The sequence below is a fragment of the Lepeophtheirus salmonis genome, chromosome 6, assembly GCF_016086655.4.
Source record: "Lepeophtheirus salmonis chromosome 6, UVic_Lsal_1.4, whole genome shotgun sequence".
Taxonomy (NCBI): domain Eukaryota; kingdom Metazoa; phylum Arthropoda; class Copepoda; order Siphonostomatoida; family Caligidae; genus Lepeophtheirus; species Lepeophtheirus salmonis.
Genome location: NC_052136.2, coordinates 41,297,970 through 41,370,058, shown reverse-complemented (window position 1 = coordinate 41,370,058; position 72,089 = coordinate 41,297,970). Strand labels below are relative to the sequence as shown.

General features: G+C 32.9%; 6 protein-coding genes and 1 long non-coding RNA gene across 7 annotated transcripts; 3 read left to right on the top strand and 4 right to left on the bottom strand.

Moving 5' to 3' along the window:
- Window positions 1-13,466: 13,466 nt before the first annotated feature.
- Window positions 13,467-20,804, bottom strand: LOC121120697 (patched domain-containing protein 3). The gene is made up of 6 exons (XM_040715560.2): window positions 20,579-20,804; window positions 18,635-18,855; window positions 15,649-16,062; window positions 14,672-15,597; window positions 14,291-14,601; window positions 13,467-14,201 (listed from the first exon to the last, which is right to left on the bottom strand). Exons 1-6 carry the CDS (start codon window positions 20,674-20,676, stop codon window positions 13,562-13,564), a joined length of 2,610 nt encoding a protein of 869 aa, XP_040571494.1. The 5' UTR covers window positions 20,677-20,804; the 3' UTR covers window positions 13,467-13,561.
- A 3,793-nt stretch (window positions 20,805-24,597) lies between these two features.
- Window positions 24,598-27,721, bottom strand: LOC121119446 (tetratricopeptide repeat protein 7B). The gene is made up of 6 exons (XM_040714107.2): window positions 27,391-27,721; window positions 26,806-27,320; window positions 25,623-26,741; window positions 25,211-25,547; window positions 25,009-25,153; window positions 24,598-24,942 (listed from the first exon to the last, which is right to left on the bottom strand). The coding sequence occupies exons 1-6, from the start codon at window positions 27,719-27,721 to the stop codon at window positions 24,666-24,668; spliced, it is 2,724 nt and encodes a 907-aa protein (XP_040570041.1). The 3' UTR covers window positions 24,598-24,665.
- Window positions 27,722-27,729: 8 nt separating this feature from the next.
- Window positions 27,730-28,242, bottom strand: Snapin (SNAP associated protein). The gene is made up of 2 exons (XM_040714889.1): window positions 27,994-28,242; window positions 27,730-27,909 (listed from the first exon to the last, which is right to left on the bottom strand). The coding sequence occupies exons 1-2, from the start codon at window positions 28,240-28,242 to the stop codon at window positions 27,730-27,732; spliced, it is 429 nt and encodes a 142-aa protein (XP_040570823.1).
- A 195-nt stretch (window positions 28,243-28,437) lies between these two features.
- On the top strand, window positions 28,438-29,801 carry mRpL35 (mitochondrial ribosomal protein L35). Its single transcript, XM_040714104.2, has 3 exons — window positions 28,438-28,956; window positions 29,019-29,346; window positions 29,405-29,801. The coding sequence occupies exons 1-3, from the start codon at window positions 28,785-28,787 to the stop codon at window positions 29,664-29,666; spliced, it is 762 nt and encodes a 253-aa protein (XP_040570038.1). The 5' UTR covers window positions 28,438-28,784; the 3' UTR covers window positions 29,667-29,801.
- Window positions 29,802-30,436: 635 nt separating this feature from the next.
- kmr (pleckstrin homology domain-containing family A member kramer) lies at window positions 30,437-50,895 on the bottom strand. Its single transcript, XM_071889353.1, is given in 18 exon segments — window positions 30,437-30,626; window positions 32,323-32,424; window positions 32,494-32,587; window positions 32,666-32,848; window positions 32,919-33,236; window positions 33,315-34,142; window positions 34,145-34,240; window positions 34,762-34,845; window positions 34,944-35,348; window positions 35,411-35,502; window positions 37,347-40,219; window positions 40,286-40,466; window positions 40,704-41,091; window positions 41,158-42,643; window positions 42,700-42,916; window positions 43,021-43,340; window positions 45,450-46,091; window positions 49,577-50,895. Coding segments are annotated over 18 exon segments (8,628 nt in total). The 5' UTR covers window positions 49,774-50,895; the 3' UTR covers window positions 30,437-30,504.
- Window positions 48,462-49,567, top strand: LOC121119444 (uncharacterized). The gene is made up of 2 exons (XM_040714105.2): window positions 48,462-48,680; window positions 48,733-49,567. Exons 1-2 carry the CDS (start codon window positions 48,582-48,584, stop codon window positions 49,384-49,386), a joined length of 753 nt encoding a protein of 250 aa, XP_040570039.1. The 5' UTR covers window positions 48,462-48,581; the 3' UTR covers window positions 49,387-49,567.
- Window positions 50,896-54,742: 3,847 nt separating the features above from the next.
- Window positions 54,743-60,028, top strand: LOC139905785 (uncharacterized). Its single transcript, XR_011780834.1, has 2 exons — window positions 54,743-55,068; window positions 57,159-60,028. It is a non-coding gene; the product is annotated as an uncharacterized lncRNA (long non-coding RNA).
- The last annotated feature ends 12,061 nt before the right edge of the window (window positions 60,029-72,089 follow it).

Below are 72,089 nucleotides of genomic sequence, written 5' to 3'. Positions count from 1 at the left end.
TATAAAATAAAGGACTACTTCAAATGGTTTTGCGATATATCCCATTCAGACATTTCCCGCCTGAAACATAACCCACCAGCACCATTTCTATATAAACTACGAGTAAGGGACCCTCCCAATCCCCCTTATACATGTTGGGATGTTTTCAGTAATCGCCGTGTCCCAAAATCGGATGAAACTTACCGCCAATACTTAGGCAACCACTAAGAACCCCTCACAACTCATATACCCACCTAAATGTTTGAGCTGTTTTTGGGTACGTCCTGGCCCAAAATTGGATGAAACACACCACCACTATTTAAATTTACCTCACCTGCATTTACACCCCGAAATGGCACCCGAAATTTGAGACTGTTTCAGGTTTCATTTCATTTTGAGGACCTGCGGAACCCAAAATAGCCCCAAATTTCGAAGTATAAATGGGGCTTTGTAAGGGTTCTTTACTGTAACTTATATATGGGTGCGGGGTAAATATCCCAGGCTGAAAATGTCTTGAGTGAAATGTCGTAGAAACAGTTTTTCATATATTAAAAATGTAATATTTTACGATCGATTTTCTATCGGTCGACGTTTTGTCCATTCAAATTTTAGTAGGCCGACGTTTTGACCTACTACCGTTACAAATTTATGACCTATGGATCATTAAATAGAAAAAATTGCAAATTTCTTACTTAAAGACTAACCCGTGTTGAAAAATGTTGCGTGATCGAAATGAGCTAAAACCACGTGCTTTTTGACAGATTAAGAATATAATTTTTGAGGTGTTATATAACGAGAAAGTTATTTATTTTATATAATAACTATTAAGAAAAACAGTCAGTCATTTGGATTGAAAAAAATATATATAAATTTTAAAACAAATAACTCAAACATCCCGTTTTTCTCGATTAAAAAACATTTTTGTTGTTAAAAAGGATAAGGATTCTAATTTCAAAAATTGACGATTCTGACCATGCATTAGCCAAGTGGGAATTAGAGAGTTAAAATATGTACATTTTTACAATAATGGATCATAAAAGAGAAATGTTGTCGTGAATATCATGTATTATAGACTAGGATCCAGTAGATCCATTTAGGGAAGTAATCATTAAGAATATTGAGATCAGTTTTTGCAATCAACAAATATCAATATCATAAAAAGTTGCGACAGTTCTAAATAATTAATTATTATTTGGTACGGAACTCTTTTAGTATGTATGTGCCATTAGTCAACCATTCATGATCAACTCATCGGTCATGCAATGTTATGCTTTGCCCCCACAATTTACTAAATCAATACAAGAATGAATAATTAACTGTAAATATATTGTTCAATTTCTTAAATATCTTTGAGGATGCCGTTTAAAGTATTATCATGATTTTGGAGAAAAATTAGGGGTACTTGTCCTAATCCCTGCCTATTACATAAGAAATCGGGTCCCCGATTATTTCATGTATCGTTAATAAAATATTAAAAAAAAAAATTCTTTATTATTTTTTTTGCCAAAAAAAATAATAAATATACACTTTCTGAAACAGAAATTAATTCAATAAATTTTACAAAACATTATGACACCAATGTTAAATTTTGTATTAATATAAAAAAGTCAATTAAAGATGTCCCATAAAAACAGACAAAAAATTGTTTTCCTTAGTAGAAGTAAATAGTAGGCTAGCCAAACCTCCAAAGAAAAATCATCATTTAATTTTTTGACCTTTAAAATATAGGGTATGGTAACACTATTGTAGGGGAGGGAAATTACCTTTTATGCTCTCTACCTTTATTTCAACGGCCCTTTATCTACTGAGTGGTCAATTGATATCTGAATACTTACTAATTTAATCATTAATGAGGGTTGAGTTGTTGAAGTTCATTTATATTTGGATAATTAAAGCATAAACAATTAGGTACAAAAAAAACTAGCTCTCTAGCTTACGTACAAGTTGAGAAAATGACACTTAAATGGGATTGACGGATTTCCATTCGCGCACTCCGAGCAGTTGGGGTTCTCGAGGACCACCTTCTACGCCTTCGGCAAGTCAGAAACGTTGGAGAAGAAAAAGGGCTCTGTCAAAAAGACAAAACTGGATCTGGAAGAGTTAAAGAAAACAGCCCCTTCCAATCTCCTCAAATCCATGAGGGCCCGTGCAAGAAATACCGGGGTTTTACACCAGACTGTCCAGAGAGCTCTCAAAAAAGTGGGTGGAGAGAGCTCATTGAGGATTTTGACACCAGCAATGAAAGAAATCCATCTCCTCCATTGCAAGACTCTTTTGAATTAGTCTTTTGACCTCTTTTTTGACACTTTTGACATTATATTGTTAATTAATAAATTATCTCTTGCTGAAGTTTAAAATTCAAAGTGTTTAGGTTTTAATGTACCACTCAGTAATTGGAGATCTTGATATTTTTGCAGGTGGTACACATCGTATTAACATTGAAGATTGATGGCCTTAACTATATGATATTATAGACTGGCTCTTAACATGGATTTTTTTCGAAATGTGGGAGACATAGTCCAAAACTGTTTATCTCTGTGTAAAAAATGAAGAAATGATTAGAACTTGTTTAGCCTTTGAAGTTCTAAATTTCACAATTTTACGAAAAAATATAATTCTTACCTAAAAAATAGTCAATATCAGTCAAAATAGAGTAGTTTATTACAGATAACTATATTATATGAATGAAAAATCTTTCAGAATTGCTAAAATAGTTCTCTTTGAGAAAATTGCCCGTATATTTTTCAAACTTCATGATGAACTACATTATAAATTCACTTAGTATTATTTATGACAAATATCTAAACATATTTGTTTGTTCCATCCCCCAAGGGAGTGCCTTGAAGTGTGAGTAATTATAATTATATATTGGAGGAGCCTAAGGGGGAAAAATAGCTTAGGGCCTCTGAAAATATGGTTGAATACTCACCGGCCTCAGATTGACAAATGTCTCATGGGTAGTGGGGGATAGTTAAAAACCCCTTCAGTGCATCATATACATCCAAATAGATACCAAAAAAGTTTCAAAACCTAGGGTTGGGCGTATTCATTTATCCCTCCCCCCCCCCTCCCTCTTTCTCCTCCAATATTGCAATAATATTACTCACACGTGAAGGTACTTCCTTGGGGGATTGAAAAAACAAATATATTTAGATATCTGTCATAAATAATATTAAGTGAATTTATAATGTTTTATTATTCATCATGAAGTTTGAACAAAATGCGGGCAATTTTCCTAACTTGCAATTTTCCTCCAGGGCAATCTTCCACGGCAATTTTCCCAATGGAAGTTTTTCTAGTACCGAAATATAGTTGTATTGTGTATAGCGCGCATAACATAAAATCTAAACTTTTTGAAAAAGCGTTTTGCAAAGTGAAAAGAGCATTTACTAAAGATTGCGCGGAACCGCTTCTACTGCTAGAATCGGAACTGACAAAGTCGAACTGAGACCGCTATATATTGCTTATCGGTCTCGGTTCTTGTGCTTTTGTTCCTATATAGAATATAGGAACAAAAGAAAATATATATTATAAAAATAACCTTTAATCAATAAGTCAATTGTGCAATTATAGCGTTTTCCAATGATATTTTTATGTCAGCAGGGTGATACAGTTGTATCTGAGTTCAAAATAGCTAAGGGTTTCATATGGATCTGGAAAAGTGGTTTTAGGCACCAGACAGCGTAAATACAAGAGGGAAGGGGTGAGGTAGATTATGGATCCAGTTCCGCTACTAAGCTTGTCGGGCCCCTATAATATGATAACTATAATATTTCTTAAGCAAAGGTCTCCCACACTTCACCGTGCCCAGCTCCCGCCCTCCCCCCTACACTTATACATTTTAAACTGAGGCCCCCTTCATACGAGTTTTTAAGGCCCCTGCTGGAATTTGGGACACTACTCACTCTGTGAATAAGGTAGCTAATTTTCTAGCGACGCCGGTATTTTAAGTGCCTGTTACCAATTTGAGCCTTTATAAAAAAGAACCGAGACAAATAAAGCTGAACCGAGACAAATAAAGCTGAACCGAGACAAATAATGCTGAACCGAGACCAAAACCGTTGAAATGAAAGAACCGAGGCCGGGACCGATAGGAACGTTTAACCTGAACCGGTTAGAACCTTGCATTTACTTATTGATTACATTATCCCTTATAACATCTACATAGCTTATTTCATTACTCTAAGACGCCTATATTGTATGCCTTGTTGATCCAAGTCTCTGTCCAAGAAAATCGGAGATGGTACTAAAAACTGTATTTTCACCTCATATATTTTAGGTCTTTATGTCATCAATAATTATATTTTGTGTTACATATATAATATAAACAGAAGATGTACTATTATTCCTTAAAACGGAAAATATGACTTTTCTGGAAAATATGTACTTTTTACATTGAAAAAACTATTTTTTTAAGTAAAGATCTTATTCTATGCGCACAATACGCGGTACGGATATATTTCAATTATTATTTTCTTACATTAAAAAATACTTATACGGGTAAAGGCTCTGCACAAGTTCCAAACATTGATCAAAATAGATCCAACTTATATATTGATTTATTTTTTACCAACAAAAACAATTTTAGACTATGTTTTCTAACATTTCGAGAAAAAAAATAGTATAAGAATCAGTCTACTAGACACCTTGAATTTTACAAAGGAACCATCCATCTTTCTCTGTTGGGTGAGAATCCTTTTCCCCAAAATTTACTTATCAGTAAATACCTAGAGATCTCATTTTTATTTAAGCTCATATACTATATATATATAAACGGCTTTATAGCAGCATCACCTTTCCCCAATCGATATTTTGTTATTATTATTTAAAATATATATTTTACCTATATATATTATAAAGGTACATTCGTTTTATGATTCTAAAATGTACTTGAGAATGTTTTTGTTTTTTTCAAGAGAAAAAATTATGTGTAAGGCTCACGCACTCTGATGATGATATTAACATCGATATAATTTCCAAGAACAATTTCCATATTATGATGTAGAATTTTTATTAGTATTTCAAGTAAGAAATCAGCTGTTGATATTTGTGTGAATAATGTCATTCATTGTGGGTATTTGAGCAGTGATCGATAGATCTATACTAATATGCAAATATCTATGGGTATAAGCATAAAAGAGGAGAACATACTAAGGTAGAGATCCCTATTTTTGTGAAGGGCATTCACCTTTAGTGGCCAGAGAGATATTAGCTTCATTTATATTTTCTCACGTTTAGCATTGCTTTTTAGATTTTTGGAATGGTGAGTCGACGTCAGACCCATCCTAAATAAAAGAGAAAAGGAGTGAGGGAAAGCAACAGCACTATTCGTGTACATATATATGTATATATAGGTTCCTGCGTATCTAATTGTGAGAATTGAAGCATGCAATCAGTACCTATCATGAGAAAATACATCATTCCATCCAATCCATTTCCCTGTATACGGTTCAAATACATATCCAGGGCGAAATAAGCAAATTATATTATGTAACTATTTCATCAGAAAAATCTAAGTGTTTTTTTTTTTCCTTTTCAAAAAACCAACTTAAATCATCTATATCTATAAAGTATATCTGTATAGTATATGATTTATAGGAAATCAGTTAAGACAGCCACGTATACCATTTATATATATATTATATGGATATAGCAATGAAAAGTCATTTCAATTTATGAGTATAAATATATTGAAGGCATATTGTATGTATGTACATATTTAAATATAATCATTATTGACTCATGTAGATAACTATTGCCTAATAAATATACAGTCATAGGTTGAATTACGAGCAAAATCTGTATCAGATAAGTTTTCGAAACTCATAAATTGGTCATTGCATGACAATTAATAGGTCACAATGAGCTCAATGCATATCGTATCAGTCTTCAAACCTTATTTATATAGTGACAGTGGACTAAATTAATCACTGAATATACTAAGGGGTGTTAAATTTAAAAAAAAATATATTTTTCTTTTTTTGAAAAAAAGAAAATTATAATAGGGCAGCAAATTTTTTAATCCGTAGTTCATACATATATTTTTTAAAACCTTTGGGCTAATATATGAGAAAAGTATCTCAGTAAGTCTCCCAGCACTTTTATAGGTATTTATGGTCCATGTTAATTCCAATAGAGACCATTTTGAAGTAGAGAAATAATTAGTCTCTCTATTCCCATGTGGCCTTAGCTATAACTCATTACACTTTTTATTCTACTGGAAGCTCGACATATTGAAATTATCCTTCAATGATCACACCACGTGAAGATGCAAAATCTATGAATATTAATATTTGCATATGAACGACATTGTGAAAGTCGGGTCAGTCCACTACTGAAGTGAAATATTTTCTAGTCACTCGATATATCTAAACTGAAAAAGGTATACTTGATCGTCAAGTCACTTGCAAATCAAGTGTTTCATAATCGGAGGTAATATTGACCCTATTTTGGAATATGTTTAAATTCTTTCCATCGTCCGACAACCACATTTTTCCTACAGCACTATGAAAATATCTAAAGGACTTTTTGAAATACAATAATTACTTGTATCTATCCAAGATAGAATCTATTGAACAAGTATTTTGATACAATGGACGAATATTAGCATATTGATTGAAGGATTTCAATATCGATATGGAAAAAGCAAAACTGGGAGTGAAGCGATGGACTCCAGCTGTATACATTATACATATATCAGATAAACCGTTAATATTTACCCATTTTAACACACAAAGTGTTCTCTCAACACAATTTCATCCTTCTTTTTTTAGAGCCCTGGACACCGTTGATGGGTACTTTTTCATCTTCCTGGCCATGTCAGTAATTGAGGAATTCGACTTTTCTTGAAGACCAACTTCAGGTAGTTGACAGACACTGAGGGTTTCCTGCCTGCTTCTGGAGAGTGTTTGAGGTCATCTCCGACCTTCGAACACATGGAGAACTTGTAAATCGTCTTCGTCGAGTCCCTGCCTGCTCCTAGATGGCCTTCTGGGACAATCGTACGCGGAGGAGCGCTGCAATCTCAATCCTCTTCTCGTACTGTATACTCATGGTGACGACTAGGAAAATGTTTTTCTTAGCAATCGACAGCTAATTATGTGGTCTACACCATTACTCATCAGAACATTGAAACACACTTACTCTTAACCTCTCAAATATTTGCATTATAGAGATAAGTAAAAAATAAAGGTTGTCCTGATATTACTTACTACTATTGTAGTCATTTGTTAAATAAGAAAAATATAGAAATTCCCCTTCCGAAGATAACATTTAAAAGAACAAAAACCTTATCAAGTGCATTAATTTGAGCAACATTAATTTTAGCGATTTTCATCTTAGCAACATTCATTTGAGGAAGTATTTATTTCAGTGTTGTTCATTTCAGCGACATTTTCAATCAAGAGTAGTTATAGACTATACAGACTATCTATAAATAATTTTTCCCTTTAAAAATGCTGAATATTTCTTCCTTCAATGAAGCTAACGAACTTATAAAGGAGCACTCAAAGAGATCCGTCCCAACTCCCTTGAAGTCATTTCCTAAAAGAACAAAATACATATAGTTTTGAATAAAGTCAAAAAGGCTCATAAATCAATGGTTTAATAGCATAACATTTGACAACGAAAATGATCGGAGAAAGCACAGCCTTTTTTAAGGATCCTACTTCACAAGTACCTATCGATCGAAGTGTTTAAACGTCATCCCACTCAACAAGTTTTATAAATTCATCACACCACAGATACTTGTGGGGTTAAAACGAAATCCGATAAGAGCCTTAGTTGCTCCTGCAGAATTTCTTCCATTTGATTTTAAACACTGCTCTGTCACCAGATGATGATGTTCGATAATAACGTCTTTCATCTTGTATTGTTTACTATATAAGTGAAAATGATATCCTGTGAAAGGCGTTTTAAAATTTGGGACTTTTTCAAGGACTGATAATGTAAGACAGAGCCGGTTTAAGGATCATAGTAAGTATTTTCTCATCTTTATAATTACACAATTCACTTTTGGACTTAAATTGGGGCTATATAATAAGATGAAGAACTAATTTTTATATTGTCAATTTCATCAATAGGTCATCATAGAAGTAATAATTATCACAAAATAACGCTATTGCACATCCATTTTTGATTATTGAGTCCTTATATTGTATCATGTTTAAGCACATACCTAGGTATATCATTTATAATCGATAGGAGTCTACGAGAAATGATAATATCTATATTAAGATATCTATCTACTTACGTGTAATATATCTTATTCTGAACATAAGTTTCACTCCAAATCTGGTAGCCCTGATTGCATTTTTTTCTGGATGTGTGTCTTAAGCCAAGAAGAAAGTCTTTTTGCAGGAAAGGGGGACAAGAATTGCTGTTCATTCGTATATGTATTCTGTACATTTGTCGTATTTTATGTGTTCTTTGATGACGTTTTAGGGTTGAGACATGCATGTAACAAAGATTTAAAAAGTGAAACAATGGCGGAAGTCTCGTTATTATTATTATTATTTTGAAAAGAAAGAACTTAATACCTTTTAAAAGAAATGGCGGTTCATATATTACATGAATATATTAGATATAATAGCACTTACTGTTACTACACATAAGAAAAAATCAAACAAAGGACTCTTATTTGTAACATACTTATAATAAAACGATATACTAGTGATAGTGTTTGCTCTATGATATTTTGAATAAATCAAATGAGCTAGAAAAAGGTTTTTTGAATTTAAGGGAATAAAATATTAATCTACAAAGCCATTTAGCAATTCAGATTAGGTATTCATTCATTAAAAAAATAATTTTATAGTATCCCTAAATATCTGCAATTAATACTTTTAAAAGAATAGATGAGGTCAAATTAAAGTAATGAATCTCCAAGTTTGTTGACGTGGATGATTCCTTTCCAGAACAAAATCCGGATGACCTAGAGGCCAAAAATACTTTAAAAATTATAAAAATGTATGGAGAACTTCAAACTATGTGTTTGAGGTAACTGGCGATCTGTGTCGTATACCTCAAATTATCCCTGTGGATAGATGTATCGTTAATCTTAGATTTGCTAGGGTTCGTCAACAATGTACAAGATGTTTTAGATTTGGCCACAGTAGTCTTAATTAAACCTGGAAAAGATTGCAGATCTTCAAATATGAGTCTGTTCTCAAAGAAAAAGTTAGAGATAACTTGAAAATAAATGTTGATTCATATGTACCTTGTTTTTATCCAAAACCATCTACACTAATCAATGATTATAATGATAAAGTACATGATTTGAATAATAAAGAATCTCTAGAAGAACCCAACAAAAAAGACCTACCTTTTCCTGAAAAAAATCATTCTATCGAAAACTAGATTTCAAAAGTAAAACTTAGCTCTACTAATAAAATAAATTCCCAAACAGAAAACGATAAGGCTCCAAATGAAAACGATAGTACATATAAAATCAGGCAATCTAACAAAGAACATAGATCATGTGTAGACAGCCTCTAGTACTATCAATGCTGAATCAAGATACAGCCTCCTTAGCCTGAAGAGAATAGCTCGTTTGTCATCATCATTATCAATTTCTACAGAAAATGTTCTTACTTCAAGATCAAGATCTGGATCGAACCCAAAAAGAACGATACAATACTAATTTTTTAACGCCCATTAAACTCCGACTTTATGAAGAAGTTCTATCCGTTGGTAACCTTCCCGATTTCACCTCGGACGGACGCATTATTCTCATTACTAAGCAAGATAAGGATCCATGATTTTTGAAAAATTTACGCGCCTTTACTATGCAAAACTGCCTATAAAAAAAAATCCTACATTTTAGGCAACCGGTTGAGCCAAGTTTTGAAGCAGATATTACATCTGGCCCAATATGGTTTCATGAAAAACAAATTAATGGATAGTATAATTTTTACGTGGTATAAACTTTTTAGAATCATCTGACAATATATCTTTAATGACTGTTGATTTTTCTAAAGCCTTTGATACTCTCTCTCAAAAAATAATAATTGAAACGTTATTTAAAAAATGATTTGCTGATTTTATCGTCAGGATGGCTAGAGCTCTACTAGCCAAATCACAAAGCATTGTACAGTATGGAAACAAATCCACTATATTTGATAACAGACGAGATGTGCGACAAGGGGACCCTTCCTCTGCTCTACTTTTTATTATGTTCATCGACCCTTTAATCCAAGAATTCACATGGACGGTGACAGAATTGGTTTTTCTACCCTTTCGTCCCACACAAAATGTCTATGTTATGGAGATGACTTAACCATGATTTTTTCGGGGACCCACTGCAAACAATAAAGTATTCTAAGAGTCTGTTAGATGTTTTTTTCATAGTTTCTGGATTAAAAATAAAACCTGAGAAAACGAAAATACTCAGCAAATATCATGGAATAATTGAAAAAACATGACAAACCTTTAAAACGACAGAAACCATGAAGTTATTAGGGTCTTGGATTGGAACCGAGTGCATCAGAAAAAAATTAGAAGAAATCACCAGAAAGGCGGGCTTGTGGCTTTTTTTCAGCCTTCAATCTTAACACCTGGGACAAAATTTGGGATTGGAACGTATACATAATTTCAAAAGTGATTCACCTTTTACAAGTAACTCCAAAAGGATGAAGAAATTGCTACACAGATTCTTATGATGGAGATGACGTTTTTAAAATTAAATAAGAAAAAAATATATATCGGTGAAAAGAATTCATAATCCCCTAAAATTTAGCAGCCTTTCCGTCATATCTTTCAATATTTTATGGAGATTGCTTAACTCCTACTGGATAGGGCAACATCGGACGAGGAACATTTCTGGAGTGTTCATCTCTCAATGTTTTTAGATAAAAATTACAAGAGTGAGCCCTACAAAGGTCTTAGAAGAATTCTGGAAAAGTTGACATCATATTTGGAAAGGATGAAAATACTTCTAAAGAGGGTCGTTGATATCTTTTGCTCTTTTGAGAAGTACCTTAGGTGGGAAATTCCTACCAGGGGTTATCTCAGTGATATGAAGATCCGGACAAGTGGAGTCGATTATGCAGGCGAAACTGCAAATTTAGGTGAGCTGATAAATAAAATGAACTTCGAACAGTACAAGTTAACTTTTCGAAGTTATGTCAGTTCCAAGACCTGCATTGCCGATAAGTCTTCGATTGTTTTTCTTAGTACGTCAGATCTTAGAAAATCCAGTCAAACTCCGACATGGGAGCCTTTAGTCATATACCTGGATAGAAGGGCAATAAATTCCCTGTAAAGAAAAGCATAATCGTTATAAAAAATTAAAAAAAGAACCGTCTTGTGTTTTACCTGTTGTCAATCGACTATAATTCGAAGAACTTTGATTTTTTATGCACGCAACAATTTTACAAAGTTTTTTAATTTGCCAGTAACACCTCGTATAAAATGCTCAAAAGAAGATCATCCCAACCAGGAAGTGCGAATTCTATGAATGTTGCAGCTAATTTACTTATTTTTGTTTAAGAATGTTGTTACATTGGGATTAAATATATATATATATTTTTTAAATGTCCGACAGCTGAAAAACGGGTACACGCAGGTTCAGGTTCATAATAGCTAAGATAAAATATGGTTGAATTTTAGTGGTGCTATCTATGTATCAGCCTACCTACTATGTACAATATAGTTTTGGCATTCCCCCCGCCCCCCCCCTCCGTATTTGGGAGGAATTGTTCAGAGATGCGACAAAGATCACTCGTCTGCATTGTCTCTATATTGAGTATTGTTTTTTGTTGAAATTACCATTAACCACTAAATGACCCTAAAAATTAATTCTCATTTAAAAAAAAATAATAACAGGAAAACATATTGATCTCTACGAAACATGCAAAAAAAAGACTCATCATTAATAGCTCCAACATTACATTACATTAATAAAAAGACTTATGAGTGATCTCAACAACTAATAAAATATATAATTAACTTTTATGTGAATAAGTAAATAATTGTCTATTTGTAGTGCATCAACATATTGATAAATATTTTTTATTATGTTAATGATATTTATTAGTGTTGGTTTTCAGTCTGGAAATCCTAGACCGGTCTGAGACTGTTACATTTTTTGTTAAACCAAATTAGTTCGGTCCAACAAAAAATATCGGTCCGGACCGGTCTCTTATAAAAATTCGGCCTAGATTGGTCCAAAGGAAAATTTTGGTCTAGCTCGGAACCAAAAAAATCAGTCCAGACCGATTTTACCCATAAGTTATTTATAACATGACATCATTTGTTTTTTTCAAGTACAAGGACGTTATACGAAGTTTAAACAATGATAGCTGTACTAATTTGAGCTCCGTCGTCTCTTTTAGGTATACAGTATTTGTTCTAGAACTTATTGTGTACTTTTGAGATTTTTTGAAAAAATGAATGACACCGAAAAAAAAAATCAGTCGATAAAGTGAAACCAAGTCACAATCGGTCTACAATGTGAGACCGAAAAAAACACTTAAGACCAAACCAAAAAATAAAAATTCAGTGGTGTACCGAGTCTCAACACTAGTATTTATCTCTCTAGGGTCCTTTTTTTTTTTTGCCTTTGGAAACATAATGATAATGAATAAAAATCAAACATCAAAATTTAATCTCAACTCCTTTGCATTCAATGTCAGTGGTTGTTATAAATTAAGATTTAAATGGAAAAACTCGTAGTTTTTTAAATTGTTATAAAAAAAAAAGAATTTACCGAAAAGAGATTAAATCCACCCATAGTTAGCTTCTTCTTCTTATAGATCATATATATTTCCAAAAATTGCAGTAATAAATATCAAAGGGTAAGAAAGAATTTATTTGATGCAAAATCCATCAGAAACCAACACAAAATCCTAAATTAAATGTTCAAGTGTCATTCTTTTTTTTCAAATACTTTAATTTATAAAAATAATTCTCAAAAATCATATTGAAAAAAAAGGAAGGTTAGTAACATCCCTAATCAACTCATTGATCATTTAATGATTAATACACTACTTTTTCACACTGAGGAAGAAAAATAAATAGCAATTATTCCTCTTTTTCTTACATACAACAACTATTATTAGTTATTACCATCAGTGAAATGATTCCTGACACGCGAACCCTCCTGAAAGCGTCTTTTTTTAAGTAATAATCTCGATGTTCATACATAACATTTTTCATTTAAAATATAATATATGTATATAGTACACATAAATCTATCTCATTAAAGCCTTATGATGCATTTTCTCATTTAATTTTTGCACTTCACCTTGTTAAACCAATTTATTTACGTTAATGATTATTTCTTCGAAAAGTTTTCACCACTTACTTTTTGTTTTTAATGTATTCTCGAGGCCCTCGCTCTCATCATTCTATATACATGCAGAATCCCTACGTTAATTAAAATTGAATGAAGGCGAATCTTGTGCCTATGAACATACTAATAGAGATGTATAATGATAAAATTACTTTTTTATTGCAGCGTCAAAGAATTAGAGATTTATGAGGCATAGTTAAAAGACTAGGTTTTGTATTTCATGAGTATGAGTAAAAACAAAAAGATAATTGCCTCACTTTTGAGGTTCTGGTATGATAAATGAAAATTTCCTTATTTCTTTGTCGAATCTTGGACCTGTCGATAGACTGGTCCAATAAAACTAAGTAAAACAGGCAAAAAAATCAATCCATGATATAATCCAAAGAGTACCACGAGAAAAAATATTTTGAAAAATGTTGTAAATACGATGGAACTCGAATTTGCAAGGAGGATAAATGCAAGGAACGTACTGATTCCACCACTGAGGACTGCTGGACCCACTTTTGTAAGGGAATCCTTCACCTTTTCCCCCCTACTGGATTTACTTGAATGAATATAACCATGCGCAATGTGCGCAGAGTAGTCCACAGCTAATCCAAGGGACACGGTTAATAAAACTGCAGAGGCTGTATCGATGCTCACACCCCAAAAATACATGTAGCCCGTCACATCTATGATGGACAGGAGTATGGACAGGAGAACATAGATAGAGGTGAGTGCGTCTGCCAAAAGAAATAAAGCTGCAATAAACACTGTCATGAGAGCCAAGAGTATGTTCCGTGTTAGCTCAGATAGAATTATATCCAAGGTTATGAGGTTTGAATACTGAGTTGCGTGTGGGAATATGAGTCCATTTCGTTCTCCTTCAATTTTCTCTCCGATTTGGTATATTTTCTTCATTGATTGGATCTGGTCTTGGACTCTCGTCTTCCTGAAAATAAATTTATTTGATGTCAAATTAATAATTAATGAATTTGATGTCAAATAATATATGTAAATGTAATAGACGTAGAACCTCACTTTATGTGTTGAAAATAAAGCACAAAAGCGGATAACTTCACATCCTCTGTAGTATCCCCACATACTGGCTTTTGACTCGCTTTGAATTTAACTGCCCAATCAAAGGGAACCCTTGATGTATATAAAAAGTTTGTGAGGGATGAGTATTGAAAATTGGTTGTACTGTTTATGGTCTTTGAAAAAGCTTTATGAAAGGTTCGGAGACTATTCTCCTCAATAAACTCAGAATTTTTTAACTCCTCATAAACTTTCTCTATTTCAACCAAAGAGTTATTTGGATTGAGAATATAGAACTGTCCTGGAATTCCACCCTAACATAAATTGAAAAACAAAAAATATCAATACATTAAAAATACACTCAAAGGAAACGAACAATCTTACCAATTTTTGGAAATGCTGTTCTGAGGCCTTAAAATAGGACAAGAGCTTAGATTCTGGATTAATATATGATTTTGGATCGAACTTTGGTTCTATTAAAGTAAGTCCGTATACTCCAAATCCAAAGACAACGATTGTTACAATAATGGCTAGACCTCTAAAGAATAAGGAGTCAATGAGGACACCCGAACATGAGAACAGTCTCTCTGCAAAAGATTTTCTCGTGTAACAGGGTACCCAAGATGATTTTTTTATGATACACGGCAAACAGGCATCACGGTGGCTTTCAACTCTCCTTGCATCAATTACGAACCATCCCAGAAAAAAGGTCATGATGTAGAAGTAGACAAAGAATATTCCTGCTGAAGAGTAGAGACAAAAATTTCTAAGGGCCGGAAGTTGACTAAATCCTCCGATGCCAAAAGCCAAAATATCTGTAAGTGATGTGACTGTAATGGCTACACCTGCTGATTTCATGATGTTACCAATGTAACTATCCATTTTATTCTCTCCTTCCTCATCATCGTTTTGCTTCACATTCTTGGAAGCTTGAACGATGACAAACATATCATCAATACCAATACCAAGCAGCATGAAGGGTAGGATAGAATTCATAGGAGTTGCATATACAGACAACAGTTGAAAAATGCCTACAGAAGAGGCGTAGCCCATTCCTACACATGCAATCCCCACAACTGCTAAGTAAAATTTATGTTCCAGGGTGTTCATCTCGCCCAGATTAAAAATGATGTAGACAAAAACAATTAAATATCCAAAAATAAAGAGTTGAACATCATTTTCCATTCCGTTTTGAAACTCGGCTCGAAAGATGCTAGAGCTAAACAATGTCACACTCAGATTGCTGCTCTCATCCCCGAAACTATAATTAAAGACATGCTCTTTGACACTCTTTTCCCAAATTGGAATGCCTAAATAAAATTTAATGTAAATATGTATTTCTAATAAGGAAACAAAATTACCATTTTTATCCGAGCTGTTTGTTTTGATCGAGTAACTTAAAAGAAGGGCTTTTGCTCCCTTCAAAGTCCCATTGTCATTGAACATCTTTGACCCAATTATTGGGCGAAAAGGTCTTCGAAAAAGCTTGCTGATTGCCAAATCCTGACTTAAAGCATCTAAAATATCTTCATCCGTGAGTTGGGCAATAATGGACGCCTCCTTACTACTTTCATCGCTCGTCCAGATTTCAAATATACTTTTGGCAGAGCACAGCCATTCTGCATTGGCTAATGCTCTACAAATTTCACTTGGAGGTGTCGAAATTGGAACTGTGACTCGTTCTTTGAAGCAAAGGTCTTTGAATGTTTCATTAGATGGAGCTTTTAAATTAATTATAGAGGAGTGAAGCTTATAAACGGCATTTAGTTCCTTGGCTGAGCATATAAAAAACATAAGTGTTAGAATTTGAAATAAAGTTATTCCTTAAAAAATGTAATTCCCTCCCACGGCCGAAAAAATCGTAAATATAGGTAAAAATCCAGACAAACTTTACGCCACTCATTTGAACTTTCTACCTAAAACTACGTTTCCTTCACTTCCTACGTTAATCTTCCTTCTATTATTTATTTGAAGCTGCATAAGGTGGACATTTAAATCATATAAAGTCATATTTCATTAACTACTTTACCTAGGGGCATATGTGGTTTAGCTAAAAATGACATAAGCGTTAGAAAAAGCATAGACAAAAAAATCTTTTTTCACAATATTTCTTATTTTATCAGATTTTTCAATTTATATAGAAGAAAGAAATTACAGTTTGAGTCCTAAAAGATGTCCATAACTAACCAATGATCATTGGATCTCAAAAAAAATGAAAATAACTTTTCTAAATAGTAATATATATATATTTTACCATAATAATAAATAAAAATTATCGAAACAGAGGGTAGTCCTCACTAAGGTAGATAATGTAAAAAAATATATTAATGAAAAATGACACCATAACATCGACCAACAAAATCCCCCGTTTTAGTATCTTGAAATCAAATTAGACTAAACTTATTATAATTTAAGTCCCTAATTCCAAATATGGGCAAATCTTTCATTCATCAGGTTTTGTCATTATAGGTCATTCTTAGGATTTAAAGTTTTTTTAGCACGTTATGTCCAAAATAGAGATAAGTAGTTTGAATACATTTCAAAGCCTAACCTTACAGATTTTCAAACTCCTTTTATAATTTTAAATTTTCTTCCTTTGAATTAAAAAAATGATATTTTTTCTTAAAATTAATAAAGAGAGCTGTAAAATACTTCATTTCATAGCTAAAAATCTTAAGCTTAATTTAAAGTAAAGTGAAATATTTCATAGCTAAATTTCTTTTTTGGATAAATTTTATTTGAAAATTAATTTAGTTATCGTAGAGGGCCATTAAAAGAAAAGAAGAATAAAAGAGTAGCACAACTCGCTTTTTTAACATTCTGTTAGTCAATATCTATGTTATAATATGGTAAGTAAACGGAGTAGAAAATATACCCCAAAAATAAAGTGTATTCAATTACAGTATAGTTGAATAATTATAATTAATAATAGTCACTTAAATTTTGTGTCATTTTTTAAAATTATTCCGTTCATTTTGCACTCGTAAATATCAATTAAAATGCAAAAAAACAAAACTTGAATGAATATAAAACATCAATAAATCCTTATTTTAAAATAATATTGACAACTTGAGTAGTTTGGGGTTTCAACCAGATATTATTTGTCATTCTTCAAGCAAAAACATTATACTTTTATTTTTGATAAAATTTTCTGTGAAATTTTATTTCTGTGTTTAAATTTTGGGGATCAAAATAGTACTCATCAGTTTTAATGAGATTGTGTATATTATAATTACATAACTGAATAGTTACAAAATCCTATTATATTAAAAAAAGAATAATCCAAGAAATCCAAAAAAAAAAAAAAAAAAGGAAAGACTTTTAAGCTAATTAAATTCAGTAAACCTCCATTGAAAATAGCTAAATATACAACAACAAAAAAAACCTAAATAAGGCATTATCAACATAAATAAAGAATAGTATATAATCTCATTTTATTTTTCAGGAGTAAGCTGAAAAGTTATGAAATGTAGATTTAAAGAAATAATAGGGATGTTAATAACTTTGGGGTGCATAATATCCCCATTCACTAATGTAGAGTTAAATAAACTAAAATACAATGTATTATCTCTCCAGCTGTTTTTGTCAGTTTACTCTGATTTAAAAGGGCTGAAAGTGATATCAATACATCATCATTATCTTGCCAAATCTTCACATATTTACCATAAGTTGCTTTTTCCGCTTTTCTTTACCAGAGTAGAGGTTCTGAGGGGATAAAAAAGCTTGTCGTATAGGACAGAAAGTGAGAGAGGATTTATAAAAGAAAATGTCAAATTCAAAATAATAAATTAGAATTCCCTAAGGGATAAAGCATAACAGTGATAATTAATTTATTGTACGACGTTATCTTTAAATATAAGAAATGTATTTTTCCGAAAACCGATACAGATGAATTTTGAGTTGATTCACCACTTATTTATACCCATTTTTAGAATAGTTGGAAAGCTTTTAAATGCATAAGTATAAGTAGAAAATTGACTGTCAATATTAATAGAACTGCACCTTTGATTTGTTGGGTAACAAGATTCAATAGAGGTTAATGTTCTAACACAGTATATGTCTATGAATTAATTCATTCTATGGATAATATTATAAAATAAAAGTGTCTATGTTGACCATTTATTATTACTTTATGAAAAAAAAAAAAAATTGAAATATATTTTGAAAACTCCGTTGTTAAAAAGTAGTTTCTTGAAGAATAGGAGATAATTTACTGGAGCTATGTTGGATCAAATTAGGTGCTGGATCCTCCCAATAATGTTTTACTTATACTAGAAAAAAACACCAAATAATGACGTGCCTCATCATGCTATTTAATTACCTATGAGTAAACTTTTAAGACCATACCTCTTAGAATATTGACCTCAGACTCCACTATAACCTGTGTCACTGTAGCTGCATTTACAGCATCCGAGTTGAGATCCTTTATTTTTTTAGTGTTTTGAACATAGTAAGAGTCTTGAGGGAGCCAAATTTTTGTTGGATCCGATTCTGTGACATAGTCGATAAATCCCAAAGTAGATGCAATAAAAATCCCCAAACTCAAACCAATAAATACATAGCTGTATCTAGAATTAAAGAAAGCTTCATGTTACTCAATTCATATCACTTATCTCTAGGATACGTCGTCTACATATAAACAAATTAATTGTCTTCCTAATTATTTATGAATGAGACTATTGATATGCCTATAGATTATGAGTGAACTATGAATAAATTAATTGAGCATTCAACGTAGTTTATATCTCTCCCTCCCTTTCAAATTGTATTTCACTCTTGTTAAATGTTTCAATACCCACTTGAATATTTCCCGTATAACTAATCCATTAATTCAATTACATTTTATTTAGTCCTTATCTTACCTATTAAATAATGCATCATTATACACTGAATATCGATAAATGTCAAACTAGGAGTTTAAAACCTTTTGCAATATGAACAATGATTGCTTTCTTACAGAAAAGTATCAAAAAGTGAAGATGAATATTAATTTATTTCTCAAAAAAAAACTCACTACAGATTTAGTAGTTGCTTTTCCATTTATTATAAATACCATATGACAACCTGACACTGAACAGGCCTAGTTTTAAATACGTTGCCCTACGTAGCATCAAGTCTGAATCTTTCCTTATTTCAAATGCATTTGGAAAAAATGTATTTACAAAAAACATAAGAAATTATTTTCTGAAACTAATTTCCATTATGGTTTTTTGTTTTGTTTTTGGAAAATCAATAACAAGAATATGAAAAAAAAAGTTATGTTATAGAAAAAAAAGATTCAAAATTTTTGGAAGTGTCCTCCTTTTTTTTATGTTGTGACCAGTAGCCGTGGGGTAGTCTGACCCTTCCCCCTCTTCCAATAAATATTTTATAGGGTGCAAAATTTAGGAGGGAAAATCAAAAAGTTAGGTGGGAAAATCAAAAAATAAGAAGCACAATATATTTCCCAGAAAAAAACAAGAATCATTTTTTTTTTCTAAAAAATAAACAAGATTCGATATGAAAATTGAAATCATGATGATGTTTCGGTCATCAACTTGGATTCAAACTTTTCAATATCAGATGAAAAAACATTGAAAACCAAATTGAAGTAAGTCATTATTTTTGTCATAAAAAATACTATATCTTGACCATGAAATGGTGTAATTCAGATTTTTTTAAATTAACTGTACCCAAAATTTCATATATGAAATTTTTTACTAACAGTTAAATCATTGAATCGATTTTCAAAGTAATTTGCAATTACAGTCAAGAGTATACTGGGCCCAAAAGGATAGATCAATCAATTATTGTTCGTTTAGATAGACACCGCAAATTTATTTCAAATACGGGTTTCTCTGTCAATCAACTTCACTGAATCCTACTCATAATATTTAAAGGGTAGTAGGAAGCAATTTTTATCTGAGGGTGCATATGTGCACATATCTTTATGATAGTACACGTATAAAATGGTAATGGGAGATATCAAAAAAGGGTTCTTTTGTTATTGCATGTCTTCATGTGTATTCAATATTTGGAAGATATGGATTTTACCTAAATATGTGAAATCATCAAATAAAAAAGTCCTATGTACAGGACATTGGTTGAAAAAGGTGAATAACCTATTTCTGTTTTCCTACGCATACTCACGTTACTCTCAAATATATAAGCCTATATAAACCAAAAAGTAGATTCATGATAACTATTTTTAGAAAAATTAAAGATCAACAGATAAATAAGTATATTTATTTGTTTTTATAAATATTTTTCGCCAAACAACAACTAAGAATACAAAACAAAAATAATACCTACTTGGCCACAATCACCCCGTATTGGTAAAAGATCCAATTTATCCCATGATTCACTCTCTCATGGCATGTATGGAAGGGTTTTACGTTGATAAACTGCATGTTGAATGACTTTACTACTTCAGAGGGAATTTTCAACTAATCTTAATTAGTACAAAAGTCATGTTTATATAGTATTATGTTGTTTTCAGGTAGAGCTGGTTTTAGGAGAAAGGTTGAGGAGGTATGGAAAAAAATAGCTACAAACATAATTTGACATTCTATAATGATGAATGAGAAAAAAATATTCCAAATTTGGAATTAATTATACTAAATGTGTTGCATCATTAATTGAATTCGTCCCAATGATGGCATCAAATAATAATGATAAATCAATCACCAGTATTCATTTTTTTTTATTTGCATTTCAATTTTGAGCGGGAGGAAAAAAAAAGAAGCAATAAACCATTTTCTAATCCTTCATCACTGATCCAGGATTTGTCTTCACTTTGTTTATACACCCCACTTTTCCAAATTCTTTTATTTTAATCAACAATTAATAGATAACAAACAATATTAAACTGAATTTAACAGAGCTTAGGAATAAACAAATAAATAAAAGAGCTCTTGTTAAACTTCTTATCAGGCGTTGCCAATTTTTTCGCCCAATTTATATCTGCAAAAATTAAACAAAACCATCAAATTTTCTTGAAAATAAAAATATTCAAAATTTAGCTCAATTAATCAAATATTAGGGATATTTTTTTAGTACATAGTAGGTTTTCAATGCATTACATAATCAATGTATAAAATATACAAATATATATTTTTTTTTTAAGAAAAAAACATCAGGTCGATTGAGAAAGCCCCTCAATTAATTATGGATACTTTTAGAAAGTTTGAGAGGACATAATATGTATAACTTGGTTCAAATCGGGGAAAAAAATATTTTAAACAAAATACTACAAGCGAGGAGGGTATAATTCTAAAAATATGAAGATTAAAAGATTGAAATATGAAATTTTGACAAAATATATCAATCAATTTTGAGAGATAACGTTGTAGAATATGTACTTAGATAAGAATATTTTCCTTGGTGATACGTACACGTTAAGACTGTTGTATCTCTTCAAAATCAGCAAACAATCAATGAAAAAGGAAGTAATCTAATGGTTTCTATTTCATAACAGTGCCGTCATCACGGTTTTGTTATTGGGGGCTTGATTTTGTTATTGGAGTGACTATGAATGACTCACCATTAATATGGTTAATAAATAATACTACTGAAAAAATTATTTGGAACGAGCCCATCCCCCCCCCACCCATTGATTTCTCCCAGCATAAATAAACAATCCTAAGTAACAATATTGGGACAATTGTAGATTTGTGCGAGTACATATTTTCATCCCTAAACTCTCAGTTATCATTCAAACAAAAACCTAAACAAATAATTTTTAAAAAGAGTGTGTTCAAAAACGTCAAAAACTTAAGGCATTAGAGATGTAGTTCTTGAAAAAGAGTTTCATCTGTCGAGGTTTGGTTGATAAATATGATTTTTAATCTTGATTTCATGATAAAATTATAATCAATTCAATGCATTTAATGATTAATCTCCAAATAACATTCAACAGTTGGGAACAAGAAAAATACAGAAGACTAACCCTAATATATATTTCTATTTCCCCCCCCCCTTTTTGACAGTCGAGTTTACAAGTAGATAAAAAAGCTCGATGTGAAAAGGCATTTTACTGTGTTTTAACAATCAAATAATAACTAAGTATAGTTTAGAAATGTAGACAATTGCTTAAAGAAAATATATGAAAAATCCAACCGTCCTCAACGGTCATATTTAGTGATGCAAATCATATGTATTTTTTGGAATTGGTAATCTGAAGAATGAATTTTCTTTTCCTCTGCTGTTGTCATTATTATTTAACTCCTCAGTAGTGAACTTCCTTTTCTACTAAATTAAATTATATTGAAAATGTGTGTGTTCAGAGAAGACGGACAGTAACATTGTGGATTTGTTGCAGAATTATAATTGTTTGTACTTGTTGGACACAGAGTAGAATTGAGGATCGACATCGGAGTAATTCTTCTCAATGTCCTTGTTTATTTCATTCTCCCCTTCATTCCTCATCAAAGCTGATTATAGCTGATCTAATAAAACATCATGGCAGCTAAGCTGCTCTCCTCCAAAACATTCTTTAAATAGTCAGGGTTACCATACGATTTTTTGGTTTCTTTTTTCAACGCACCAAAAATACACATAATGTTCATCACTAGTCATATCCAGGCTTTTATGCCGTTCTCTTCAGCGTACACACACTAATTGAGATTAAGTACAGTAAAAATGTCACTCTAACATATCAGTAGATCATTATGCTCCCTTATGACAACATACATTTGTCTTCTTTTAATCAGTAACAAAAACGTTGTGACCTTGTGTGTATTTTTTGCAATTTAAAACGGTAAAATATAAAATGCGTTTTTGGTCTAAAGTGGTCGAACACACTACTCGATTCGTCTAAAAGTTTAGAAAACCTGTGGGAACAGGATGTTGAAGACCTACTTACTATGATTTCCATCAAGCTTTGTGACCCGGAGGCGATCAAAATTGTCCGAAATCCAGCTTTGTCAAGGAAAATAAACAAAGAGAATTGAAAAGAATCCAGGCAAATCGATGAATGTGATCGCTGACAGCATCAACTTGACAATCCCGTTCAACTACCCATTATGCCCTCAATGAAGACAAACAGTACAATAGCTATGAACGTCGCAAATCCCCTCAAAAGTGAGGAAAGTGTCACCCGAACCAAGGCTTTTATCAAACTAAAACAGAAGCCTACCGTGAAAGATCTTGTCTGGTTCTTATCAGATGAGAACATTTCTGTCCAGCCCAGAAACATAACTCGAGGAACAATAGATGGTATCAAAAATTGCTTATTACATTCTTAGGATCATGAAGGCCAAATACCCACAGCAAGTTATGGTTGTTGTCGTTTTAGGTCACCTTATGCTCCCCTTCATCTTTTATAGAAGGGACAGGGTCAAGATTTAGGAAGTAAAAGTGAGAAAATTCATAAATTTAGTACTACAAAATACTTAACCGTTTTAAGTATTGATACGCAAGGTTGATTTTTAACGTTTGGGCCCAGTTGGGTTCATAATTTGCAAATTGTTGCAGGTGGCTCAATATTCCAAAAGTATAATATTTTTTCAACATACATAATAATTTTTTTATTAAAAATAATTGAGATACATTTTTATAGAGCCCCCTTTAATGTCTAGAGGCCTTATTATCCCCATGCTTGGGTTTTTCAAATCCTGGTTTAAATCATACATCCCGCTACTGGTATGCAATTATTTTTGAATGAATATTTATGAAAGGAACATTTCAACTTATTTGAAAAAGATATATTATAGATAAAATAATTGCTTTATCAGCTCTTCATATTTCACAATAACCATATTTAAAAAAGTAAAAAAAATATTAACCTTGATTTCTTGAATTTTTTTGAAGTACTATTGGAACGGAACTCTAAAATCTAAATTCTACTGGACATAGCACTTCCGTGGGACCTGCTCATGAAAATGGCATTATCCTATGTTAGTTTACTTCTTCTTCACGAAAAGCTTCTTGAGCGAAAGTTACGCTATAAAGGGCATACAATTATTAGAATTTAGTGTTCGCCAGGAAAGTTTTTGAACCAACGAAGGTCTAATAAAATTTGAGCAACTCTGGTCGATTAAAATACTTACAAAATATGGTTATTCAAAAAGCATAATAGCTGAAGGATCTGGTATGCGTATAGAGCATAATAATGTGTCATGTTAAAAAATTTCACGCTCATCTCCTCATACTAAAAATTGCTTCCTACGACCCTAGAAAGTGTCATTTTTTACAGGTTGATGTATAAAAATAAACGCATATAGTAACATCAAAGTATCATAAAAGAAAAAGCCAATCCAAATATTATTTGATTAAGTTTTAACAAGCAAATTTATATATTCATGCCATATATTAGATATTACATAAATATATCCTAATAATAATAAATTTATTTCATTTTTAATTATTTTACTTATAACAATAAATTAAAGTGAAAGAGCTACTCAAATACTAAAGGTATAGTTGTAAAAGGTAAAATGGGTGAGGAGGTTTGAACAGACAAAGATATGGCATGACAATTAGAGGATCGACTAAATAACTTTTTAGCCTCCTCAAGCAAAAAATTCCTACTCTCTTCTGACGGAGTTGACTCTGACTCCTCTTTAATATGAACCGTATCATTAGGTTCATCCTCATACGACTCCATAATTTCTAGAGCAATTGCCTCTGTTACTTCCCCTGTTAAACGCCAAAGGGACTCGTTGTTGGGGTCCAGCCTAAGACATAAGTATAAGCGTTTATTAATTATAACCAAATGATATGCTATGAAAAATTGGACGTACCTTAAACCAGTTTTTAAAGTTTGTTCTGCCAATCTATGGTAACCCTGAGCTGTGTATACTTTAGCTAAGTAATAGAGCCCATTGATAAAAGATGGATTTACTCCAAGACAATTTTCAAAACATTGTTGAGCATCTGAAAGCTCTCCTATTCAATGGCAAGAAATAATATATATTTAAGATATATTGTCAAATCATGCATTACCTATTTTCTCATTGATAAGTCCCTTTACATACATGATGTGATGATTCAATGGAGAAATCTGTTTTGCTTCATTTACACATAGATCCGCAGCCTCTACATTTCCTTGATGAAGATGCAACTCTGCTGCTAATAGCCATATCCTCATTTGAGCATACGAGGACGAAGAATAGTTCTCTTTGGAAATAAATTGATGACTAGAAGACAAAGAACTTGCTACTTCGCTCAAAGTTCTTTCTATATGTGAGGCTGTTATACTTTGGGCATGGAGTGAAACAGAGTCCTTGTCAGAAAGAGCATCATATGCACTTGATGAAGAGGGGTTTTTTGTAAAGGAGTTCTATAAAAATATAATCGTAATTTAACGTGTTAAGTTTTAGTATAAAAATAAAAATAAATATATGAATAAACTCACTTGATCATAGTTTAAATTCTGCCATTGACTAAGCATTTTCTTTACTGTTAAAATGGCAACACTGGGTCCTTTGACAACTTCTTCTAAATTAACTTTCAGAGTCATTAAAGCAATAGAGTCAGGGTACTCTTCCAATGTCTGAGTCGTAAGTTCTAGAGCAGCCTCACGCTCCCCTGAAGCAGATAGAAGTAAAATAAACAAATGCAGAGAAGCAAGATGATCAGGTTGAAGCTTCAAGGCTCGACGAACTCTATCACTGGCTTCATGAATTCTTCTTCTTCGCGCCGAATGATAGGCTAAATAAAATTCAGCAAGGTGATCATTAGGATCAAATTTGACTGCATTTTCAAAGCAGTTAGATGCTAAATTCAGAGTTTCATTTCTATCCTTTTCATTCTCTTGTTCGTATGACAATAAAGAATAGCCTATTCCTAAGTACACATTACATCTCCCTTTGTGTAACCCAGATTTATCCTTACTCAATGCTCGTTTTGACCAGTCCAATCCTTCATCGTGCCGAGCCAACTTTTCATAGCATAATCGAGCCATCACCAAGCTTGGCCCAACTTCTTCATCATTCAGATGAGCCACTTGACGATAAACTATCACAGCTCGATAGTATTGCCCCTCTGCTGCGAGGTTTAATGCAAATTGAGTCCATGAATGGCTCTCACCAAATGAAAATTTCATAGACCTTTCCAAGACATCAGACAAAAGATGAAATTGAGAAAATCGAGACAAAGTTACAGATAAAATATCATAAATAACAGTTGCGTTATGATAGGTTCTTTTTCGTGTATCCCTAAACTCTGGACTCTGACTCAAAACAGCTTCTTTACTAGCCAAATATTCGGCAATCAAGAGTAAAAGAACTATTTCCTCAATTCTAGATCTTGGGTGAAAAATGCTGGAGTCATTAAGTGTTCCAACTTGTGTCTGAGAATTAGATTGAACCGCGTGTTTTCGTGGCTTCCAAGGTGAGTCCATTAAATAATTACGTGAAGCAGTTCTTTTTTGATGTTGTGGCGATGATTCAACTTCTGGCTTATGATACGCGACATCACTTACTTGTTGGAGTAAAGTTTCGCTCAATTGCTTGCAAACATTTTGTCTAATGCTCTGCAAATATGGAACATTGTCATTAAGCATAATAAATAATTTACAAATTTAACATTAAACAAACCTTGGTTGATTCTGATTCTTCAGCAAAGAGCATGGTACGAAATCTATTAATTGCTTTATTAATGTCATTCGATCGAATACATAATGCAGGAGCTTTAAGAAGAACAGTCTCTAAAATGTAACCTAATTTATGTTGCACATTATTGAAAGAGGGTATGGGAGATGAAGAGGATCCTCCGGTCCCGACAGAAGTAACAGACCAAGTAGACTGATTTGCAGTTCCAGTTCCGTATCCAGCAGTTGAAGATGCTCTATCCGCCGTTTGAAGGAATAACAAAGTAAGGTCTGCAGCTAATTCGTAAAAACGGAGGATATTATTCTCACGTTCAATCGATTTGTGTTTTGATGTATTTTGAAGGGGTATTTTTTCATAACAAAGGCCTTTGATGGCAAAGGCTTCGGCAATTATTTTTAAACTCCTAGGCGGAAGAGCTTTTTCTTCCAGCATATCTAATTGAGCCTTTTCATAGTACTTTAATGCTTCATTGTAAAGACCTTGAGCAAAATGAATTTTACCTAAATTTGTGATTTCAAGGAAAAGTCAGAAGCATGAACGAAACAAAGATTTATTGAGAGTGACCCTCACCTAATAAAATAAAAGAATCCAAATGAACCCCTAATTTTTTGGCTTCTTCACCAATGGTACGATTAAGACATTGCTTAGCATCTTGAAGTCCTGTTTTTGCTTTAGGTATATTAGTCTCCTTGGGAGGATTTTCTTCTAAAAACTCTTCCAATTTCCCTTCTCCAATTAGAAAGCTTGCCAGAGTTTCAAACTGTTTATCAGGCCTTTGTTTAACTTGCTCAGCAAGATCCACGATTCTCTTCCAGTTACTCTCTTCACGTGAACGCTCGATTTCAATTTCTATGGCAGAAGAGGCACCAAGACGTTTGTGTCCACTCCGTGTGGACGTCATGTTCTCTTTCAATTATCACTGGGTTCAAGTAAAGTTCGACGTTTGGCTGTTTCCTTCATAGACAATTGATGAATACGATTTAAACGCTCTTGAGCGCCCTGAAGAATATTGGAAACAACAAGGACCTTTCGCTTGGAATTGTGTAATTTATCTACGTAGGTCTCTAATTTGACTGGACAGTCTTGTTTCTACGAAGAGGAAAGAAGAAGAGATATAAAAAAAAGTTATTAAAATACGAGTGAATAATGAAGAATCCAAATTTGTTTCTTTACTTTGGCAATTTCCTCTAAATCCGCCGTGAGCTTTTCAATTTGAGTCTTGAGCTCTGTCTGAGCTTGTCGTGTATCGGCTACAGAGGTGTCAATGGACTCAAGAGTGGGTCTGAGCAAGGAAAGGATCCCTTCTGAGAGGGTGTCTCTTGTGGGTTCGAAATGGTTGGACTTGTCCTCGCCTAAAGAGGTGGCTGTGCTTTGAGAATCCTCCTCAAGTAGTGGTGGATCACTCCTCTCTTCTTCCGACATGATTCATCTCTCGTCCTCCATCCAATTCAATTCACCATTACTAATTACTTATAGGATTCACTCAATTCAGACAATTCCACTTTTAACTGCCTTGGAGGCAACTAATAAGGCTCTCAACAAATTATTAATTACAGTCTCTAAGGATTGTATTGACTTATTGAATAGCGATCTAGTATATGATTTTATTAATATAAGTTAAAATTGATGATATGAATGAAATGAATACCGAATACTCTCTATAATAATAAATAATAATTGATTAAGTTAAAGTCTAATCTAAACTTTTAATATGATGACGAAGACGGAGAGCGCACGCGACAGGATAAGGAGTTATATCACTCTACGGCTGCTCCAGTGTTGACTGTTGATAGAGTGGGCATAACGGGATAACGGGGGGAGGACAAGTGGAAGTGGTTCCAAGAAATGACGCAAGAGGACGTACTCATCAAATGACGTCATTCCTTCAAATAAATACAACAAACTCATGTGCCATTTTATGACTTTTTTACTTAGTTCATTAAATTTCAATTAAATGCTTGATTATGAATAGTTTGGTCAACTCCTTCCGCCGTCTCTCCACTTCGTCTCAACTTTTAGCCAATAAGAGAGGGCGAACACAGCCTAGATATTATATGGAGCCTTACCCTGAGGACAGAGGAATTCAACTTTATAACGAAACGAATGGTGAACGTACTAAGCTCAAGGATGCTGAAGGTAAGAGCCACTTCATCTTTGAGTCCTAACCCCTGGCCTCTTATCCTTTATTATTGCAAAAGATCGATTCAAGCGACTGGACTGGGGAATGTACATTCGCACTCGAGCCGGTCGCAGCACCAAGCTTCATAAAATATCTCCTGGCGAAAGGTGGAACCTTCAACAACATGTTTTCACGGCCAGATGGCACACGAGGGACCTCAACAAAATGATGGATAATAGTACCAAGAAGATCCGTCATTTCCCCGAAGATATCTACGATAAATACAACAAAATGGACTTTGCTCTTTACAAAGCACTCAAGACGAAGAATATGGAACGAATTCGAATGCACGGAAATAATGTATATCGCTTTAATAGGTGGAAAGCACATCGCTCAATCCAATCAAAGTAAGTTCTGCTAGAATAAAAATCATTACTTTCCGTTCTATAATGCACGGTCTCCTAGGTATAATACGGTCGAAAAAGAGACATATGAGCCCCCAGGGTTTCTACAGGTAGTCAAAGACAACAAAGGTGTATTCTTACCCAGTGAAAAGGATCAATTTCCTCTTGTTGAAGCCGAACCTCACTTTCATAGAGATCCCATTCAAACGGGGGGACGTTGTCGTAAGCTCATAGAGCTTAGGGACTTGGAGCAATTCTGTGGTAGAATGAAACCCTGGAATCCGCTTCTTAGACGAAGACTGTTTATGGGCTCTAAGCGATAGTTCTCCTTATTCCCTCCTTTATATTTTCTCTTCATGCTCTATAGTTATCATTATATTTAATACTCGTTGAATAATCATCTTTATTTCATTCTTTTTTTGGAAATATAGATAGATATTTATTATCAAAAAATTAAATCACTATATGTATTTTGAATAAATCTTTTAACATTTTGTATAAAAACAGAAGAAGAAGAAAAGGATTGAGGGGGAATAACAACAAAAAGTAATTATGCTTGAAATTAAATAACGACAGTTTATATAAAATAACTATTCAATGAAATCATATAATTAAGATACGTTATGTTGAATGGCACAGAGCAATTGAACAAACAAAATATTAAAGAAATTAATATTGGGGGAATGATTTTTCATTTTTTAACATTATATGGTATATAACTTATAACTCTAGGGATCTTCAAAATACAGACATATTTTAGTATAATAATATAATAATTATTTTTTGTATATTTAATTATACAATTAATTATAAGATAAGTGATTGGAACAAGCAAAAACAAAACACGTGCGATCATCATTACATTAATGTAATAATAATTTAAATATCCATCAAAATTACAAACATTCTTTAGTTTCTTTATATATTATGTATATTGAAAGTGGTATCATTATTTCTTTCATATATTATACCACACAAATGAGGACGGATATGTTCGTTTTTTTCCCACAAAATACTTCGTCCTTATCAAATACAAGATAAATTAACTTATTGAAGGAATAGGATTGAGATAAATAAATGAAATACGGGATGATGAATTTAGGATAGCACCGGAGCTTATGTTATATAATTAAGTAGTAAAGTCGTTCATATTTTATAATTTCATTCGTAGTCATTGATTCTTTTTTGATATAAAGGAAGAATGGAAGTGGATTCAAGAGAGTCTTGGGATACATTGTCTTCCTCCTCCTCATCAGATTTTTTTTCCTTTGCAAGCGCAGCAACTACATACAAGTGAAATAGTTATTAATTAAATTTAAAAAATATTATGCACGTAAATGTCGAGCGTCAACACAAAAGTAACTTTGAAGAAAAACAGGTATTCCAATTTTTTTATATATCCTTCATAAATTAATTATGTATAAGCGATTCAATATTTCGCTTAATTATGGATTTAAATTCAAATTTCTGAGATGTGCTACCCATGAACGTTAACTATAATCTAGAACATATTGTTTTCTTCCAAGAATAGCCATGTAGTGAACTCAATACATCAATTAATAAGCTCAAACACCCATAGTTATATTACTCATAAATACAAAATAAATGCGTAATTATAATAGATTAAAATGAAATTATTGTATCAATTAATAGTTTTAATCCAAATGACTAATTAAATGATGAAATTTAATAAACCGTAATGATTAGTATGCTACACGCATAGAAAAAGAAATACATGTTACAACTTGTACACAATATATACATATATTAAAAAAGTAAGATCGTAGAGGGCCCAAGTATTTTAGTTTTTATAATAATGCACCCTAGGTTATTAATATATATTTTTTATTTTTAAGAAACATCTTGAATTTGATTTAAAATACTTTAATTGACTTCAATATCTCCTTTCAAATATAATTAATATTATTTTTTAATCGCGACCTATGTATATACAGTTTTTGTGTGACGTCAACATAGCTGATGTCTGTCATTTTAGGGGCCTTAACAACCAAGTTTTATATCAATGAAAACCATTTTTTCATAAATATTAAGGAAATATTGGATGTCAAAATGGGATCAAGAAATAAAAACGACTTATGCCTCTATTACCTAGTTTTATTATATATCTGACTCTAAAATGCATTAAAAATATACTATTACTTGGTTATATAATCTTATTTCCATGTTGTTGATAAAAATTAGCTATTACAATGTAAAGAATAAGTTATTTTTCTCTAACTACTCTACTTTTTTCGTTCCTAATAGATTAAAAAAATCAAATCTAGCCATTTTTAGTGCATATTAATATGATTTAATTTAAGTATCAGTGTTAATCATTTGCATTAAAATAAGCTTTTTGCAGGGCAAATGCCCCCTATAAAATTTACGCGTCTCCCTAAACAGAATGTTAAAAAGTAGGCATTTCCAGGGAAAAAGAGGATGGTTGGTCAACTTGTATATGTAACTAGTTATAAAAACGTTCATTTTGGTCAAGGTGAATATATATAGTCACCTTGATTTAGGCAACGATCAATCTTTTTAAATATAATCATCGAAATAACCATGGAGTTGCAGGGACGTCTGTATGATTTTTTTTAGAGGGAAGGGACTAGTTCTGAATACTTTTTGGAGGAACTGAACGCATCGGATACATAAGTTTACAATTTGACACCCCAACGTTGCTCATTTCAATTTGTCAGGATAGAACAGACTATCTCAGCAATATATTATATTAAGCACAATTTAAAAAACAACAAACCTTTAAAAATTAGGATAAATCATTTACGTAAGTACTTCTAATTGGAGTGTTCATTGTTTCATGCGGGATTGTCCTAGATGTATATAATATAGGTATAAAATGGGTTAACTCAAAAACATGCTTAAAATAAAGATTATAGTTCAGTTCAAAATAATTCTAATTGACGAGAGAGAGAAGGAAAAAAAAGAAATACTAGTGATAAGATGTAAAGAGATAAGAACCTGCAACCAATCTGGACTTCTCCATTACTTCACGAGCTAAAACTTGATTCAGACTAAATAGCCGCTCTCTTTGCTTCTTTTCTTCTTTGTTTTGATGTTCATCTAGTTTTTGGTTTGTAAATATATAAAATTGTCAAATTTAGAATAAATATAACAAATATATTTACATACCTGTCGTTGATGCATTTTCTGTAAGCATGCGACGGATGGAATCCGCTTTTTTCAATCTAACTTGTCTTTCTTCTCTAGATAAATTGTCAATATCCTGAAAGAAGAAGAAAGAAAGAAATCAATTTATAATATATTCCAGAGTATTTCTTATCGATGTAATCATGAGACTCACAGCTTCCGGTATATATCTTTCAGGAATGATTATTTTATCTGGAACACCAAATAAATTATCAATGGAAGATGGATTTATTTTTGCATCCTTTTTATCTAGAGTGGATTTGACAACATCTGGAGCATTAGGACGACTGCTTCCACGAAGAACCCGTTCCATATCCAAATCATCACATGCTCGAGCCTATTAATACAAAAATAATGAATTAAGTAGATTATGAGATACATGCTACAGTAGTGGTTATAGGGCATACCGCATGGTCATTTAGAGCTTCAATAACAGCTGAGGAAGATGAGTCACCAGTGATTGTATAGGATCTTTTCTTATCTCTTTTCTTAAACCTACGATGAGATGCTGCACTTCCACCAACCTCTTGGATAATGGCTTTAGCTGCAGCTGACTTAAAAATGGGGGAATTTGCAGAAAAGGAAGACGAAAGACTATCTCCACCACTACTACTCCCGACTTTTGAACCAAGGATCTGAGGTGAAATAGGAGGACTCATTGAATTATCTCTAGATGAACCAAATAGTCTCTCATGGGCGCTTAAACTACTCGACGGTCGCTCATCCTAAATAGTTAAATAACATGTTTATTGAACGGATTCGTACAAATATTATTTTTTTAACGTAGATTGTAAAGAATATACCTTTTTACCAATAGTCTTAAACATATCCATCATCTTATAGCTGGAAGAAGAGAAAAATTTGGAGTCCATACCAGTGCTAATGGGAATACTAGATCCTAGACCCGCAGTTGTTGAACTCGTTCGAGGCATTTGCTGCCTCTTCGAAGCTCCTAGCTCATCTTTGGATTCGTTCAAAAATGTAGAGGATGAGGAGTCACTTTTTAAGAAGTCATGGAGGTTCTCATAATTACCTCTGGGAAGAGGAGCGGGAGGAGGGGAAGAGGCCCCAAAATTGCTGCTGCCTTCCATACCAGCAACAACAACATCTCCTCCCCCTACTTCTTCTCCTTCATTTTTATAGCTGCGCTCCTTGGAATCTCTTTTAACCATTCTTACAGTCTTTGACTCTGTTCCTTTACTAGAAGATAGTAGTGAAGATTGACTATTGTTTACTTTCTCGGATTGCTCAGGATCAATTTGATTGGCATCTCCTAATGCAGATATACTTTCATGGCCGACCCACTTATTTCTTGCGTTCCTAAAAAGTACTGACGTTGTTGAGGCAGGTCTTTTCGTCAAACTATCTACTTTTGACTGTATAATCTGACGAGTTTTATGAAGCTCAGAAGCACGTTGTTGAACCTGAGCAAGTTCATTCTCCACTAGTAGAGTTTCTGCTGACTGTCCAAGTCCATAGCTCATGTCACGGCTAGCAGAAGCTTGGAGTTTTTGTCGAAGAAAAAGCACATCATGCTCCCATCTAGCATGATCACTAGAGCATTCGTCCAGTTTCTTCTGACATGTTTCTAATTCATTTGTTACACGACTCAGTTCGTTTTCTAAGATCTTCTGCTCTTCAACCAAGGAGTCCCTCTCTCTTCTTTTGAGAGTTGCTTGTCTTCGTTGATATTCTGTCGCACAACTTCCAAGGATCTTTGAAGAAGCTCCTGAAATGTTAAATGTATAACATAAATACTCAATCAATAATTTCTTTGATCGTTCAACATATAACAACTATTGTTTGAATAGGTTCAAACCTCAAAACTACTAGTAACATTTTTTACAGAGTACTCGAATCTTTTTCGTGTACAAAAGGACGACATTATCAAGCATGCAAAATAAGACTGAATGTAAAATATAGAGATAGCTATAAATTAGGTACTAACTATAAGTGATTTTCTTTTTTGCTTTAAAAAAAAGGATATAAATGCGTATTCAAATCACGAAAAGAACATCAAAGAAGACAAAAAGTTAATATTTAAAAATCAGTGAATTAATTAAAATTCTGAAAAAGCTACATGGCGGTGAGTGCAATGGATTATGTATATATCTTGTACCGAATGGGGAAACCCCCTACTATGCTTTAATAAGTATTTAAAACAAGAAAAAAATAAAGCATAAATAAATTCTAAAATATGAAAGTACGTGGATGAGGATAATGGATACGATCGTTAATGATATAACCAACCTGGTGCTCAATGAGCAAATATTTAGTCTCTACGTTTAAAGTTAAGACAGCCAATTCGATGTGGTATAGTTCTTCCATTTTTTTCTTAATGGTAGCAGCAATAATTAAATAATGAAGACAATAATAATAATAATAGTAATAAACAATAACTAAATACATTTCATTCCTACTGCTATTCTTACCTGAATATCAGATCGTCTCTGTTTAGTCGTGGAGGACTCACGAGAAATTTCTTCATCTAGGATAGAAGTAGAAGGAATGTTTCTAAGCCTATGGGATAAAGGAGCTCCTTCCGGTCCCCTATAAAGTGTTCCAAGTTTAACCATATTGTCCACAAGAGAGACAATGGGTCTTCCTCGAGCGTGTTGCTCTTCCAAATCTCGAATATGATGGCGTAAGTCTTCGACTAGAAGATAGGGCTGCTCATTAGAATGAATTATGTTCTCCAATTCTGCTGTGGAAGCATCAATAGCTTCCGTTAAAGCAGCAGATTGACGGCGAAGATGAATAAGAATGAGAACAAGCTCTTCATGGCTTTTACCAAGCAAGTCTTGAGATGAGAAGTCCCAAATATTTTCCTGAATTTTCTGTTAAAAGGGATTTATGTAGGATCAAATGAACTATGATATAAGAGATGCTGTAGATCTACCTTATTAGAAGCAATGACACTCTCTTGTTGTCTCTTCTGAATTGTACTACTTGCACTTCGTCTATATTGTCGTAGATCTCTATTGTCTTCTTCTAGAAAAATAATTATAGAGTAAGTATATATGTACGTTAACCAGGGGATATGTTGAATATATGTTTAAATTATTTGCAAAAAATATTTATCTATCTATTTAAATATGTACATATAGACGAATAATAGACCGCTAATGTACCCAATATCCTTATAACCTAAAACAAAATCCTAGGTATATATAATACCTCGTTCATACTCTGACATTTCATGACTAGATGGAGAGGGTGAGTTTCGAGAGATCCGTCTCTTTTGTTTACTCATTAACTTTTTACTAAGAAGATCTCGTGTTTCAGCAAGTTTTTTTCGACTTTCATCGAGTCGATTCAAGGATTCACTACCAAGGATTGAGCAAGTATCAGATGAGTCCTGAAGTCGAATTAAGCTCTGCCAATGTCTTATAGAAGCTGAAAACTCACAGCGTGATCCAGAGCAACCCTGTCCATTACAAACATAGAAGAAACTAGAGGATCCTCCACTGTGGCTTCTCCCCCCGCCACCCCCAGCAGTTGAGCTCCCGACTCTAGAAGGAGAAATAGGAATAAGAGAAGAGGAAGCGGAAGAAGATGGACGACGGATTTCTCCAGGTGATGATTCTGTGATAGAGGGAGAGCTGCGTATGGGGCTGGGATCTGCAGATCGATTTCGACGTCTTCTATTGTAATGATGAGTCCTTTGCTGTTGTGTTTGTTGCTGTTGTTCACGAAAGAGTTGATGGGGAAGGATATGAGGACCTAACATGTTACTATTATGATTATGGTATTATATAATTTGAAAGCCAAGTTGAGGATCGGGGATATCCCATTAAATACTGAAAATAACACGAATCTTTCTGAAGGGAAATGTTAAAAGTAGAGTAGAGGGAGTGAAGGAGAAAAATCACAAGGTTCCCAAATTACGTCATTGAACATGCATCGTAAGTAAGACAGGAAGGTGGTTACACCAAATCTGACTATGTACACTATATAGAAGAAAAGAAAGCCCCTCTAGCTCTCTCTACCATAAAAATTAGTATTTTCTTCTTCTTTAATGCGAGGAGTAAGCAGCAAGAAAGAAGAAGATCCAAAAGAGAACGAGGGTGTGAGTAAGACTTCCATATTATTTAGTTGCTCTACTTAAAAAAACCAAGGGTCGTCAAAATTATTGCACGTCATTTTTTAGCTTTATTCTCGAGCCCCTTTTTTAAACATTAAATGCCTTGTTTCATACCCAATTTCCTTCCTTGTAGGATATATGTACATATATATCAAGCAGGATTAATTGATATAAATATACACACATATTTTAAGAATATTTGATATGCATAAGTAGAAGCCTTGTAAAAAAAAAATCAATAAAATTAAATTTATTTAAATACTGTAACACATAACTAAATACATAATCACATAGGTAAAAAAAGGCATAAGGTACAGTAGTAGAAAGATAGATAAATATAAATATTTAATAATGATATAAATAGAGAGAGCAGGGAATCATAAAAGCAGAGGAGCATTGCACGAAATAATAATTATTAATTAATAGGTACAAGGACATGGTCAACACATAACAGCAACTTAGTGTTGTGAAAAGAGAAAATTTTAATTATATTATTTTTGATTTTTTACTTTCAAAAAGAGGGATGGATGCAAGTAAAAGGTTTTAAAATATAGGTAAATGCTATAAAAAGAGACATACAATGCGGAAAAAGAGCATAGGAAATGATTGCTGTGACGAGTATTATTATTTCAACTATTGAAATAGGTACTACGTAATTATACAAAATATAAATAATATATTTATAAATATTCAATGTTCTACTAATACTAATTCTAAGTACTACTACTGTGTTATAAAAAGCTGTTTTTACCTTGGATCTCCAGGTTATTCCTACTCATCCTAGTATCACTAGCAGGACAGTCTTCGCCATATTCGTCATTATGATACCCATGAAACTTGTCTTGTTCTCCGACCTCCGTGATGATTGATTGCCTCCCCTTCTTATTCGTAGAAAAAGTCCCGGGGAGGCCTTCGCCTAAAAAAGTCTGGTTCTTTAATTGTTCTTGAGTTTTGCTAGAGGGACCGCCGTTTGTTAGTTTATAGAATCTCTGACTTCGCTCATCCCAAATATACCCATTAATGTGATGATGAGATGAATCACTCTGAAGAGAGGGGAGTGGGGGTGAAATGACCTGAGCACTTGCTTTCCTCAGATTCTCTCTCCAATAATAGTCATCGTCCGATTTAGTCTCCTTGGAGAGTCGAGTAATGTCTAGAGGAGGAATTCCTTCTGGAGGTGGGGGTGGCTCTAATCCACGAGCAGGTTTGAAGCCCTCATTTAGATGACCTTCCATTGACTTGGATCGACTCACAAAAACATCATCATCTTCAACTTCATAGCCACCCTCGATGGTATTTAATCGCTTTAAACTCTTTGATGATGAGAGATCGGGTGTGTGACGATGGTGTTCTTTCCTTGTAAGCAATACATTCTCAGGGGTATTGGATCTTCTGGGTTTTCTAGCCAAAGACTCATCTGTAATTGGTGTCCGTTGCTCGTGTAAATCAGATACATAATAAGGAACTTTAGGTGGAGGAGGTGGCGGTGGGGGTGGTGGAGGAGGAGGTGGACCTTGACCCGCCAATGGCTTTGAGTCATCTTTATCTGACTCTTTGTCTTCCTCTGTAGTTGAGGCAGTGGCCTCTCCCTCAGTGTCATAAACGCTCCGATAAGTCAAGTTGAAGGAAAATCCAGTAAAACTTGGAGTAGTGCTTGAGAGATTAGAGTGAGAAAGAGCTCTGTCAGTATTGAAATGATTTTCAGTTGGGGTTTTAGGGAGTTCTCGATCTCTTAGGGAACTAGAGCTACTACTACTGTGATGATGTACCTTCTTAGATAAGCTCAAACTTTTTTCACGGTGTTCCAGAAAGAAAGATGCAGGCTTAAAGGTATCAGATACGTTGAGTTGACTAATTGATCCACGAGATCTGTTCTCTCCTACAGAGTCGTTACTAAATACAGAACTTCTTGAAAGTCTCCTTTCTGTGGACTCACTAAAAATAGAACTACTAGTTGAGCGGCGAGCTGATTCTTCTGCCAAACTGGAATGTCTTCTCAAAGAGTCTTGATCAGAGGACACGAGACTTTCACGTCGGTTTTTTGAATCATTATTTCCTAAGATATCGGGAAGACCTTCAATGGGTCTAAGAGGACTCTTATGCTCCTCAGGGATTTCATGATAGAGCACTTCAGCAGACTTGTGCCTGTTATTGTTGTGATTATTATTATTACTACTACTATGAAGAAATTCGTAATGACTAGGACAAGGAGCAACTGCACTTTCATCAATCTCACAGTATCGAGGACTCTCTAGGGGAGCTAAAATAGGTTGTTTCTTCTTTTTCATTTTTCTGTTAAAATCTCCATTCATGGTTCCATCTTCATTCATATCTACATATGTATCTTCTTCAATTGGAGGAGGAGGTGGAGGAGGATTACCAGATCCTTGGAAAAGAACAGTTTGAGACTCATTCATTTCCTTTTGTAAGTGCTCCATGACAAGCGTTTGAGAGGGAGTTCTACTATGAATGATTGAGGAGGGCTCATCAGGATCACTTAGTGCTGGTAAAGAAGGCAAAGACTTCTTCCTAATAAGTGCAGAAGTTGAGGACGAATGTCCTATCATTTTGGCAGGTATCATTGCAACATAGTGAGAGTCCTCAGTTTGTATATTTCCGAAGACTGAAAAGGATTCTCCATTTTTTGTATTCATCATAGGTAAATACTCCTGCTCAAAAGAAGGAGGAGGAAGACTGCATTTGAGGGGAAGTGGAGGGGCTTCATCACTGGATGTATCGTACAAAAGAGTCTCTGTGTCACTGCAAACCCTTCGACGAGGTATTTGTTGGGTTTGACTTTCTTCTTCTAGAGCTAAGCGATCATCCCCCCCATTATTTTTTGTTTCAAAGTTAGGGAGAAGTTCCCTAACTGACATTTTTCTCGCCACTGATTGGCTACTAGAGTTATCATTGAATTGGGAAAAGGGAGGATTGTTGTTGAAGCTCTCATCATCCAAGGCTTCATTGATGTCTTCAAGGCTGAAAGAGTTTTTGAAATTATCCTCCCGCTGCTGTTGCTGCAGGTGCAATTGTTGTTGCTGAAGAAGTTCATCCCTTGAGCTGCTCTCAGTACCTTGTCTATTATTAACACGAAATGTCATTGTCTCGTAAGCAGAGTCGGGGTATTTAAGTGAGTCCTCTTCCTCTTTGCCAGGAACAGAGCCATGACCTAAAGAGGGTCTCTTTACTAATTGAAGCTCCAAGTCAGGCTCATCAGGCTTTTTCATATCATTGAGAAGTTGACCATACTGGCGATTTAATAGCGGGTCTTGAAGAAAAGATGAATGAAATTTATCATAGTCGAAATCGTCCTTGTACCAATCATCAGGTCCTATAAACTGCTGAAGTCTTTTGGATTTGTCCGTAAATCTTTGTACCACACTGAGTTCTCCTCCTGCTCTTTGTTTCGCTAAAGTGTCTTCCAGTGAGTTGATATTAATATATTCCGCCTGCGAATCTTGTTGGATTTGTTGCTGCTCCACGACTTGTGCCATTATTTCCGTATAGCTACCACGTTTATTCGAAGATGATGATTTTTGGAATCTCTTGATGAGGCTCTTGACCGAATTTGACTTGAACTTGAGCTTTTGCGGCGACGACTCATACGTGCTTCCATGGGTGGCTCTATATTTTAATAATAAGTGTGTTGTTGTTTGCAATATTTAAGTAACGTGCAAAAAATGTACATACATAATTCTCTGCATCCTCATCATCATATCACTATTGGCATTAATTGTTTTAATAATTCTCAATGGTGGAATATAATGATAGTAATAAAAAGAATATTGATGAATGATGAACATGCAAGAGATACAAATGACAAGAGCCAATACAGACTTAAAAATGGTGCAGGAAGAAAAGCAACTACGTACTAACAAGTAATAATAAAAAGAAGGAAGAGGAGAAATATAAGCAGTTACAATTACAGGAAGGAAACCAAACGCCATACTTTCCACCCACTCAGAGTAGTAACAAATAGTTAATAGGAATAATTATACTCAAGAAATAATAATTATTTTAATTAATTTAAGAATAAGAATCTCTGTTGCTGTTAGTGTTTACATCATTAGATGAATATCCTATTCAGAATTAAAAGAAAAAATCTTACCGTCTTCATCTGATGAAGATAAATCCCTTCTTGAACCAAATCTAGGAGAAGACCTTGACCTTGAGGATCGAGAACCACTGGACCCTTTTCTTGAAAGCCGCTTCTCATTATTGCTGGAACTAGTATGGAAAGATCGATGATGAGAAACCAAAGAATGGGAGGATGAAATATCCTGTTTATCGAACTCTTCCAGAACTTTTTGCTTGATATAATCGTGTGAGGATGGAGTAAAAACAAATGAGGAAGAAGATGGTATGGGAGACGTGGAATTGGTAGGGGTTTGGGTACGAGAAGACTTACGAGTCAGAGGACTTTGGAGCATTCGTTGCTTCCATTCCAAAAGTCTCTTCATGGATTCCTCTCGCTGGAAGAAGAGTTTAGATATTTCCTAATTTAATTTGAGCAATTGTGTTATGAAAATATCGTTCTAAAAAAGGAATATGTTTTAGCTTACTTGCTCCTTCTTCTTAGGATCTTCATTTGGAAGGGGAGTCTCTTGATTATTCCTCCTTTGTCGTGGTAATCGAGCAGAAGAAGATCTTTTTAACTCTCCATTATCCTCATCAAGAGGATCATTCATCATGATACCCATTTCTGAGAGCCGATTAGGAGTTATGGCATCAAGTCTCACTTCTGATCCGTGAGATTTATGGAGCATTGTAGTATTTTGGGAGGAGGAAGTAGATAGAGGAAGATTCTGATACTGATTATTGCTGTTATTGTTGCTAGGATGTATATAAGAATTGTTCTTGGGTGTGCGAGGCATGGGAGTAGGAAAGTATTTTTCTACTTCAGCCTCTGAATCGTTAAAATTCGATTCTCTAGCAAAGGACATCCTGGATTGAGATCGACTATTGGGATTAGTAGAATAAATTTGCTGCTGGTGATGAAGAAGCTGTTGCTGTTCCCTCATTTTTTGAGCATAAGATTCCTCTGACCAAAGATGAAACTCTTCCTCGTTCTTAAACATACGAGGTTGATCAATCGACGACTTGGGTCTTGGTGGTTGAGAACTATGTCCTCCACTTCTTCGGCGATTGTTTGTAATCACTTGATCATCCTGTGTGGATCTAGGCTGCATCATACTTTTATCATATTCTAAAAAGTCGGCACTATGAGGTCTCTGGGTTCTTTGCTTTGTTGAATATAATTTATTGTTGGTGTTATTGTTGCTGATAGTAGGAGGAGAGGTGTTTTCATTCACTGCAAAAGGAGAGAAGCTATTATCTATATAGCGAGGATCGTTGAGTCTATTTTGTGATAATCTATAGTTCGGAAATGGAGGCCTTGTCATAAGAGAAGGATCTTCATAATCACCCCCATTTCTATGATGAAAGATTTGATGATTTTGAGAACGGGCATAGGCTTCCGGAGTACGCCGTTCAAGAGGAAGTCGACTTTGAGTCGTTGAAGGCTGGTGGGGATTGGGCCATTGAAGAGTGCTGCTTTGTGGGGGTTGCTGCAATTGCGGTTGCTGATATGGTGTATTCATCATTCCACGTTCAGAATCACTATCGGGAGAATAGTCCCGACTGGAATTAAGTCTACGCGCAGGTTTTGGAGGAGCATTAGCATAGAGGGGCTGAATACCGCCGCCCTCAATGTCCGGTGGGCCACTCATGGAATTATTACTACTAGTATTATGAGCATTATTACTACTATTATTGCTGTTGGTCATATTGTTAGTGTTATAGTTTATAGCTTTAGAGGAGCTTGATGTGGTGGTTAAGGCAGCTGGAACATAGGCAGTCCCATTTGAATTAAACATTTGGTAGACAGCAGGAGGATGATGTTGAATCACTTTGACTGAATTATTGTTATTATTGGACGAGGTGGATGACTGGGGAGGGGTTTGTTGTTTCATGATATAATTTCTCTGTTGTAGTTGTTGCTGTTGGTTAGAACTAGAAGGTAGAACTACTGGTGGATTCATCCTGAGCCTAAATAAAAATTTAATCAATCATAATTTAGTTCTTTTTTATTTAGGGGTCCTTACTCTTGGTGCTGTTGAAGTATGGAAGCTAGAGAAAGGGCATTCATCCACTGAATCATACTTTCTTTTGTTTCAGCAGCGAAGAAATAAGTTCTCATATTATGATGCTCAGCCTTGAAAGTATATTTCTTATGATACACGACTCCATCTTCCTTAATCACTGGACTAATTCGATAAGATGGAAGAAGAATAGAGCCAGACACTTTTTCTTCATCAGAACCTAAAGCAATAAAGAAACACACACACAAAAAAATTAATCATTTTGAGCTCTTCCAAGACAAGTTTCTATGTATATTATAGAAACTCCTACAACAAATAACTTACTTCTGTAATAAAAGAGGCAAAACTCTGAGAGAACAAACCATCTTTTTTTCCATAGCATGAGGCCATCACTTCCTTGCTTGTAGAGCCATCCCTTGAGCGTCACAGGCGCTTGATCTGATCTTTTGATTGCTAGTTGTCCCGTTCCGGAGCTTCGTCTTCGATTCGTATTTTTATTAAGTTGACATGATTGTTGTTGCTGCTGCTGATTCTGCAGTTGCGATTGCGATTGCTGACCAACTTGCATTCTGGGGGCAGTCAAAGATAACTCACTGTGCGAATTATGATACGTTTCTTTATTGGACTCTGGGGACATATCCAACCTGTGGATAATTAACGTTCTATAAAATGATAAACATATACAAACATGGTATCTTCTGTTATCTATTAGGTTAGAAAAAAAAAGAGGAGGGGGGAGATATCAACAGTCTCTATCCCCCCTTCTTGACTACTCAAAGAGTACGAAAATATATTTAAATATGTACATACATTTATACGAATACGGAATAACTAAGAAAAAGAGCGCCCAGGAAAAATTTCAAAACATAAATAAATGTATCTTACAAAAACATATAGATTTAAATCCTTTTTTCCCCCCTCTCTTTTCTTTAATCACACTCCTCCTCCAGGTTGATTCTTTTGTCTACTCTGTGTTACTAGCATATTTTCCTAACTAAATAACATGAGATGGAAAGGGAACATACTACCAAGTTTCTCGAAAGGTAGCTCTTGACCAAAAAAAGAAGGGGGGAGAAAGATCATCACAAACTGATAAGAGGGTTAGGGAGGAGAAATGTACAAAAATATAATAAGTGACACCTTCATCAAAAAGGAATTTTCATTTATGATAATAGTACTTAATTTTAAGTAGGTACAGTATAAGTACATGCATAGATTTATGTATGTACTTAAAAGAAACATGAAACACCTGACTCGTTTCATATTTGCACTTGTGCTTTAGAACTTTTGAAGGAATATAGAGACAGGAAAATATGGAGGGGTCAAAGGAGTTACCCTCGGTAGTTGGGCATAATTAGGCAACAGTAGATCTAAAATCTTATGTATTTTGGGGCAAGGTGTAATGGATAGAAATGTAATGCTTCGTCTTTCTACAATCCGCTCTTTCAATTTATGAACCTTTAAATAATAAATCCAACATTAACATGTGAACAAATAAAATATTAGTTTGTAGCACATCCAGGTATCTCCACATAAATTATCATCATCATGATTATTTGGAATAAAGGCAAGACCAACTTTACCGTGAGAGGAGCCTTTTTCTAGAAAAGAAATTTCAAAGGGTTCCTTTAAGAAAATAATTTTGAATTCAATTTTTTTAGAAAATTATTTTGCGGGGGCCTTTATATTTTACGTGTAAGTGCAGAACCTAGATAGGGTCGGTTTCTAGGTCAAGAGAAAATACAAAATATGAGATCCTTTTTTTTTTTTTTTTTTTTTTTTGAGGTAACATTTATGTTATAGCTTTTATGTATTTTTTTTAAAATGTCATTTATCAAAATTAAAAAGAAATATATATATATATTCTTTCAGATAAATTTACATCTTTTTATACAAAATCTGTGGTGTATTCCTAGTGGCAAATACCCCTCAATAAAACCAACACTGGATATTAGTGTAGAACTAATATTGAAATGACTAAATATGTATTGTTCAAAACAAATGTGACGTCATCATCCATTAATAATTCCCTTGAACATCATACCCCTTTTGTCAGGTGAAGGCAATTATTTTGTCTCCTCTATATTTGTTTATGGCTAAAATATACCTAAGTATACAGTTAAATATATTTACAAACAATCATAGAAGAGTAGCAAAAATAAGCTGTCTTAGAAAGTATTGACAATTTCATAAATAATATTATCAACAATAAATTCCTACCTGAGACCTCCTTTCAAAGGATTCAGTAAATTAATTGAATGTGTATGAATAAATATATCAGTAAGAATAGAAATATTCAACACATATAAATAATCTTCATTGCCTTTCTCAACCTTTCCTTCTAATAAAAAAGACCGAAAATATCTGGTTGTTAACACATTACTCATACCAGCTGTTGGAGTATTCTCTAAATCATTATTAGATATATCCCATTCACAGCTTAACATGAGTTAATTCAGTTCAAAAAATTATCGTTTAGGAAAGAAAAGGCACGACGATACCTCGTCAACAAAAATGAACACCATCAATTTTTCTGAACGTAAGATAGGTTGAATTCGAATTAGCTCTTGTTAACCTGTAAACAATTCCCAACACGTATTATATTATAATTTAGGAAGAAGAATGAAGACTAATAGATATATCAGCAGCTGACTTTGGAAACATTCTTCAGAAATTACTGATGTTATGTTATCAAAAGTTAAAAATATAAAGTTAAACTGAAGAAAAAAACAAAATATTGATATTTTCCTTACCTTCTGTTGACTCCAGATGACTGTTGGGCTGCATTGAGATTAGTAATGATTCGACGATGAACAAGTTGTTGCGGAGTATGTAAAGTCTGTTGTTGATGAGATTGAGGTGGTAGTGGATAGGAGGAGGAGGAGGAAGAAGTCTGTTGTTGTTGATAGTATTGTTGTTGCATCAATACAGAAGCATCATTCCCCCCGCCACCCTTAACCATGGATGAGGTTGTGGATGAATTAGGAGGAGATGAGTTACTGTGTTGGTAGTTTTTAAGATGAGGTGTGGCGGCACTATTGTGGTTGTTATTGACGACAATGTTATTATTGAGGTGATGGTGATTCATATTAGAGTATTGGGCGTTATTGCCACTACCGCCTCTATAGCCCGTGGGATAGTTTGACGGAGGGGGTGGTGGAGGAGGAGGCGGGGGTGGATAACGAATTTTTGCTATATTGCTGGGTGCCATGGGTCGCCAGGGTTGATGCTGCTGCGATGGTGGATTATAGGCGTTATGATGATGAGGATATGTTTGTACATTTGGACGACTACTGCTGCTGCCTCGTTGAACTGTGTTTATGTTGTGGTTCTGCTGATGCTGATGCGAGGGATGTGGGGCATTATAGCTGTTGCTGCTATTATTCATCACATAACTATAAAAGTAAAATGAAAATAAAAAAATATATATATGGAGCAGAGTGAAGCCCTATAAAATAAATATATGAAAAAAGTAAGCGTTCGTATCCCGTAGAAGGCATTAGTACATACACATTTTCCCTGCTTTAGCTATCTATGCACATTGACTCCTTCTCTTCCTTAAGCCTTTTTAATCTTTCTAATTTATTCATTTAATTATTGGACGGCTGTCACGGTTTTGTTCTAATAGACGTTCGAGCCAACTGTCGAAGCATTCATTTAACGAAATGAATCAAAAATAATTAATCAATCAACACTTAATCATGGCAATAGGTAGAAAATAATTAAAACATTTTATCTTTTAAAATGGGTGCAACATGAATGGGAATTATAACTACATAGAATTGCAGTATTAATTATCATCAAATATTTTCTTTATTTTCTTCGGCAAAGTGTCCGTTTGGCAAAATGGCATTCCGTAAAGTGTCCGCGCATGTTCATAAATATTATGGCTGGAATGGCACAGTATCGACCCGTGATTCAATGCGGTACGGTACTCCTTATAATAAAATATATGTACCAAGTAAAAACAATATTTTGACAGCCGGCAATATTGTGATAGCAAATAGATCGTGTAAATAGATTAAAATATAGATATGGTCATCTTTTTACAGAAAAATTTGAAACTTGATAAGTGAAAGCCTTTAAATTATTGATTATGGGGTAGTTTTTTAAATGTAAAAGATACTTTGAAAGATTTTATTATTGAAGAAAAATACAGAATAATGATATATTAATCAACACTACAACACTAAGCATTTTTCTTATTTTTTAAGACCCTCAAATATGAATATGTTCAATGTCGATCAGGAGTTCGTATTACACTGTAGATTTTGCGTAGCGTCACATCACCTAATAATAATGTTTCTTGGAAATATTCTGTATTTCTGGTATGGGTTGAGATGTATGTATTATAAAGTAGGGATTACCAATTGGAGGACCCCGTCTAGATGGACCCAAGGCAACTATAATAAATATGATATAAAAAGCAAATATTTTTCCACCGTAATTTTTATACTTTTTTGATACTGTACATTGAGTAAATTTTACAAAAAGGGGATTTTTTCATCAAATGAATAATTTAGCGTTATATGGTATTTTTATTTTATTTATTTGCATAAGATTTTCATTACTAGAAAGTACTATTATAAACAGAGAATACAAATATTATGCATGAACCAATCATTAAAAAAATATTTCCAATGGAAGATTGGTTATGAAAAAGCTTCATCGTGATACATTTTTTTTTTTTTTTATCATTGTGTTTAATATTTAAAATTGGATTAATTATTTTATTGAAGTAAAAACACAGGTCGGTTTTTCTCCCTTTTTTAAATTTTTTTTTCATAGGACAGTTAGATGCTGTAGTATCAAAGTTGCAGTGCAAGGGAAACCTATTTAGATGGGGGGGGGTCTTTAGTACAGATTTATTCATTTTTTGTCAAATTTCCGCAATGGTGATACTCATATAATCATTTTTAAGGGTTATTATTGGAATATTATTAGGTACCTACATGAGGGCTTAAATTATTAATATACTATTATAATTTTTCCCTATTCATGATAGACGGATTTAAAAAATTCTGAAAAATTACCGGAACTGCTTCAAAAATATTGATACTATGACAACACACTTTAAAAAGTTTGAGAACCACAGGTTTAGAACGAAATAAATTTGCAGCCATAGCAAAGGTACTTTATTTAATCTATTTGACCGACAAAATGTCATTAGCTATTGGAAAGTCCGATATGGTATTATGTACCTATGAACTGCAAACCTATTGAGAAAAGAAACAGGAAGATGAAAATGCAAGTGGCCTCTCCTTTTTTTGAAAACATGTATTTATATATTTTGAAGCGCATTTTTTTAGGGAATAGAAAGGTACTAATGCCTTCATATTAGTATAGATATAATAATCATGATTGTATCCATCAATCAGCCATGACCATATTTGTAAAAGAAGGGATGAGAAAGAAGACAGAATATGTATAATGGTTACATATTATTTTAATGGTAACACTCCTCCACTCCACCTCGTCATAACTTAAGCAGGTGGTGATAGTCGCAGAGGATTTGACAAAGAATTTTATGTAGTAGGTAGGTACATATACAATAATAAGACTTTTAATATTTTTATGTGTAATATGTAGTAGATAAATAAAATATAACTACAAGTAACTCTCCACCTGCCACCGCAAGCTTCAAATGAACATTAGTATTTAGTTATGGGAGTAGCGTGAATTTGTTTAGAAGAGTAACTCGTAATGGCAAGGATGGGGGGGGGGTAGGCGTAAGTAGTACACAATATGAAGGTAGACATTTTAAATCAAGTAATTATTACTATTATTATTGACTTAATGATAAGGACGAAGGAGCCAGTATCAAGACAGATGAGTGATAAATATATACATATTATAATAGCCCATGCTGGTCATCCTTCATAACGATGAGCTCAGAAGGCAAAGAGAAGCTCCAAGAAGGAGATGGAAGAGGGTCCTTCTCCATCCCCAACTGTCCTGACCACCAAGACAGACCAAAGAAAGAAGTAGATATTATTCAAGTGTACATAAAATCTATGTATAAACCTACATTTTCAGAGAAGGAATAGGAAAAAAAGTTCAACTTCCTCCATTGGATCCTCACCTTACATTTCTTTCTTCTCAGAAGAGTCAAGGAGTCGAACCCTATCGGAAACCACCACCAATCCAAAGAGTATTGACGCCGCCACCGCTGTTCCCAGTGTTGTAAACTTTGATGAAACAGAAGAAGAAACAAATTATATACTTGAAAGCACTCAAAATGAAATGAAAGACAAGGAAATGGAGATGAGAGTCAAAGACTCGCTGATTTCATCTCCTCGACGAGTTAAAAGGACAATAATTCCACATTTGACTCAGAGTCTAAGGGGAAGTCAGATATTTGAACAATATCAGCTCGACATATCAGAACGAACACATAGATGGAGTGAGGATGAGTCCCCCTCGCCTACTTCCATTTCGCCACGTATGAGTATGAGGGGACGGAAAAAGGGAGTCGTTCTACGAGAGAGGAGGTTAAGTGATTCAGAGAAATTAGCGTCAAATTTTCAGAGGAATGTTCAACTTCGGAGAAGTTGGAATGTATGCATGAAATCAGAGTGTCATCAGGACCATTCTACGCCCCTGTGCCGGGATGAAGGGAAAAAGGGATTCAAGAGCTCCTTACAGAAATTGGGGAGGAAAATAGCAAATAAAACGGGGAAATTATCTTAAACCAAGCAACAATAATAGCCATTCATAGTTTTCATTATTTATGCGTAGAGTTTACTACAAAGTTTTGAATATTTTGTTATATACAATACCTACATATAAATAATACATTTATAAATTATTCTACATACATCATCATCATGTTAATTTCAGCTTATATGAGAATATATTATATTATCTTAAATATACCTACTTAGAATTAGAATGAGATCCGTTTCGAAGCTCAACACAGCTGTTAAATTTTGAATGTAAATGTTTCATTAAGGCCGTAGACTCGCTCCGATCCAAGGATCGGCTATAAGTTTGTGTCTCTTTCAAGCGTCGACGGTGTGGTTTACCTCGAGCAATGGACAACTGTTTACGAGGTTTGAGGGAATGAACTTGAAGCATTTCATAGTGTTGTTTCATCAGAGGTAAATGTTACTTGAGCGAGAATATAATATGTACATACATCAATCAAGAAAAAGCCAAAATTATCTTTCACCATCATAATAAATACATTAAAAAATATGCACTGATGTAGTGGAGATCATCATGGCCACTACATCAGAGAACTGGATACATACTCGTTTTCTCAAATTACAAGTGGATCGTTAAAAAAGTTAAGAGAGAAGGAGCGAAGGGACGGACGAAGCATAATTCATAGAACAGGAATGTTAAATAGGTACATATCTCTCATCATCATACTATATGCTCGAGGTCAGAAACAACTAGTTACCTCTAAATAGTTCTTACTTCAAATGTGTACGTATTTAAATAGATAAACAGTCTGACACGGCAATATTAGATTTCATGACAATTATGCGCAAAAATAACCAACATTTCTATATTAACTATTGGAATTTCCTATTCTCCTTGTATATGTATCCATTAGTGCTAAGACTCGGTCCAAGAACGAATTTTGTCTAGATCGATCTTGGCAAAAAAAAAAAATATATTTATTTATTTTTAAATGTCTCAGAGCGATCAAGAATTTCCAGAACAAAACTCAACATTAGTACCTACATAATGGATATTACTCGAACTCGACTCTACTTGAACTTGAATAGTTAATCAAAACTTGAAACATCTGAGTAATGAATATCAATCAAAAGGAGACTAAAAAACTAGAGGCACTCCTTCATTATTAAAAGAATATGAGTAACTTTTTGTATTAAAAGGAAGAAACTACCAGATTGCACAAGTGGAAATTCTCCAAAACTCAAACTTATCCAATCTCGAAAACTTTGACTCGAATCCAACACTATTAGATACTATCTGCAATATTTTGCATTATAAAATACCTTCATCCTTTGTCATAAGATCATTTTTGTACGTATCCATACATTTTGAACAATTCCCCCCTTTCAATTACAATAGAACAATAATAAATAGAACCCTTGAAGAATGACAAATTTTGGCTTTTAGTTTTGTATAAAGATACGTGCACAGAGATGAGGTAGGACTATAAATATTAGAAACACGAAAGGATGAAGAAGCACAACTACTCATGGCAAAAATCACCTGAAACTGAATGAATCCTCTTGCTGCAGCAATAAGCATCATCACGTCATTTGCTTTGGATCAAGCGTGCTGCACACGTACGCGAGAGTGAGGAAGAGCTTTCGGATCTTATTATTTCCAATAATATCTTCCATATACCATAATTACACAAACAGCAACAGGTGCTTGCTTAGGGAGGAAACGAAGGAATCATGAACCATATTCACTCACAATGAGAGGGAGGTACATGCAGCTACGGAATTCTAATATATATAATATGTTATTAGTAGTTGTTATTATTAATTCTTCGTTCAGGAAATCGAGTTCATTGGAGTGTGACTAGCTAAAACAAATGTACATAATATCGTATTATATATGTCATGTAGTTGTAGTCAGTCAACTATGAGATGAGGAAGAAGCTATGAAATTGGGGATTGAGTTTCATCAAAACTCACATTACGGCATATACAAATATACGAAGATGGTCTGAAAAGTTTCTGACCTACATAGATAGAAGAAATTTTTTCTGAATTTTTATTTTTGGACATAGTCTCCCTGTTACTCTACACACTTCTCAAAGTGGTGCTCGCATCTCTGTAACCCATCCAAATAGTACTCGGCATTTTTATCTGCAAAATAACTCTTCACGACCCACTTTTTCTTTTTAGCTCAATTACTCTGAGTTGGATTAATTAGACGCGTCAAATTTTAATACTAGAAACTTTAATATGTCTGCTATTATTTGAATCCATTTCAAAAACAAATATTTAATGACACCATTTTCAAAAAAAAAACACTCACATCAACTGACTCAAACGACTGTTCGACAACAAACGCACGTCCAAAATGGCTGAAACTTTGGTGAGTAACTAAGTGTCATCAACCATATGCCCGCGGGTACCCAGTCGCCCACTGAAAAATATTATAGGCTTTTAATTTCTAGATTCATTTATATATTTTTTTTGAGCAGGTAGCCCTCAAGTATTTTAGGAATCTTAAAGTAGCTTTAAAAGTGTTGGTGGCCCCTGAGCTAGATAGAAATCACTAGCTTTTATTTAAGAGTGCAGTCATCTTCACGTTGACGTCTTTTTATACCACCTCATGTAAAAAATGTACATTGTTCAATCTGTAATCAGTCTTGAAGTAAATGCCACAGGGTTGGTTTTAAGGAGTGCATTGGGGACTTGCCCTCTACTTTTAGAACTTTTAAAATACCTCCAAAAATGTTAAGAAATTGCATATGTAGCTACCTAATATAAAATTATATCAAATAATTTTTTTTTGAAGATCACCAAAAAATTTAGAACCAAGACTAGCCTACATATGAAGAAGTTAAAATTAATTTTGTTTAACTGACAACTATATTCTTCCATGAGCCATTTAAAAAAATATGAAGGATTTTTAGTAAGATTTCATGCTCGGAATGTGTTGGTAAATGAGTCAAAGGAAATGTGTCTGTCTAACAAATCAGAGGTATTCACTAAAGTCTAGTGTTCAAGTACAATCCCGAGGTTTTTTTCCACTAAGTCTAAAGATTCATTTTAAGTAGACTGGAGCTCGAGTTGTAAATACGAACTCAATGCAAAATTTTCAGAATCAATATTAAAATTCAAACATTTAAATATATATATGGCGCTTAAATAATCATTTGAAATAAAGAATATATTAAACATTTAAATTCGAGTTCCAATCGAGTCTGAAGTTTGTAAATTTGAGTTGCATGTTCTCACTTTGAGTCTGAATCAAGTTCAAAGTCTCCGTTGAAAGAGTCTGGCTCAAGTCCGAGACAAGAGTTTGATTTATTTAAAAAAAAAAAAAAACCTCTTCGGATATTTTCATACCTGGTGGAAAAGGATGTACATAATATACGGGACAAGGGAAGGAATTTCAACCCTCTCCCAGGTTTTCGAAATAGGTTCTACTGGAGAGAGCTATATGAATATAATATAAATCAATGGCTCTTAAACTTTTTAAAGTGTATATTATATGAGAAAACATGAATAAAATACATTGTTTTTAATTATTCATCAGCATTAATTTATTCTTTCATTCATGTCTGCCTCCATCAGACATGGGACCAAGTTACAAGTATTACTCTCTTGGACAAATCAAGTGAGTCGATTCGATTTATCATAATTTTATTATATCATGTGGCAGATTTTATAGTTTATCCGAGCAGGTCTCAAGTCAACTATGAGCAATATAATTTCAAGTCAAAGTTAAGTCACAAGCTCTAAAAAAAAAAGACTCTAGTCCATGGAAAAAAAAAAAAACATGAGTGGAAAAAATAGACAAATTCCAAAGGTGCATGTCTTTACGGAAAATGTTTTGCACGACTTCCCCCAAGAGTGTAACTCAATATAATACCTTCTCAGTCCTCATGCAATAAGAAATGAAGATAAATTAATTTTTTGAGAAATATATACATTACTATGTATGAAAAAACGAAAAATATTTTAGTATTAAATATAATTACGCTTTCCCCTTTTTAAATAGGTATAATGTATTTGCATTATATAATATGTAGTATCTGTTATCAAAATAGCAAAAATTACATGCATATTTTTTCACTATATGCCATGTCTAACTCTATGAGTATGTATACCTATTAACTAAAGAAAATGATGAACAGATAACACAAAATAAAAAAAAGGTTGTGCTTACCTATCAGGTACAGAGGAGAAAGAAGGATTTTGTATCATGGATGAATGGTGATGATACATGGACTTTGAAGGACTCGACATGTCGATAACACCCTCATTGACGAAACGTTTATCTGTAATAAAAAGAAGGAGAAAAAGAGATGATTATTATTCATTGCTTGGTTGGTTGGTTGGTCGAGTACATATAAAACGTTTGTAAAAAAGGTTGATTTGCAAAAAATATAAAAGTCAAATATACTTAATGATAGTATGTACTAATATTAAACAGTACAAACATCTGCTGCAAGCTTAATTGCAAGAAAACACCAATCCTTAATTTTGTAGGTAATAGAAATAAGTAAAGAAACTTAATTATGACTAAATGACAAAGAGGGAACAACGTACTGCTATTACTTCATGAATATATATGTTTGGTGAGTTTAGGAGAAAAACATTCTAGCTTGCTTAAGAACTGATTGGACACATAAAGTGGAGCCGGAACTGTAGGGCCATTGACATCTCCTCCTCCCTTGAAGAATATTCATAGTATGATGTATTGTCTAAAAAAATTGAAACGTCATCATTCTAAGATGAAAAATAATCAGTTATTTGTCAAATTTGGTATTTATAAAAAACCTGAGATTCTATCAAATTTGTCTTCCAAAGAAATATCCTTGTAACAACCCCCCTTACCAAAGAAAAAATAATCATAATAGTAGTCCCCTAATGACGCCCTTATTATAAAATTGGCCGGTGGATACATAATATATATAATTATTATAAAAAATAGTCATTACAAGCAATCACAGACTATCATTATTTCATCAACTATAAAAACAAAAAGGCAACCAAAAATCATTCCATTTTGGGCAATGTCAAACCTGTTTTGTTTTCTCTCTCTCTCTCTCTAAACATTGAAAGGGCAAATATTTCCCCCTCTATGGGTTAATTGTTCAAGGACTCGGTATTAGTATTGAGGTGGATGTGACGCTTATGAGTGCGTAATTGTAAATATGTAACTATAAAATGAAAGTTTCTTTTTTTTAAACCAAAAAAGTAAAACCGGTTATATTTATTTATATTGTGTAATGAACATTTCAAAGATAGGGACGCGCAGACGACTCACATCCCCTTGATGAAGGAGAAATAAAAAGAGGAGTAGCTCTACCACCAGAGGAGTCCTCCTCCAAATAAAATGTTTTAAACTTGAGGTAAGAAATGAAAGAAGATGAAGAGTCGGCCTTCTGCACTGATGTGGTATAGTAATGATGGCATTGACCAGAAGGACCGTTCTTGATATTTGTCTTCTTACTCCTCCTCCTTACTTCTTCCTCCATGGAACCATAGTTTCCTTCTTCTTCATCAAAAGATTCACTGGATACTTTAGGAACGAAGGAGGACCACTCAGAGGCTCGTACACATGTGCAAGTCCGTATTTTAAAACATCTTGAACGGAGTTTGAAACAAGGCATGGCATTACACATATGACCTATTACCATTGATCCATAATGAACACCAAAAACAACTGACAAACAAACAACTTTCAGCCAGAAAATAAATAGTATGTAAAAATATTATTATTAATATAATCTCTCTCAAAATTCCGCATAGGGCTTCCTCTACTGCTTTATTTATCATCGTTAGTCATAACCACCGCCAGTAGTTATAAATCAAACAATACAAATCTACATAAAACCCCTTGTTTCATTTGTGACAAAGAAAACGTGAATTGTGGATTTTCTTGCTGTTAGTTGGTGAAGTAGCAAAATAGTATTATTTTATTAATTATATAATATTTATATTATATAATATATAATTATTATAGTAGAATATTATCTTTATTTATTTTTTGCATATCAGATGAGAAATCATATAACGAGGAATTTTACATAAATCTCTACTTGGAATAAACTAACAAGGGATGGGACAACAAAATAAATAAATACATGAGTCATTTTACAAATATAGCTAGACGCACTATATAAATCATATAATTTTTTTTCGAAGTTTGAATATTAGAATTTTTTTTCGAAAAATAAGATAAATTATAAGGCCAAGAATACTTTTTAACAAATTAACACATTTCAATAAATAATATTCAACTTATCTTTTATATACTAAATATCATTCAACTTATCTTTTATATACTAAATAATATTTAAAATGTACTATTCAATTTTGATATGTTTTTTTATATCAGTAGTACCAAGGTTAATAGAAATACAAGATTATGCCATAACGCGTGTAAGACTTATGTTTGACTTCCACCACGCTTTTAAAAATAGACGTCATAGTGTATGAGTGGTTGCATGTTTTCTCCAAATCTGTTTTTCTTACCCAGCAGTCTGTATGATAAATCAGATTGAAAATTCTAGCAATAGAGACGTCATAAACTATGAAAGGTTGTGTGTTTTGTCAAAATCTACCTGACTTGCCGAGCAGTTTGTACTCTACATCAGATTGAAAATTCTAGCAAGCCCGATTATATGATGATCTAACCTTGTATTTCTATTAACCTTGAGTATGTCAATCTTTCTTACGAAAGTTTTTCCGATTATGACTTTCCCCAAACATGATCCCTCCTTACTGTAACAAAATTAATAATGATTACGGATATTGTTTTGCCAGGAATTATGCTCGCATTGTGACAGAAACTATGACCGAATTAGCATTCTTCTTTGATATGTTATTTATTAAGACTTCCACCTCCATTTGCTGAGTAGTGGAAGCAGCAAATAAATAGTAAGTGCTTTCTGAATCTACAATAAATTTTCGGAGGAATGGTGTGTTCGTATAGGAATTACTTGCATATTTTTTAAACAACTATATAACATTTCTGATGGTGCAGAGAGGTCTAGTATATATTTGAAGGAATCCAGCATTAGAGGTTCATTGGTATCTCAAGGATAAGTTGAACCAGTCCTAACTATTTAAATGGCCTTTATCCATTTCTCTCTCCTTGAGATTCGACGGGAACTTATGTCAGCATAATTATTTTTCGTCTTTTCATAACCCAGATAACCTGTTTTACATCCCAGGGCAATACAAAGATCTATTATTATTACAAAAATTAAAATATAAAGTTTAATACATTTAAGACTAATGCAATTTTTATCGTAACCTATATCTCTCAACCTTAAATTCTCCTTCAAAAAGAGAAAGAAAAAAGACCTAAAATTAACTGGTAGTTAGTACCAATTCTTCATTCAATAGTACGGAATCGGGTACAATTTAAAACAAAAGCTAATTTCAGAATACAAATAACCAATAAGAGGCAATAACACAGTATTTTCCCACCGACATACCAATTTACAGTGTATATTGTTGTCAGCATTCAATTTCCTATTAATAGAAAGATAGGATCCTGAAGTTGAATTGGTTGAACTCAAGTTAGCTCAAGTCTTAAGCTACAAACAATTAACTAAACTAACTACACAAACTCCCTTAGGGAATGTCCTCACAAATCTCAGTCCTTGATGTATCTTTAAAATGTTGTTGGTTTATTAAAACAAATAAAATATATCAGATATATATTGAGAGCATTGCACATATCTTGCAAAGAATATCCCTGTTTTTATTAATTAATAAGCAATATAATACAAAAATATTATATCTTTACACATTTATATAATTTATTCTATTTTATAACAGAATAATTGAATCACCTTCAATGTCGTCACGTGGAATCCATTTTACCTTCTTTAAGGGCCGACAAGTGGGACCCGAATGGATCACTCCCTATATAAGAACCGACATATCACTAGTTATAAACTATGGATTCACCAATTAGATCACGCTTTAGTAATCTTATCATTTAAAAAAAGAAACAATTTTTATGGAAGACAAACTTGACCGTTATGCTTAAAAAAACTATTAAAAAAACAGCAATTAACCTTTACAATTATAAGGATGCTTGGGAAGGGAGATCTAGAGAGGAGAAATTTTTGAAAGGAAATTTTTTCCTCAAATCTAGTCCCAACGTAGACTAGTATTTTTTAAAACTTAATTCAAATTTAACCACAATATAATTAAGCTTTAATTTATTTTGATAAGAAATATGTAAGTATACTAAGAATGTTTAACGAGACTAAAATATATCTATGCTGATAGTTACGTATAAAGTATATATCTTGTATTTTAAAATGTACTAATAATAATGTGTTTTTTTTCAAAATGTGTTAATCAAATAATTACATCTTAATCAAAATCAAAAACTGAATAATTAATCCATAAATAAAGATACAAATATATTATCGACAGCTTTACTATAATTGGCAAATTTGAAACCAATCTGAAATACAAAAAATGTCAAGATGATTCAATTTTTTTTTCTTTATTCATTATTTTTGGAATGTTATTATTTATTTTTTTGAATATTCACATGTATAGTATAATTTTTTCAAAATTTACTTTTTTATAGAAATTAACCTCAAATTAGTCTTAAAAATCATGACCATTATCACTTTGTGCCGATAATCTATGTCTTTTTGTCTTATATCCTCAGTATTTCCTTAAGTGCAGCTATAAATGGGATGTTTAAAGGGAAAATAATTTTTTTTATTACCTGATTATCAAATATTTTTTTGACTATATTAATAGTAATTAATATGAGAACAACTGAGAGGAACATAAAATTACGTAGTCTTTCAAGTCCACCAATATTAACTTAATTTAAATGCAAATGGTTTGCATTTTTACGTATTGAAATTGTTAAATCACTTGATGAGGTGAGCCACGGAATTATAATTCCATGACACAGCTGCAACAATCTTTGACTCCTTTTTTGAAAATAGAATAAGCAATCTAACCACCCAAAACGTACATTATATTTTTTATGCTTGAAATTTAATTACAATCTGAGACATCATCATGATATGAGTGACTTCTAATTTTATATTTTAAGAAAAAAATATCTCTTAAACTCAGAAAATTGTAGTTATACACAGTGAAAAAGGGGTAAAAAAACGTAGATACCTACAGACTGATGGTAGGAGACTATATATGTAGGTAAATAAAAAAAGTAAGCCCTCCATCTCTCTACTGCCCTCTATTTGTAAAACCAATTATACACATGTTTTTCAGTTTTTTGCCTGGCCTCCACAGAATAAATGATGTTTTCTAGCTTTGATAAATTAGGCATGAACTCTACTATTAAGCTATCAAAAGTAACTTGACTTAATTCCAACTAAATAGCTACTTCGTTAATCCAAATAGCTTTTACAATCACAAAAAAACAGTAGTTTTTCGCATGTGGATAATAGTTGTTACAAAAAAAGTTCCCTAGTTTGGGAGAAGATCAGCTTAGCTGACCATAATTGAAATCTGCCAGTTTAATAAAAAAAAATTGAAAATTTACATTTGGAAAAATGTTTGGGAGGAGAGACGCATAGGTGTAATGTCGTTTCATTAAAATTACCTACTAGCAGCTATGAGATGAAGGAAATAAAAAAAATCCCCACCCCGTATCTAGCCATGATATAATTGCTCCGTTTTCCATCATGAGTTCTACTCAGAGTCGAACAAGGAATTACACTCATAACTCCGCAACAAACCTCTGTGTTATTCTTTGTCTTTCATACGCTAGTGATGACTTTATACTTATTGTGATAATAACAGATTTGGAAAATAAAAAACACATTTTCAGGTTCCATTACAATATTTTTTCCATCTCTACTAATGAATCAATCTTATCTTGGATTTTGTACCTAATCTTATGACTAAGGGGGCAAACTTAGTCCCGATCTTTTTATTAGAAGTAAAGAAGTGACGACTGGCTATGACCAAATTGTCAAAATCCTCGTGAACACACATTCTAGAAGAAGTATAAGTTGGTAATCTGCAAGATATAATTGCTCTATTAATTATTTCTCCCTTTTTTGAAAATTCAAACGTATTTGCGAGCAAGGTGCATAGTTTTTATAAACTGAGGATCTCAGATCTGTTAGCAGATCTGTCTTCAGCTGCCAACCTATACTGATACGGTGGAAATTTTGTATATTTTACCCAATATATCAGTCTTCTGATTTTGATCCGTTATATTAGCCAACATCTAGTAACTAACAGAAAAGGTAGTGAGATACAATTAAGATAAAAGAAGAAGCAGAAAATCGACAGTTATTAAAAATTATATAGGTATTAAATAAAAATGTGATATTATGTATATCTTATCGAAATATACTCTTCTTCTTTTTTGCAAACCATTTCATCACCATTCGTGGACCGTTGTTCTTTCTCTCTCTCTCTCTTCCCTCTGTCCGTCCACCCTTCCTGTAAATATTACTTGTAAATGAATTACAGTCATATGTACATTTGTTCACCACTACCAAGATAATAAAAAACAAAATAAAAGAAAATGCCTGGGAGCAATTTGTATACATATATGTAAGCACTACTACCACCAATCATAGTGTGTATGTATGTAGAAATTTATCATCTTATTCAATGTGTGAGAAAATTATCGCGTTTCCGTTTGTATTTTTTATTCAGTTATTTTTATCATTATATATGAAATATATTATTTAGAACGAATTACTCTTTAGGTAATTTTTTTCAGAGTGATTATATGTGCCCCGTCAACACAAAAGTAAGCTAGAATGATTTCCCCCAAACTTGAGTCGTGATTGCACTTATAATATTCTCTAACGAATAATTATCATGAATGTCTATCAACAAATTATTCGGATTAATCTTTGTAGAGACCCTGCAATTTGTACTTAAAATAGTAGTAACCAATCTTAGTCCCAATGATGAAATAATTAGAAGTTGATGCATTGTATGTAAAAGGCCATTTCGAGGCAAAAATAATTCTCATAAATCGAATGAAGATTATGAACTATAATTAACACTCTTGGGTATCTCACTTTATCCAAGAAATTTGAATATTTAAAATCAATTGATTGAAATATGACCCTGAATTATTGGGCTATATATGGGATATCTGATGTAAAAAATTAATTGGGCCTCCTCTCTTTTCTTGATTTTTGTTCAAGATTATATTAGTGTTAACTCACCTCATAAATTAGGAACACGAAAAATAATTTTCGTATTAAAGGTGTTAGTGTCTACTACAAACGCTTTTCAGAAAGTATTTGCTTTATTGGTTCAGTCGTGAATTATCGTGCATCAGGTATGGAGGTCTCAAAGGAAGAAATTGGCCTTATTTTAAATTATTACTACCTCAAAGGGAAAGATGCGTCGAAAGCGACCAAGAAACTTTGCAATGTCTACTGTGATTGTTGAATAGACATTATCAAGACAGCACCAGGACGCACACATCTTTGATGACGCGCAAAAAGCTCCAGGAACTCGGATAGGAAGTTTTTATACATCCACCCTACAGGCCGTACCTTGCACCATGTCACTAATACCTGTTACTGTCTATGGCCAACGCACTTGGTGTACAAATTTGGTCTCAATAAATGCCTGTGAAAATTAGTTGTCCCGAGTTTTTCGAAAAGGGCCAAGGGCTTCTACGAGAAGGGTATTATGAAGTTGGATTCTCTTTGACAACAAGTTACCAAACATAACGGGGCATACTTGGCTTCAATTGGATGATTGTAACACTTCTTAAACAGCATTGAAATAAAGCGAAAAATACGAAATAATTTTTTCCCCGACCTATTATATTTATATATATATAATCATAAATTCATTTAGATTAAAAGTGAAAGAGACAAGAGGAAGAAAATTCCTCTTCCAAGTAACACACCTGCCGGAAAGTACCTACCTATTGTGCATAGTGTATAGGCTATAGCTGCATAGGGAGTACGCTTGCAAGACAAGGGTTACGAAGGAGCCTCCTCTTCCTACTTAATGGAAATAAAATTATAGCCCTGTCATCTTTATTATTATTAAGATTTTGATGATTTATAATCATCACAGAGCTTCAAAATGGAACTGACTCATCGTTATTTTTTGAAAAAATTCACAACATAAAAATAGTGTGTTTTTCTTTCTTTCAAAAGGATTGTTATTTATTTGTTGGAGAGAAAGTTTTTTTTTTGTTTTCTCCCCTTTAATTTCATTAAGAAAATTAATAACAGAAGGATTATTTCAAAAAATTAATACAAATATAAAAGCCAAAACGTTTGAGCCAATTGTCATCTGATACTTTTTTTTAGTCCATTTTTGTATTCAAATACACAATCTGTGAATTTTAAATATGTATCGTCAAATGAGCCGTACATCTATCCTTCTCTTTTGGGATATCTCCAAGCAATGATTTTGAAACACGATATCATGTTGGTTGGTTTGTTTGTTTATTTATTTATTATTTTTAAGATGGAAAAATATCCTATTTATGAAGAAGACGCACAAAGTACAACAACAACAAGCAAGATCCAAGGTTGTAAGGAGAAACTACCAATCAATCGCCTCTAGTTATTAAAGGAGCTGATTAACATATTCCTGATGGATGGGAGGGAAAAGTCGTATGATGATAATATAGGTATCCCTACTCTCAAGACAAGACAAGATGAGGCAACTAGAGATCATGGAGCGTAGAAAATATTACAAAATATATATACCATAATAAGATAACATAAGAAATATGATTGACAGGAGGGGAAAAGGACATGAAGACGTTTTATGACTTGTACCTTTAAAAAGAAAATTTTTCTTACTGATATATTATTGACTATTGTTGTTCAATTCACCTTTTGAGAGAGGGAGGAGAAAGGGGCGGGAGGGGGTAAGAAAGTCTCTAAAATGTGATTAGATACATGTACAGATATTTGTTTGTTTTTAGTCACTCGTGGAAGAACATACAGAGAGGACGCAGCCGAGGCCTCTCGAATCACAACAGCCAAGCTTTCAAGAATTACATAATATATATAAAACTATTTATATTATACACTTTCATTATTGTTATTACGGACAAAAGCCTTTTCAAAGGGTTTCTATAGAGAATTTATATGATGAATTCACTATATATTATACATATAAAATGAGTCTTTCAACTGACCAATCATAAAAGAAGAAAGTAGTATTCTTACTTGAATATAATCATGAGCAAATGATGAGAATGAGGATGTCGTTTCCCAGTGTTGGATACACTTCTTTGAGTTTGTAGCTTACTACTTTTTCTTCTTCTCCTTGATACACTGAATGAAGAATTCATGGAGCACTAAACTTTAGAAACACTTTTCCCTTTCGTAAAACCTTAACCAACAAGAGAGTCTCCTCAAAGAAACTCTTGGGTTATTTTAACTATTTACTTATTTATTATGTAGCCCAAAGGAAGTAGTAGCCACAGGTTTTACTTTTCACGTATTATTAGGCAATAGGTACACATACACACACAGGAGATATTATACTTAGTTATTTTATATACACTGCTTGCTAGCCTTCTCACTCCTAAATAAAACAAACTCTTGAGCGATTCTCTTTTTCTTTTCTTCTTCTTCTGTTATGGTCGGATATATTTATATATAGTTGAAACACTCACATCTGCACCAACAAACCGTACTACATTACTACTACTATCATACTATTTCACTCACCACCAACAACAACTTGGACGACCACCACGAGTCAGCAGCTCCCCGAGTAGCTATAGTACAAGTAGTGACTGTTGAGGACCCTCCTTTTTACCTTACTCAAGGTAGAGAATATTTTTTAATATTTTATCGTTCATCGCAGCTACGTACACGTACATATAAATACAAAAGATAGGTACGAAATAAGAAGGAAACAAAAAGTCTATAAATATTATTGTAAGGTATTTATAGCGAGCACTCGTATTGACGGAACATCCTCCACTCTCCAGCTCCATAACGGGGTTTCTTCAAATAAAGTTTATTATATTATAAAAATTATATAGTACAACTACTATTATTATTTAAGAATGCTCATTCAATAGAACCTGCTCCCTCCACCTTCTCCAGTCATCATTTGCCATCCCCCTTCATATTACATAAGTATATTTTGAGCCTAAAAAATAATATATATGCTTCAAATACTGATTTTCTTCCGGCCCTCTATTCCTCCTCTCAAAAACATCATACTTCTCACCTGTCTTGTTTTTCTGTGTCCTCAATCCCCAAAAACGTCACTCAATGCAGGATTTTATTTTAGGGGTTTGTTTTTTTCCCCCAAAAGAAGTCCTAATTTAGGAAAAAGTCCTTAAATTTTCTTTTATTCAAAAATGATGTCTTAATTACCTTTTTTGTTTTAGTAATCAACTCCTTTCATTGATTGAAAAAATAGTATTCTATTTAAAATGTGTACCTTTTTTTTTTGTCACTTTCAATTTTTATATTACTCTTCCTCTTTAATAGTTTTCTGAACATTGATAAGATAAACCATCGATAAATAAATTTAAAGAGACAAGTTATTTTTTGATACTAGCTTGGCATTGTGAGACAGAGTAGAATGATTCACCAGGTTTAAGAAGAGATTGGGTAGGGATGTCCTTGGTTTGAAGAAAAAGTTTGGACTATACAACGTTAATCCTACTCATTTGGGTATTCTTATTTACATCCGCTGAGTTAATTGAATTGATTAAATGATTGTGAAAAACAATCATTCCAAAAGGAGGAGGGGGGCTTTTTTGGGATTTTTGATTTTTTCTCAAAATTTACTTTTTGTCAATACCTATGGATTTTGAATTTTTTCCCCAAAAAAAAATATATTCTGTAGGTAGCTATGGATTTTTTTATAAAATTTCAAAAAAAATTAATTTTTGCATTTTTTTTTTCAAAAACCAAGCCTCCCCCCCCCCAATATAATTTTGTAGACTTATAAACTATTTATTTCCCTATGGGATAAACTTATAGAGAAAAGGAGGCAATGGTGTCAAACAAGTTGCGTTTGCCTAATTAACTTCTTTAAGCCTCGTATATCTAAAAAAAAAAACGTCTTCGGAATACTTCTTTTAAAACGAATTCATTTAAAAATGTTTTGATGAAAAAAAATCATCATTTTTTTTTTAAATCATCCTTGCCCCAAATTTGTATTGAATTAATTAGTAATATTTGGGCACATTTGAAGCTATCTCCTACGTCTATGGTTAAACTCAAATGATAAGTTCTTAAACCATAGACAGATTCCTAGTTATAATTAGAAATAGCTTTCACATCTATTGGAAAGAGTTATCTCACAGCTGCAATTGATTTTGGGCTTTCCTTCCCCTTTCTTCTCTTTCGGTAGGAGAGGATGAAAGATGCAAAGAAGATTGTTCCCTGGAATAACTAGTTAAACCATTCTAGAAAAAACAAAAAGAATATCTACTATCACATCCGGCTGAGGAAGCCCTTTCTTAAGGATCTGCAAATATCTTTTTATTATCTTGTTCATTATTAAATGAATTTATTTGTATGATATTCACATGATTGAGAAAAATCATTTAAATATCCATGTACAGATGGATTTTAGTTTCATATTTTTAGAATTTAGATTTTTTGTTCAATCCAATTAATAATCTTGTAATCTTTATAGTTCAAGGACCCAAGGGTTTATCAGCAGTATATCCTAAAATCGACACGGATTGATTCAATATCAGTTCATTTTAAAAGGAACCTCACACTTTTTATATATAATGAATAATAATTTTATTCATATTGTTTGAGCAAATTTATTCTTTTTTTTTTTCAAATTGAGAATTTTTTTTGAAGAAAGACAGATTCAATTATATTTGAGCCCTTTTAGCAGCCCTTTTCTGACCAAGCAATACTTTTACTTATTCTCAGGAAGGTCATTTATTGTGGTTTACTTAGAAAATGTGCTCCAGGCCTTCATTTCTAAAAATAATTGGGGATATAAACAAATATCTATATATACGTATGGAAAGACACGCGCGTATTTATTTAGAAAACACATGATCTAGATATAGGTATATGATTCAATTTCTAAATTAAAGACATTCGAGGAATTAAATCTTAAAATTATTTTTTCCCATAAAATGGTTTAAATATTTTTTTACTCGAGTACAAAGTAGTAATCACCCTCCAATAAGAACTACAGATGAAACATGCAATGGTACGGTCTTAAAATAAAAAATACTTGCTTTTTTAGTCCGCTGTCGATTTTTCTACTACCTCTATTACTCATTAGTATTATAAACGTTGATAGGCTCAACTAACTAAAACCTATAAACCCATTTTGATTAAATTTTCATAGATTTTCAAGATAATATACGGTCACAGAAATAGGCCATTAAATTTTGAGAGGTGAAGGTCAAGGTAGTACGAAACCTTAAGAATACATAATCGACCATAGCTTTGAAAAAAATTGAGGTATAGAGCTCAAATTATGATCTTTGTGTAGTTTAATAAAGATCCTTCGTATAGAAAAAAATCCAATTCAGAAAAAATGATGGTTTGCCTTCTACCGAGTGCCCATTCTAGTTTACTTTTATTATTTTTTTTGAAGAAGAAGAAAGATTGAAAGGTACAATCAATATCACAAGTTTCTAAGTGATATATTTTTCCTTCATTTGGTCTAATAATTCCATTAAGAATAATAAAAATACATTAAAAATGTAATTTGGTATAAATATATCTAAAAATAAACATTTTATTAAAGATGTTAAGGTAAAGCTTTAAAAAATTTATATATAGTAGCAACAAGATATAACTAGATTAACAGTTATTTTTAGCAATTTTTGATACATTTAATTTAGGATGATTTGTAATAATAAATGTAATAGCTAGAAACTGCGTCTTCACGTTTTTCAATATATTACAAGAAATGATAATATTTTATTGATTATGGAAATGCTCAGGAGTTGATTAATGAATTACACAGATGAGTAGAGATGGGATTTGTGTAGTGTAGGAGTACGAGGAGAAGGAGGGAACGAGACAAATTAAGACCATTGTTAATATCAGCAGGTTTAATGAATTACTGCTATGGATGAGAGAACCTTCCACATTTTGAAATAGCATTATTGTACGGAAAATATCACTATTATTTTTAAAAGCATATACAGGGTGGGGTTTTACAATTAAGAATTTTCGAGACTAGGACATAAACCTTTTTATTTCTTAAATTAGTATAGATATTTACAAATACATTTATATAAAAACGTAGAGACACTCCATGAACCTAATCATTCAATCCAACCACCCTCAGCATCAACCACGACCTCCTACATGGCACGGAACCTGCTGCACCCCTTGATCAGGTGATCTTTATTCATATTGTTAACAGCTTCAATAATGGAGGCTCTCAGAGAAGCCACATTGTTGTGAGCATGCCTGTTGGACTCCCTCTACATCACGCCCCACATGAAATAGTCCAAAGGATTGCAGTCCGGGGAGCTTGGGCGCCACATTTCCTTAGACCAGAACACCTCCAAATTGTCCGAAAGCCAATTTTGTACGCAAATCAATCTGCCTTCTTCCTTGCTGATGTTCCCATCCCTCTAGACTCCTTGAACTCCTTTGCGACTTTGTACATGGTGGCAGAGGACAACTTGAGAAAGTCGATTATCTCTTTGGGCGCACGGTCTGCACAGGGGATGGGGCCGACGGTCATACTAAGAGGACATCTAAACAGAACTAATATAAAGCTGTCTACTGAATCTGATAAACTGGTTTTTCAAGCTGTACAACTAAAGATTCCCAAGAAAACCCGGTTTTAAAAAAATTCTTAATTGTAAAACCACACCTCGTAAATTTATTTTATTTTGTATTTGAAAAATAATTTACCACAAAGATAGGCACGAATTCTTCTTTTTAAGGGAGATGTTAATACACCTACGACTTAGTAAATAATGAATGGGGAAGAAAGAGAACACCCTCGATTGTTTCTCCTTCCCGTAATAGCTATGCTTAGTTTTTTCTTTACAGACATCCCATCTTTACACATGAGAAGGATAGAAACAGGAGGAAATATTTTTCTGCGTAGTATACATTAGTACTCATAACATTCCCTCTTTATTTCCTCTAACTTAATATACTTAACTATTATTTACTATGAATGATTATACTAAAACATCATTTTTAAGAGCCGGTTCACTCTCGAAATTGATTAAAATTTAATTTTCATGCAAGATCCTTGGGTTGCCATGGGATGTTCAACAGGTCATCAAAGTAATGAAAAAAAAGGATAATATATTATCAATAAAGTTAGATATACTGATTAGATTCACTGCATCATCAGAAATGCTGTACATAGGATAGGATAGTTGTTTTATTTGTAAAGGATATCTATGAAAATATTTCGAAAAATCATATCCTCTGAAAATGTATTATAAATTCAGAAAGCACTTGATATTTATTTGCTGCGTCCAGTACTCAGCAAATGGAAGTGGAAGACTGAATAAATGACATATCAAAGAAGAATGTACATTTGATCATAGTTTCCGTAGCAAAGCAAGCTTAATTCCTAGGAAATGCCCTCTGTGTTCATGAGAAATTTTGTTACAGAAAAGAGGGATCATGTTCTGCAAGGTAAAAAAAGATTGTACTAGAAAATATCAAAATTGAAGGGTACATTACAAATATTTTTTAGTGTAATGAAATAAGTTTGATACTATTTAATGAAATATTTTCGACTGATCTTGTTTTCCGATTTTTTCAGTTATTTATATTGGAGTATTTGTTACAAATCATTATTGACTTTTATAATTTTTCAAAATATCCTTGTACTTGTTATGACGGCTAATGTATTTTTTTCCTTGCTGTTCCATCCCTTGTAAGTGTACCCTATAGTCCATAACTTGTACAAACCTAGAAAAATACAATAATTTAGCCATAAAATTTAATTTATTAAATTTAGCTAATCAGTTAACTCACAACGACATTAAATAGAAGAAAATAATAATAATAATTCCATCATGTGGCCCACACACTTTTATTGTTATTATTATTATATTAATTTAAAAATATCATTCATAAAACCACTGGCTTTGTCTTCATTGGACTCAATAACATCTCTTCCAGAATTAGGTACATAAATTTATGAGCCTCCTTCGGACTTTGCATCGATGTACACAATATAGATATATATAAATATATTTATAAGTACACATATGTATGCAAATGTATTCAATCCAGTTATGGGTTCTAGGTACTTTCCAAATAACTAACTAATTATCACTTTACACGAATACGAATTCAAAAGCGAATACTTCTTGCTCTATGTACATAATATGAAGTTATAAGGGTTAAATATTGAGCGGAAAATGAGCGTCATTTATGGTTTTCGTTCATTTTTGAGCATCTGAGCGCATGAACGGGGAAAAATTGTAGGATCATTAGTCCGCGTTTGTTAAGCAGTTCATTTCCTCGATTCTTTTTTATTGTTCTCCGAATTCATTTTTTACCTCCAAGACTAATTTGATTAACTAATTACCACGTGATCAATATTTGACCAAATTAAGTTCCCAATGTAATATTTTTTCCCAGCAATAGTTGTATTATGAATTACCCTAACTGTTTGATTTACAATAATGCCCACTAGAGGTATTCTATCTAATCAATTTGCAGAAATTAATGGAATCTCAAATTATAAGCACTAAGAGAAAGTCGTAGTTTAAGTCAAAAAATTCAAACTGACTTCGTCGCTTTGGAAATATTGGCATTTCTGAAATTAATAGAAAAGGCAAGATCAAGAGGGTAAATTATTAGCTTGAAATCTTAAATTTTTTTAAACAACATAATACCTTGTAAAAGTAAAAATTAAAACAGAATAGGGTTTGAAATCTTCAACAAAAAAAAAAAAAACATTATGGCTAACCATTTTTTTATGTACAGTAAGTTCTTTGAGTTTTATTTGCCTTATATTGAAAAAAAGGATGTAAAAAAATTCCTTTTTACACACAAAATCTAATTAACTATGCCAATTTAGTGATCCAAATCTGCGCAGCTTTATGTCTACTGCTCAAGGGTTTAACAATAATGTATTGTTTAACTTGATAAAAAGTATGTTTAGACTATATTGCATAAATCAGAAACATCATTTATAAGGGTGTCTGTAGGGGATGGGCTGGAGGGGCTTTACCCCTCCCCCCCCACCACCAAAAAAAAAGAAAAGATTTATTTTGCTTTTTACTAGAAAATCTACTATTTGAATTTTTTTGGAAAAAAATTTAATATTTAAAATTAAATTAAAATTTTTGAAAGTTTTTTCAGAAAAATTTAATTTAATGTGAATAGCTGTAGATTTTTGTAGAAATCCTTGACAAATTCTAATAGAACAGTTTGTACAAAAAATTATCACGTAGTCATCGTTTCGTTTAAAACATAAACAGAGGTAAATAAACGAATGAACGCCTGAACGTAATTTTTTCAGAGATTAACAAATGATCGGAAAAAGTGTGGAAGGTTTAAGTCTCATGGTTACACACGGTACATCAATATGTTGAAGGAAACAATATTTAAACAGAGTCTTGTCCACACTTTAATGAGTAATTTAAGCGATAACATCACAGAAGAAAAATAATGGTAAATGATGTTAATTAAGCTACACAACTAAAATAAGCAATACAAAATTGCAACGCCTACACATTACTATTATTATTTTGGCCAAGAGTTCTTATATACCCATTCATTTATTAAAGGAAGTACAACTCTAAAATTGGATTTGAAATTTGAATGTACAAGTAGGTACTTACAATTAGTAATAAATTCTATAATGGCTGTACCAAGGATAGCCGTGAGTGAGTTAAATAATTATGTTCATTCAAATTGACATGGTAAAGCCTTTAACCTTGATTTATGTAACAATGTAACATACATATGCGTATTGCATATACATACATAAATCAAAGGAAATAATATCATCAAGAATAAAATGTACATAGATTAGGGATATATCGTATAATACTCGTATTCCCATTTATATCCATGAATAATAATCTGCATTATTAGAAATATTCGTATCCATATTCACAAATTACCAAATATTTAAATAATAATCCACATCCACATTTGAGATTTTTGTAGAATTGTAAATTCTAACAATATCAGTGTGTACATGGGGTACCTTTATAGAAAATTTGAAGGTATATAGAAAGAACTTTTAATTATGTAATTTGTTATGATGGTCAAGAAACAAGTTAATTAATTACTCGTGTTCTTATTGAACTAGCGATGTCAGTGATAGAAGATCTACTTCAAGTGATCTGTTTAAGATTGGAGGAGGAGCGAGAAACAAAAATTAGTTGCTGAAGTTGAGGATATGGCCCTTTCAAATGCCTGTCAGGAAGCAATATGGTTAAAAAATTTATGGGCCAGTATGGAGAAAAAAATTATAAGGTCCTTCAGTAATCATGGAAGATAATCAATCCGTTATAAGGTTTTGTAAAGAAACCTCCATTTCATGGAAGAATATTAGATACCAGTTTACTCGGGAGCAGGTTCTGAAGAAAAATATTTTTATAGAAATCTGTTCAACAGAAGAGATGCTTGCCAATATGTGGCCTAAAGGCTTGGCATCGATCAATTCTTCAAACTAAGACGCTTAAATTTAATTTTTTTTTGGAATGCTGAGTGAGGGAAAAGTGTCGAAAATTATCACAGAATATTCATTCACAATGAAATTAGGTTGTTGATGGAGTTTTACTATATGTAACTCTTCTTTATTATGTTAGGTGTGTCCTTTTATCTTCTTATGTTGTGAGTAGTAATAAATAAACATATGTTCAGAAACAATTTACTTAATTTGTAAGCATAGATTTGATGCATATTAGCAACACGAAACACTCAAATTTGCGGTCGAAAATTACTTTTTACTGGAAATTTCTTTAGGTGTTTTTTTTTCTGACATAAACCAATATATTTATATTGTCGATGATAAATTATGTATATTCCCTGAACAAAGAAGTAATTAGTACTACAGGCTCCACACTAATGGTAGGGGGAATTTTATGGCTCGAAGAGGAGTATTCACTTAATTATTATCCATGGCGAATCCTCCTGACACACATTTACTAATATAAAAGTAGCACAGCTGAGTGTTGATTGAACGACGAATAAATTAAATGAGCCATTTAACCTAAGTAGCATGGAAAAATAAATAGTTAAAACGCTTAAATTTAACTGTTTGGTCTTCTAATTATAAGTTAAGATCAATGATATTTTCCAGATAACAACCAAAACTTCCATTAACATCGGATGGAAACCTAGAGCCTAAGCCCTAAATCGTCATCATTATGGGGGGGACTTCAAGATTGGAATTTTGAATTTAGCGAAATTTACTCATTCTTTCGTGGTCAGTGGAAGCTCTCTCGTCTGTAAGATCCATTCTTAATTGATTAATATAGCATTTATTTTTATCCTGATAGAGTAATACATACTATTGTGTCAACTTGAAAGGCACGCACATATACATTGTAATCCCGACATAGGGTTTGAGGTAACTTTTTTCATCCATTGTAAGAAGATTAAATAATCCATCAATTATATCCAAAGATAAGAAAATATCATATATGAGAGGTTTAGTTATATCGAACAATGAAGTGAATTATATGAAAAAGTAGCTGAAAAGATGTACACTTAAAATAAACTCGCAGAAAAAAAAAATATGCCGAAATGAAGCAAGCCAATTTTTCTCTGCATTTTAGAAAATATTCGCTTCAATATTAGCAAATTTATGCATGTTCATATTCACATCCACATTTTTAGATACACAATACAT

Coding starts and splice junctions, on each gene's coding strand:
- LOC121120697 (XM_040715560.2), bottom strand. CDS start 20,676: ATGCAGTTTATCAACGTAAAACCCTTCCATACATGCCATGAGAGAGTG. Junction 15,598..15,648: donor AAACAGCTCGGATAAAAATG/GTAATTTTGTTT, acceptor AATTTTATTTAG/GCATTCCAATTTGGGAAAAG. Junction 14,202..14,290: donor CTTTATTTTCAACACATAAA/GTGAGGTTCTAC, acceptor ATTTATTTTCAG/GAAGACGAGAGTCCAAGACC.
- LOC121119446 (XM_040714107.2), bottom strand. CDS start 27,721: ATGACGTCCACACGGAGTGGACACAAACGTCTTGGTGCCTCTTCTGCC. Junction 27,321..27,390: donor GGATTCTTTTATTTTATTAG/GTGAGGGTCACT, acceptor TCACAAATTTAG/GTAAAATTCATTTTGCTCAA. Junction 26,742..26,805: donor AAGAATCAGAATCAACCAAG/GTTTGTTTAATG, acceptor CCATATTTGCAG/AGCATTAGACAAAATGTTTG.
- Snapin (XM_040714889.1), bottom strand. CDS start 28,242: ATGTCGGAAGAAGAGAGGAGTGATCCACCACTACTTGAGGAGGATTCT. Junction 27,910..27,993: donor ATTTAGAGGAAATTGCCAAA/GTAAAGAAACAA, acceptor TCCTCTTCGTAG/AAACAAGACTGTCCAGTCAA.
- mRpL35 (XM_040714104.2), top strand. CDS start 28,785: ATGAATAGTTTGGTCAACTCCTTCCGCCGTCTCTCCACTTCGTCTCAA. Junction 28,957..29,018: donor TAAGCTCAAGGATGCTGAAG/GTAAGAGCCACT, acceptor TTATTGCAAAAG/ATCGATTCAAGCGACTGGAC. Junction 29,347..29,404: donor CATCGCTCAATCCAATCAAA/GTAAGTTCTGCT, acceptor ACGGTCTCCTAG/GTATAATACGGTCGAAAAAG.
- LOC121119444 (XM_040714105.2), top strand. CDS start 48,582: ATGAGCTCAGAAGGCAAAGAGAAGCTCCAAGAAGGAGATGGAAGAGGG. Junction 48,681..48,732: donor AAGACAGACCAAAGAAAGAA/GTAGATATTATT, acceptor CTACATTTTCAG/AGAAGGAATAGGAAAAAAAG.